Genomic DNA, 72,089 nt, shown 5'->3' with positions numbered 1-72,089 from the left:
TGGGCCAAAAAAGTATTTAGTCAGCCACCGATTGTGCAAGTTCTCCCACTTAAAACGATGACAGAGGTCTGTAATTTTCATCATAGGTGCACTTCAACTGTGAGAGACAGAATGTGAAAAAAAAAAATCCTGGAATTCACATTGTAGGAATTTTAAAGAATTTATTTGTAAATTATGGTGGAAAATAAGTATTTGGTCAACCATTCAAAGCTCTCACTGATGGAAGGAGGTTTCAGCTCAAAATCTCACGATACATGGACCCATTCATTCTTTCCTTAACACGGATCAATCGTCCTGTCCCCTCAGCAGAAATACAGCCCCAAAGCATGATGTTTCCACCCCCATGCTTCACAGTATGTATGGTGTTCTTGGGATGCAACTCAGTATTCAACTTCCTCTAAACACAACGAGTTGAGTTTATACCAAAATGGATACATTGATGATACAGCAGAGGATTGGGAGAATGTCATGTGGTCAGATGAAACTAAAATAGAACTTTTTGGTATAAACTCAACTCGTCGCGTTTGGAGGAAGAAGAATACTGAGTTGCATCCCAAGAACAACAGACCTACTGTGAAGCATGGGGGTAGAAACCTCATGCTTTGGGGCTGTATTTCTGCTAAGGGGACAGGACGATTGATCCGTGTTAAGGAAAGAATGAATGGGGCCATGTATCATGAGATGTTGAGCCAAAACTTCCTTCCATCAGTGAGAGCTTTGAATGGTTGACCAAATACTTATTTTCCACCAAAAGTTACAAATAAATTATTTAAAATTCCTACAATGTGAATTCCTGAATTTTTTTCCCACATTCTGTCTCTCACAGTTGAAGTGTACCTATGATGAAATCTACAGACCTCTGTAATCATTTTAACTGGGAGAACTTGCACAATCGGTGGCTGACTAAATACTTTTTTGCCACACTATAAATGTAATTAATTTTACAGAAAGGGACAAGCGGTCGAAAATGGATAGATGGATAGGTAAGTTATCAGCTATTTGATTTGATTGAAGTTTATTACGAACATGAATGCAGTTTCAACATGATAAATCAAACATTTTCCATGTCTCTTTACAACATGCTCGAGAAGGAGAAGGAAAAAGCAAAACTTCTATTGAAATCTGTCTTGAGAAGCAAGAAGTTATCTGTATCGATGGGGCCTATTTAGATGGTACTTTATTTATTCCATCAGGAAAATTACAATTTTCAGCACAATCCCATTCAAGATCAAACAAACATTACAAGGAGACAGAACAGGATCGCTGACGGGTCTGCCGGCTTCCAGCGCCCCTTACAAAAAAAGAATGAGATACAGGTAAACAAGGGGTGGGGAGGAATGGGAGAAAAAAATAGAAGATTAAAATTAAAGTAAATTAAAAAAAATTATTTTTATTTGGCCTTACATCCAATAGTCTATTTGCACAAGATCCCTTTTTATAACGTACTTAGTACTCTTGGCTGCAGGTGGAACGTGAGATAATACAACAATTCGTTAAGGTACTAGTGAGTAGAGACTCTTCATATGCGACAGATTAAAAACATTTTGTACACCGTGGATAAGTGGTAGAAAATGGACGTATGGATGGGTGTTGTACTTTGTAGGTGTCTATATCCAGTCTGGAGCCACTCTATTAAGTTACATAGTAATTATCTCCATTACAGCAACAACATGACTGCCAATTGTTATCTTCTGTATAACTGCTTTTGTGTATGTACACGTGGTGCGGGCGCCTACGTGTGTATGCGCACGTGTCTATGTGCGACTATGGCAACATTTTTTTTATTCAAAATAATTAGTAATTGTAAAAGAATATCAACAAAAAAATGAACCCACTCATAGTTTTATAAAAGCTACTGAAATTAATTTTTTCTACCTAAAATAACAACATCCATCCATCCATTTTCTACCGCTTGTCCCTTTTGAGATGAAGGGGCAGCTAAGGCCTATCCCAGGTCTCAGCTGTTATTTTCCGTTTTTTTTACTATTTTTTGGAACCTTGGAGACATCATGCCTCGACGGTGTGTTGTCGGAGGGTGTAACAACACTAACAGGGAGGGATTCAAGTTGCACCACTGGCCCGAAGATGCAAAAGTGTCTGCCGCCAGACCCCCATTGAATGTGCCAGAGTGTCTCCACATTTGATCGGCGATGCTAAGGCAGACATGGCACAGAGATGTATGGATAACCTGCAGATGCATTTGCAACAATAGTCAACGTAATCACAAAGGTGAGTTTTGTTGATGTTGACTGCCAGCTAATCAATGCTAACATGCTATGCTAATCGATGCTAACATGCTATTTACCGGCGGTGCTAAAGCAGACATGGAACAGAGATGTATGGATAACCTGTCGATGCATTTGCAACGATTGTCAACGAAATCACAAAGTTGAGTTTTGTTGATGTTGACTGCCAGCTAATCGATGCTAACATGCTACGCTAATCGATGCTAACATGCTATTTACCGGCGGTGCTAAAGCAGACATGGAACAGAGATTTATGGATAACCTGTAGATGCATTTGCAACTATATTACGTTTCCTTCCACCCACATTTAATGCGAAAAAAAACCACTTACCAATCGACGGATTTAAGTTGCTCCAGTGTCAAAAGATGCGAAAGTCCTGATCGTTTGGTCCGCACATTTTACCGGCGATGCTAACGCAGCTATTCGGCCATGCCATGGCTATGAATAGCGTCAATAGCTATTCGCTCAATAGCTTCAGTTTCTTCTTCAATATTTTCATACTCCAACCATCTGTTTCAATACATGCGTAATCTGTTGAATCACTTAAATCGCTGAAATCCGAGTTTGAATCCGAGCTAATGTCGCTATATCTTGCTGTGCTATTCCCATTGTTTGTTTACATTGGCATCACTGTGTGACGTCACAGGGAAATGGCCAGTGTCTTCGCAGAGAGCCGAAAATAAGGCATTTTAAAGCTTTATTTAGGGATATTCCGAGACCGGTAAAATTTTGAAAAAAACTTTAAAAAATACAACAAGCCACTGGGAACTGATTTTTATTGTTTTTAACCCTTTTGAAATTGTGATAATGTTCCCCTTTAAAAAATGCTACTAAATGTGCAAATACATGTAAAAAACAGATATGTTATTAATTAGTATTAACAATGTACTTTTAGAGACTTTTAATGACTTTTTTCATTAAAACAAGTCTAGTATTTTTATTGTTTTTAACCCTTTTGAAATTGTGATAATGTTCCCCTTTAAAAAATGCTACTAAATGTGCAAATACATGTAAAAAACAGATATGTTATTAATTAGTATTAACAATGTACTTTTAGAGACTTTTAATGACATTTTTCATTAAAACAAGTCTAGTATCTTTTTCTGGTGTTATTATAGAATGTACTCGTGTTTAGAAACTACTTTTGTCCCTTGCTTTCCGTGAAGAAAAAGAACAAGCTGGAGCAAACATGACATCACACTTGCTTCGCGCTGCTACTTTAGTTGGGCTTTCTCTCCTTATAAGTTGCCACTCTCCTCTTACAATTCTCACATCTAGTAGATCGCTGCCCACGGGTATATCTGAGCTATATCAAAGTTGTGTCCACATCGCAAATATGCTGACTACGCTCCAGACGGTTTTGGCAGCGCTATTAGTGTTGCCATCCACCCCATTCACAGGTGTATGTCTTTGGAGGTGGGAGGAAGCCGGATTACCCAGAGGGAACCCACGCAGTCACGGGGAGAACATGCAAACTCCACACAGAAAGACCCCGCACGCACGCACATTGAACATAAGTCACTGATGTAAACAATAATCGAATGAAAATATATATTTTATACATTCGTTTATACACAACTTTACTGAAGTTTACTACACTGACCGCAGTCAGTGTGTGAATGTGTGTGTGAATGGGCGAATGTGGAAATACTGTCAAAGTGCTTTGGGCTCCTTAAAAAGGGGTAGAAAAGCACTATACAAGTACAACCCATTTATCATTTACAAGTTAGGTCATACACTACATAATACACTCTATTTCAATTTATTGACATTTGATTATTTGTAAATATATTGGAACCCCTGCCTCGAAAAAAATAATGTTTGCTATGGTGCCCTTCTCACTTGTATTGGTGCCGTAAAAGACGAGCCCTCCTTTAAGGCAACACTCAACAATTTGAGGCCTGTATATATGTATACATAATTTGCTTCTGGAGGTTTTGTAAAATGTAGTCGTGTTTAGAGACTCTTAACTTCTGACCCTCGATGTCCCTCACAAAGAGGCGAGATATAGCAAGCATGACATCATACTTGCTTGGCACTGCTTCAGTTGAACTTTCTCGTCTTAAAACCGCCACTGCCCTCTTAATATTTGCACATTTAAAGGGACGGCGTGGCGAAGTTGGTAGAGTGGCTGTGCCAGCAATCTGAGGGTTACTGGTCCAATCCCCACCTTCTACTATCCTAGTCACGTCCGTTGTGTCCTTGGGCAGGACACTTCACCCTTGCTCCTGATGGGTCCTGGTGAGCGCTTTGCATGGCAGCTCCCACCGTCAGTGTGTGAATGGGCGAATGTGGAAATACTGTCAAAGCGCTTTGGGCTCCTTAAAAGGGGGTAGAAAAGCGCTTTACAAATTCAAAATAAATGATAAATGGGTTGTATTTGTATAGCGCTTTTCTACCTTCAAGGTACTCAAAGCGCTTTGACACTACTTCCACATTTACCCATTCACACACACATTCACACACTGATGGAGGGAGCTGCCATGCAAGGCGCCAACCAGCACCCATCAGGAGCAAGGGTGAAGTGTATTGCTCAGGACACAACGGACGTGACGAAGTTGGTACTAGGTGGGATTTGAACCAGGGACCCTCGGGTTGCGCACGGCCACTCTTCCACTGCGCCACGCCGTCCCTTAACAACCCATTTACCATTTTGTAGATCACTGTCCACGGGTATATCTGGTTACGTCGACATTGCAGACATTCTGACAATGCTCCAGCCAATGGTGTGCGCTCCAATTTGGCAACACTTTTTTGGTAATTAGTCTTTTTTCGGTCACTTGTCACTTGTAAATAATAGGCTATATATTTTATATATCCATTCAAACTCGGACTCAGGGAAAACGAAAGTGAGTACACGGGAGGTAAAACCTCTTGTTAGCTTAAAATTGGCAATAAAAGTTAAATATCAACTTCTTCTGGGGATACCAATATATAATATTACTTTAATTTGTTTTTAACGTTAAAAAAACACCTTATTTTCAAGGTGTGTGGCAACTATGAAATCGTTGTGGCTGTGTGCAACCTTCAGTTACATTAGGAGGAAATCCATCCTTTCATCCATTTTTTACCGCTTATTCCCTTTTGGGGTTGCGGGGGGCGCTGGTGCCTATCTCAGCTGCAATCGAGCGGAAGGCGGGGTATGCCCTGGACAAGTCGCTAACTAAGAGGAAATCCTGAATACATATTAATATGCATATTGATTATGTTTTTGAATAGCCCAGCACCACACAATTAAATTCAACTAATTTCTCAATCACCCTTTTCATCCTTCAGTTAAATTAGGAGGAAATCCATCCATCCATCCATTTTCTACCGCTTATTCCCTTTTGGGGTCGCGGGGGGCGCTGGTGCCTATCTCAGCTACAATTGGGCGGAAGGCGGGGTACACCCTGGACAAGTCGCTACCTAAGAGGAAATCCTGAATACATATTAATATGCATATTGATTATGTTTTTGAATAGCCCAGCACCACACAATTAAATTCTACTAATTTCTCAATCACCCTTTTTATCCTGATCCCATTTACTATTTAATGTATTCTTTTTTTAGTCAAAACCTGTAGTTTTTGCACAATATGCCACATCACCTTCGTAAAACAAGAACCTCAAACAATGTTGACTTACCAGTAAGCAGCAGCACCAGTATGAGGGCAAACAGGTCGGGGTACTCCGCCAATACTTTTCCAGGCACCTTCATGGTCATAGAGGCTTTAAAGAAGACAGAGATCTTCTGCTCTACGAGATTGTCGAAAGTGGAACTCCACGCACGGGCCACACTCGCAGTACCTGCAGGGAGGCCAAGAAGGTAGTGTAGGTAGAAGGGAGAGTGGACCTTCATAGTTGTTAAAAGTGAAGAATCAAAGTTTACCTATCACATAGGAGAGTATGAGGTTCCACCCAGTGATGAAGGCCCAAACCTCGCCGACCGTCACGTAACTGTAGAGGTATGCTGAACCCGTCTTGGGGACACGAGCTCCAAATTCTGCGTAGCATAGGCCGGCCAACATGGAGGAGAGTGCGGCAATGAGGAAGCAGAGCACAATGGCGGGCCCCGCTTTCTCTCGGGCCACCTCGCCGGCAAGCACGTAGACACCAGCGCCCAGTGTGGAGCCCACCCCCAAGGCGATGAGGTCTAGGGTGGACAGGCATCGAGCGAAGTGTGACTCTTCCCCGGAAAAGTCTAAAGTGCGGCGGCGCAAGAGAATTTTTCCAAAGCTGGACAGCATGCTGGCCATACTTGCTGCAAACGTGTGCGTTGTGTTTTTACTCTTCTTGAGTGTGTGTGTGATAGACACAATGTGTGGACAAAATTTTAAACAGATGGCGAAGGTGAAGCTGTTTGATGATTAGTCTGTCAGCGGAGGCGTGTTTCAGGGCAGGACGAGGCCGGCAGACCTGTAGTCACTGTATTTTGCAGTGATGGTTTAAGAGCTGTGAAGGAAGTAAAGAGAAAACAAGAGTTAACTATTCAGCAATTGCTGCAGTTTCTCTGTACTTGGTAGCATGCAGCAGAGATTATTGCATCCTTACTCTCCAGTTGGAAATATTTTTTCCAGGAGAAGCTGTTGCCGCGGCTACTTGCATGAGGCTTCTGGCCGTGAAATAATACCCACACACAGCAAACTAACTAAATGCTCCCACCTTCACAACCACTTGCCTAGTTACACATAATGTCTCCAAGGAGGAGGATTCCAAAGCATCACCCACCAGGGAAACATTCTCTTCGGTTTTGGCAACTACAAACAAGCAGATTATAAGGTTTGGAAAAGCAGGCTGCAGTTACGCAACTTCCAGGTATTCATACCTCCACCTCTTTGTGGACATGACACAGCACAGCCTTTTAAGTTAGCTTTGGCCTCGACAAAATAAACCATTGTGTTCAATGAAACAAGACCAAAAGATTTCCGCCGCCACGGGGAGAAAGGGTCCCCTCTACTACTAGAGTTGTGTTTACTCAGTAGCTAGAGATGCGCAGAAAGAGGCCTGGGAACACCACAGGCAGTGCAGGGAATGCATGGTTTAATGTCTGCAAACTAATATCAACAGAAGAGAGGAAAACAGCAGCCTGATAAGACAAAGCAGTCACCTGAGGAGAAGCGGGATGAATACACAAATATATCTGTAATAAAAAGACGCTTTACCAAATGTAAACTCTCTATGTAACCCAGTGGTTCTCAAATTTTTTTTGTCATACCCCACTTTGGACAAGGGGGAGTTTGCAAGCCCCACCTGCCCCCATCACCCCAACAGAACGCTAATGCCAAGCTTAACATTTTCAAATTTATTGAACATCAAGTAACATCAAGTTGTTTACATTCAAACTCAATAACATAAAATAACATCAAGTTCAATAATAAATAAAATAACTGTGCAGCTGTGGTATAACTTTCATCAAGTTCAATAATAAATAAAAACTGTGCAGCTGTGGTATAACTTGCATCAAGTTCAGTAATAAATAAAATAACTTGCATCAAGTTCAATAATAAATCAAATAAAAGTGTTATAACTTGCATCAAGCTCAATAATAAATAAAAAGTGTTTTAAGTGTTATAACTGGCATCAAGTTTAATAATAAATCAAATGACTTGCATCAAGTTCAATAATAAATAAAATAAAAGTGCCACTTTGCAATCGTTGCAAAAAAAAGGAGGAGCTGTGCATTTGCAAATCCTCGCACAGTGACTCGCCATTCAAAAAACGGATGTATGTGATGAACAGGCAGTCTTTATTACTGTCAGTAGCTTTGTCCACTTGTAAAGCAAAACGACTTTCTTTTGTTTACGAGTTGTTCCTCAAGATCACTTGCAATGTCGCACATACTGTACGTCTCGCAACTGTGTCGTTTGACAGTGAGACAGCTTTTAATTTTGCTGCGCTTGTCTCGTCAAGCATGACTGACACCATGTCTATTGCAGCGGGGAGAATGTGTTGCTCAGCAATTGTGTGTGCTTTTATGCATTGTCCAATTCTGTATGCAACTCTATATGAAGCCATTTGAGCGTTACTGTTTACTGATGCAGCTTTTACCATTCGCTTCTCCTGTTGACGGTACTCTGCCAGTTTACTTTGAAAGAAATCAAGTGGCTTATTGACGTGATTGGGGTGTGTGGTCTCGAGGTGTCTCTTACATTTTTGTTGGGTCTCATGCTGTCTGCTGCTAGCGGTTTTAGACACAGAACACACAGGGGTCTCTCCTCTGCCCCCACCACCGCTGCCGTGAATTCAAGAGCAAGATACCCTTCTTCAAAATTTCTTTTCGGTTGGCTTTTTGTTTTATTAGGCCCGTCAGATTTTAGTTTCTCTGCAGGCGCTGGCTCTGGCTCGACGACCTTTGAGGCGCGAGTCTCAAATGTATCCATTTTGTGTAATTGTGGTCCACACATTAGCCTGCTACCCATCCGCGCGAAAGTTTGTTCCGCTTAGCCCCACCCCCATTAGTTACTGTTGCTATGTCTGTCAAACTTTTGCACCTTCCTCTAAATTTACATTTATTTATATAGCAGATTTCACAGACAGAATCACAAAAGTGATTTACAGTGTGTATAGAAAATGAAAGCATAGTAAAAAAAAAAAAAAATTAAGAATTAAAAAAAAAAAACATTTAAAGTGAAATTTCCTCCCGTTCCTCGCGCACCACCTGAGAAACGCTGGTTTAACCCAAGAGCAGGTGGTTGCTGACTATTTGGAAAATTAGGTTCGCTTTTTACTCTCTCTGCCCTTGGAGGGTGTTCAGCAATCAAGTATCTCGAGGGAAAAGTGCGAAGGACAACAGAGGACGAAAAACATGTGCCAAATTAGGCAGCTCACAACACAACACATGTGACCGTGTCCATTGCAGCGTTCTGTTGTTTGTATTTAGGGACAGACGGATCACCTGACGTGGTCAATATAACCTTTGACGTCGACTGACGTGAGTGCCCATCCCACAAGGCGTGCTGTGAGCAACGTACCAACAGAGGGTTAATGACCCCAGTGGTACATTCCAGCTAGCAACACCACTGTAATGTCATGCTGTGGCAATTATGGACTGAGGGGAACATATTTAAGTGTACAAAAAAATACTTAAAATTATATGCAGTGATTGTTTTGCGTTTTTTTAAAATAATTATCAGCATACAGTTCATGGGGCCTATTTGACCTTAGATCCAGTAGTATATTTGGACAAGATTCCTTTTTAAAACATACTTCCAACTCTTGACTGCAGGTGAAAAGTGTGATGCTAAAACAGGACGTTGAGGTACTAAAGAGTAGAGGGATTCTCCATAGGCGAGAGATCTTTATTTTTTAGTACACCGTGTATGCGTTTACATACAGCATTGAGCCACCCCACTAAGTTACACAATTAACTCAATTACAACAAACAACATTCCTGACAATTGTTAGCTTCTCTGGGACTGCTTTTAGGTATCTTTTAAAATAAATGCAGCACAAATTAATTGTATCTGCAAAATACTATACAACTGCTCCAAGTGTTTTGACAATCGATTAACATTTGGTCCAAATGATCCTTGTGACGCCATTTGTCAATGACAAGGCCAAAAATTTCCGTAAAACATTCTATGCGATATACCGAGTTTGTAAAATATAGCGATATATTAAAAAAAAAAAAAAAAAAGAAAGAAAATATCTTAATATTGATATAATTTTTTTCACGTTAAAATGACCAAACGCCGCTTATTTCCTTGATTCTCCCCCGCTTCCCACTCTCAACACTCCATGGGCTATTTAAACCCCTCATCTTCCTCCTTCCAAGACGGGCTTGCCCTCTCCCAGCCACTGCACTGACCACAACAACAACAAGTAAATATTAGGATTTTTTTCCATTTTGACAGAAAAAATATATATATGGCTGAAATTGCATGCCTTTTAAACTTTAATAGTATCCATTATTGCAACAAATATTACATTATTTTATCATACTTTCCAAACATTTTTGTCTAAATAAAAATAAATACTTAAATATCTGCTTGACTTGTGATTTTACAGCAAACTACCGATCGAATTAATAAAAATGACAATACATTTTACCGTGTTCTTTACAGCATATTACTGTAAATTGAAAAAAACTACCATTTTTTGCATTCAAATTCTGGCGCATGGTCAGGATTGCACCACCTCTGCCTCAATTGGAGCCAGAAAAAACCCTGTTTAAATGTATATTTTCATCGGAAAATATTTTGAGATATACATCAAGTATCGAGATTAAGTAAAAATATATCGATATATACTTTTTTGTCCATATCATCCAACCCTAAAACATTCCTTAGTCCAGTTCAGTCAATCAGTTCAATGTTATTATTTCCGTGAAACAGTGTGCCAACATGCTTGAGAAAGGACAATTAGGTTCACTGTCGAGTGAAAAGTCTGTGTTAATCATCATAATCTTGAAGCAAAATAGACTGCAGTACTTGGCTGCAACCAACAGAGGCACTGTTGATATAGCGTCATGGAGGCTAAAATGTTCATACATTAATAAATATATAATCTATAATATAATATTATAGATATATAATATAATAGATTATAATATAACATAATATAATAAATATATAATATAATATAATCAAACTAGTGAGGTGCAGCGTTACCAAAAATCCTGTTCTGGACATAACAATCAGAATTTTCCAAATACCGTAGATATTTTGTGATCACTTTTTAGTCGTCCTTGTAATGCTAGATTTAAACATTTCTTGGTTGCTGGTTATACTAATGTACTGTATTTTCCACAAAGATTCAAAGCCTCAAAGAGCTCTGAAAGGTGTGTAAATAGCGTTAGGAAGTTCAGGTCACAGACAAAGAGGATAAAACAATATTTCCACTTCAAATAATGTCTAATTTTGGTACACTCCTTTTCTGGAGCATTCCAGACAAAAAGTTGTCGCAACTATTTTAAACATTTAAACAATATACCCAACAAATCAAAGCGTAGCCAGACTGTTAGGGGTATCAAAGCTGTTATCCTGCATAGTACAGTTACTGTCAAACAATGAAAAGTTCAACAGAGAGCTATAAGATAATAAACATTGGATAGGAAATCAGTACATGTTCCCACACTGTAGAAAACCTGACTTAATAGATTTGTAGTTCTATATGATGTGTACTGTATGAGCCCACTTGGTCACAGCCAAGTCCCACCTTGAGCCTCTTCCGTCATGTGGGCGAGTAGCTAATCTTTTTCTTGTGCTTTTCACATGGGCTCTACCGCCTTATGCAAGTAGGGCAGGTTGTGGAGGTGTGGCTTTAGGAACACAGCTTAGAAAAACCAGTACACCCGGAACTAAATGCCTCAATGCCCCAATGCCCCAATGTATGACACTACACAACTATGACAATTTCCTCATTTTGATATCAAAACAGTCACATACTTTCTTGCACGGCCTGCTTTTCACAGGGCCGTAACAGCTGCCGCACACTGTAATAAGGATTAACTGAAAAAGTCACATAAAAACGTGATAACCCAATTCTGGCTTGCAGTTTTCTTACAGTCAGCTAGCAGCGTAAACGGCCGGTAGGAGTTTAGGTGAAAGTAGCCAATCTGTGCTTTGTTGCTGTTATAAAATAATTAGGTGAAAGTAGCATATCTGTGCTTTGTTGCTGTTATAAAAGTAAGCCTACAATATCTTGTTAACATCCTGTCATGTAATGAAATCCACTCAATACATCTTACATGTACATGCAGTGACACTTCTAGGTAAGCGTTACATTTTTCAAACGAGAAAATACAACAAGAACACCACTAGTGGCTTGTATTTTCAAAGTGTTTATATATTTCTCACAATTACAAATTATATTGAATAAAAAAATGCTCATTAGTCCAAGGAATCCGTTTGGCGTTCATGCTTGTTTCGTGCACATACACAATAGCAGTCCAACTTATCAACTAACAATTCGCAGCCATGTTGTTGTTTCGATAGAATAGATTTGTTGATAGCTAACGTTAACTATCCAGTTCGCTATCATTAGCCAAGAAGACACAAAGCTAATAGGCGTACACATGTTATGTACGGACATTAGGGCTTGGCGATATATCGATATACACGATATGTAGCGGGTTTGTATCTGTGCGATATAAAAAATGACTATCATGATATTGGACTATACGTTCTCACGCAGTTGCTTTTAGCTCCAGGCATCACACTACAGGCTCTTCTCGCTCTTTCCTGTCTCCGTCTCACAGACAGCAAGCGCACTTTCTTACATACGTCACATACAACGTCATACGCCCTCGCGTAGCAGAGAGGTAGCAGGATGGGTAACGTTAGCTGCATGTAAGCGATGATAATACGGACCTTCGATCCCTCAGGCGGAGCCGTGCAAGTAGTAATACGAGAGAAAGAAAGTGCGAATGAAAGACGAATTCCCAAGAAAAACAGCAAGGGGTCCATCATCTCTCGGTGGTTTGGCTTCAAGTGGGAATATGTCGAACAGACAACTGTAGTTTGTAAAGTGTGGTCCAAAAGCGTTGCTACAAAAAGTAGCATTACTGCTAACATGTAGCATCATTTGAAAAGTCACTTGCTAGAGAATGAAGAGTGATTATTCCGCATGTCAACATCTCCATTCGGTGCCAAACGCCCACACAATCAAAATGCAGAGGCAAACAATTCCAGATCAACACCGTATGAAAAAAATGTCAACAACAGAATTTGATAACATCCGTAGTAACCTACCACATAGCAAAGGACGAACACTATTTGATTTCCTATTATCTAGCTCATTTTTACTTGACAGTTATTGAAATATCTTGTTTGAGATTATGCACAAAGGTGCTCTTATTTGTTTTAAAATATTGTAGTGGAGTTCTGTATAAAAAGTGCACTTTAATTTAGTGTTGTTTTGATATGCCATCTTAGTGACATCATGCACAAAAGTGCACTCATAGCTTGTTTAAAAATGTCTCTGACAATCTTGAACTTTGTTTTGGAAATGACATGAATGTTTTCGCCATTGCTTAATAACTGTTTAATAAATACAGTTTTGGTCAATTGTCTTACTTGTAGGGGTGTAACGGTACGTGTATTTGCATTGAACCATTTCGGTACGAGGGTTTCGGTTCGGAGGTGTACCGCACGACACGAACATATTAAGTAGCGCACCGCACGATGTGTAAACAATGCACACCGAGGCACCATGAATTGATTTACGTGGACCCCAACTTAAACAAGTTGAAAGACTTATTGGGGTGTTATCATTTAGTGGTCAATTGTACGGAATATGTACTGTACTGTGCAATCTACTAATAAAAGTTTCAATCAATCAAAAAACAACAACACATGGCATGCTAGCAACAACTGGGCTATGATAGACTGACCACACCTCCTCTTTTCAGGGATATGTCCTCTTTGCGGAGCTGTCCAGGTGGACTTTCTTAAATGCCTCGAATGTCTGGCATTTTAAGATAGGGTTGCGTGTATTTTCAATGTACGTTCAGGGTTAAGAAGGGGTTAAAAAAAAAAAATGGTGCGCGCAGCAACATTCGTGAGGGAGGGGCAGAGACAGAGAAAGCGAGACAGAGAGATGCCACCTCAGTAGAAGCATTTAAGTCTCACCTTAAAACTCATTTGTATACTCTAGCCTTTAAATAGACTCCCTTTTTAGACCAGTTGATCTGCCGTTTCTTTTCTTTTTCTCCTATGTCCCACTCTCCCTTGTGGAGGGGGTCCGGTCCGATCCGGTGGCCATGTACTGCTTTCCTGTGTATCGGCTGGGGACATCTCTGCGCTGCTGATCCGCCTCCGCTTGGGATGGTTTCCTGCTGGCTCCACTGTAAACGGGACTCTCGCTGCTGTGTTGGATCCGCTTTGAACTGGACTCTCGCGACTGTGTTGGATCCATTATGGATTGAACTTTCACAGTATCATGTTAGACCCGCTCGACATCCATTGCTTTCCTCCTCTCCAGATTTTCATTGTCATCATTGTCACCGACGTCCCACTGGGTGTGAGTTTTCCTTGCCCTCATGTGGGCCTACCGAGAATGTCATAGTGGTTCGTGTTGTGGTTTGTGCAGTCCTTTGAGACACTAGTGATTTAGGTCTATATAAGTAAACATTGATTGATTGATTGATATTTTTATCATCTATAAAAGGGGTGTCAAAAGTGTGCCCCGGAGGTTATTTGCGGCCCACAGCTAATGTTTCAAAGGCCCACAGCACATTCTAAAAATACTATTAAAATAAACAAAAACAAAAGTGAAATAAAAAAGCTTAAAAGCTAAATGTAATTTAGAAAAAGTTGCAACCTAGACTAATAAAACAAAGCTGTTTTTCTTTCTTTCAAACTGTCATTGCTCAAAACATAATATTGAATCAAAATCAATGTTATTATGAATTATTGACCTATCCAAGTCTCCTATTACTTCACATCAAATATTTCACGAAGAAAAATATTTTTGGTGGAAGATTTAGTAAATTTGTTACATACATAATCAAAAAAATTCATATTTTGTTGTTTTCTTACTGTACCGAAAATGAACCGAACCGTGACCTCTGAACGGAGGTACGCACTGAACCGAAACTTTTGTGTACCGTTACACACCTACTTACCAATGATGAGTGAGGCTGTGATAAAAAGCCTCTCACTCTCAAGAATCATTAAAATGTCTTACAACTTTACCACCACGCTTGACTTTATTGTGGCATGTTTTGCACTCCACCTCTTCATCTTTTTCATTTTGTAGGGTAAAATAATCCCACGCAGCTGACATTTTTACCGTAACTTTTAATTCACACCGCCGTCTTAACGGTTAGAACAGTGGTTCTCAAATGGGAGTACGCGTACCAATGGGGGTACTTGAAGGTATGCCAAGGGGTACGTGAGATTTAATAAATTAGAAACTGATGACATAGCGCTGTATTTTACTTATGTATCTCTTTTTTTCAACCAAAAATGCTTTGCTCGGATTAGGGGGTACTCGATTTAAAAAAATGTTCACAGCAGTTACATCACTGAAAAAAGGTTGAGAACCACTGGGTTAGAACACAGACCTGGATGTGTTGAAGGTGTGCTTAAAAATGCGGAACGGAGCTTAGGGAGCAGCAGAAGAGTGGAATGTATTATTTAAATCGGTGCGTTGTAAAACACGGAACGTTTTTTTTTTTAAAACTGGATCCGGATCGGCTTTTTCCCATGCCTTGCAGAGATATGCATTTTTCGGCAAATATCGGCGGCTGATCCGATCCAAATATCGGATCGGGAAAACCCTAGTATCAAGTGTTAATTCAAAGCTAAGGCAAAATATCGCGATATGTATCGTGTATTGCGAAATGGCCGAAAAATATTGAGGTATTAAAAAAAGGCCATATCGCCCAGCCCTAAGGGACATTGTTCCATCATTACGTGCCGAAAGCCACAAAAGGGTTAGTGCACTCTAGGATTTTGCATAAAGGTTACAAACAGCAAGCACATTTTAGTGGGGACCCACAAAATTTTCCAATGGACCCACTCAAATTACTACGTGTGGGTCCCATGGACTCACTACAATGAAAACCTATCATCACAGTATGTACCTTAACCAAATATTACGACAAACAATGGCAGCAAATATACTTACATGCAAATGCATTAAGTGTCAAATAAACTGTAGTCTAAAATCAGCATGTGCAGATTAGCCATAACAGCTCATTTTTTAGCAGTCAGATGCTATTTGCTATGAGTGCTAAAAAAAAAAATCTGAATCAGGGTTCTAATTCATTCAGAGTCTGAATAAATTCACAATTTTCAGAAATCCACTGGATATATTTAAAAAAAGTTTCAGAATACATTTTTAAAAATATTATTTTAGGCCATGATGAAAAAAACACGACGAGTTGAATTTATATCAAAATGGATATATGGATGATACAGCAGAGGACTGGGAGAATACAATGTGGTCAGATGAAACCAAAATCAAACTTTTTGGTATAAACTCAACTCGTAGTGTTTGGAGGAAGAAGAATACTGAGTTGCATCCCAAGAACACCAAACCTACTGTGAAGCATGAGGGTGGAAAGATCATGCTTTGGGGCTGTTCTTCTGCTAAGGGGACAGGACGACTGATGTCTTAAGGAAAGAAAGAATGGGGCCATGTATCGTGAGATTTTGAGCCAAAACCTCCTTCCATCAGTGAGAGCTTTGAACGGTTGACCAAATACTTATTTTCCACCATAATTTACAAATAAATTCTCTAAAATTCCTACAATGTGAATTCCTGGATTTTTTTCAGATTCTGTCTCTCACAATTGAAGTGTACCTATGATGAAAATTAGAGACCTCTGTCATCATATTAAGTGGGAAAACTGGCACAATTGGTGGCTGACTAAATACTTTTTTGCCCCACTGTACATACATATTTACACACACAAACTATATATATATATATATATATATATACATATATACATACACATATATATACACACATATATATACACATTATATATATATATATACATACATATATACATACACACATATATATACACATTTTATATATATATATATATATATAAACTATTTACCAGAAATCGATACATTAATCGCTTACTAAAATAATCGATATCTAGAGCCCTACAACAAAACAAATTTGGCGCTTGTGCACAGCATAGCAGTCATAAAAACTACTACGTAGATCGCTTTTCACGACAGTTACATAACTTTCACTTTCAATAAAATTATTCAATAGAAAGACTTGAAAATAATCTGCAAAGTAAAAACAATGTAAATATGACATGTACAATAAGACCATCTCGTTTGTTTGATTAAGAACACACATTATTTACCATGAGAACTGTATCTTCAAACCACATCTTATGTATTTTGGTGCTAACCTGAAAATACATTTAACTTGCCTGCTTATTACAACACTAGGGGAACCACTCTATGTTATGAGTTTGAGAGACCCTGGTCTAATCCAAACAGAAAGAACATCATGTTCAGTTGCCCAAAAGACTAAACATCCACTGCAAAGAGCTAATGTGACCTTGTGTAACCCATGTAGGTGGATCAGAGCACGCCTGAGTGACCATCTCCAAAGCACACTTCATAGGTCACGCCAAGAGCATCCTTAGAACCACAACGTATGTTTGTATGTGTAAGATGCGCTGTGGCTTATCATAAAGGCTCCGTATGTTTGCGCAAGAGCGTTTGAACTTGTGCATGTACGTCAGCCACCGATCCGCCTGAACCAAGCAACCCTTTCAGTCATTAGACTGGAGACAAGCAGAGCCGGCCCAAAAAAAGTGTGCTCAGCGGGAAAAGGAATGCAACTATACGAATAATCTGTTCACTCTCCCGTGAACGCCACTCGGTTGCTGACGCCCCAAGAGGAAATTATAATTAAACAAAACTCTATACCAGGGGTGTTAAACTCAAATACAGAGTGGTCCAAAATTTAAAAGTGAACAAAGCCGCAGGCCAAGGTTGAACAAATTAAACCTTTAATAGGCACCCAAACAAGTTTTGAATTGAATATTGAACAAGCAAAGGCTTATATAACTTTATAGTGACATGCAATATCAAGTTTCAAATAATAATAATAATAATAATAATAATAAAATATCAATGGCATATCAAATAAAATGTAACTAAAAATGTAGTGCCGTTTTTCTATTTGCAGCCTTCTGAGGTAAATATCAAAATAAACTTTTTCCACATTTGGAAATAAAATAACAATAATGAATGAATCAAACATTCAAGTCTTGAAGTAGCGAGAGAAAGTGCATGACTAAAACGTTCATTATTGCTCAGTTTGTTACACTAATTTGCTTTACCACTGACTATGGAACAATCAATACTTATATAACTTAATAGTGCAAAAGCAACTTTCAAAAAACAAAAGAAAAAACATCAATGGTAAAGTAAATAGAATTTAAATAAAACATTGAGTGCCTATTTTCTATTTGCAGCCTTCTGAGGTAAATATCAACATTACATTTTTCCATAGGCTAATGAATCTTAAAATAAATTAATAATGAGATGGGTGGGCTTGGGGGTGGAAGGTGGGGTTTGGTGATAGCTGGGGGTGTATATTGTAGCGTCCCGGAATAGTTAATGCTGCAAGGGATTCTGGGTATTTGTTCTGTTGTGTTTATGTTGTGTTACGGTGCGGATGTTCTCCCGAAATGTGTTTATCATTCTTGTTTGGTGTGGGTTGACAGTGTGGCGCATATTTGTAACAGTGTTAAAGTTGTTTATACGGCCACCCTCAGTCTGACCTGTATGGTTGTTGAGCAAGTATGCTTGGCATTCACTTAAGTGTGTGTATAAGTCGCATATATTATGTTTGTATGGCGGAAAAGCGGACGTGACAACCTATTGTAGACAACGCTAAAGGCAGTGCCTTTTAGGCAGGCACCCCTCCAATATTGTTGTCCGGGTGGAAATCTGGAGAAATTCGGGAGAATGGTTGGAAAATCGGGAGGGTTGGCAAGTATGAGTATTAGCGGCGAATGCAGCGTTACAGCGGCTCTGCCGATGTATAGTACCGGCGGGCCTGTTTTAATGTTAATTTGATATTGCCTCAAGGGCCAAATCAAATTGCACGACGGGCCAAATTTGGCCCGCGGGCCAGAGTTTGACACCCATGCTCTATACAATAAAGAAAATTCAATTTTCTGTATCTTCACTTAAATGCCATTTAGGACTTTAACATGAGAGACCTGTCAAAGTAACAAACAAATATTAAAATAATGAAATTAGTTTTTCCGGTCTTACTGGACACTTTGGAGACTAACATAAAAGCATTTATTGCTCACTCCTCAACAATAATTCATTATTTTGTATTTCTCAATATATCTGTTTTGCTGGTCGTTTTCTTGCCCATTTTCTCTCTCTCACACAGCGTCAATAAAGATCACATAGGAAATTATATGATGACTGGCAACAGATACATTGCAGTACTGTGGGAAACAGTGCAGAGATCTTAAAAACAGACACATCAGAGGTGTATTTATACTAAAGACGGCAGATAACATTCTTTTGTAGTGTGCTTGTATTAATATTAAATATATTTTGCTATCAAGGACGACATTGGAGAATTATGATTAGACGTTGAGTAAACGCATTTTCTTAGCCACGTTGTTGCGCCTTCTGCATAACTGTACAATGCTTTCACACTGGGAGTGGAATCAAAACCACCAAAAGTCAAGACATGCTCAGCCCTAAATATATTTAGCTTTTTCAATCAGTCAAGCTTTGCTACTGCAATCAATAATTGTATGACTAAAAGTCAAAACAATGTTGTCTACAAAATACTACACCATTTTGTGACAACTACAACGACTCTCTCTAACCATTAACTAAAACAGATCATTAACAATGTGAAGCCAAAGAGCCGATGACATCTCTAATTTTAATGTGTGACTGTCCTCTTTCGCTTTGATTTGTTCAAAGCAGGGAAGACATGCACAAGCCTGACCGCTGAATCATGGATCAGGTGAATCAAAATTAAAAAGTCAAATTGCAGCAGGCAAAAATGTCCCCAGTCACGGAAATTAAGGGTGGTGAGCACTTCTCTTACATAGTTTGTTTTCAACTTTACCTTCAATCATTGTATAAGCGCACATTGTAATGCAAGTACAAAAATGTATCATTGTCACTACAAATGAAATCACTAAACAGAGTTATGGATGCATTAAATCAACAAACTGCACCGGCCATAAAACAAGCAAATGATAATTACTGCGTGCCAACAGTTGGCCAGAAATTGCAAAACCACAGCCCTTGTAATACAATGTGTACTCACCGTTTTCCATTGCAACACAATGATCAGTCATGCCTTAATTCAGTAATTGTACATTGTGACCAACAACTAATGAAAATATACATTTCCAAGCTCGACAGTAGTTAATCATTGTTTTTAACCGTTTCCTTAGGACTTAGCCTAACTATTATTTGACTATTACCTTGTGGTTAGTGTATGCCCTGAGATCGATATGTCATGAGTTGAAACCCCGGCCGAGTCATACCAAAAGACTATAAAAATGGGACCCATTGCCCCACTGCTTGGCACTCAGCATCAAGGTTCCACATTTACCCATTCACACACACTTATTCACACACTGATGGAGGGAGCTGCCATGCAAGGCGCTAACCAGCACCCCATCAGGAGCAAGGATGAAGTGTCTTGCTCAGGACACAACGAAAGTGACTAGGTGGGGATTGAACCAGGGACCCTCGGGTTGCGCACGGCCACCCTATACCACTGCGCCACGCTGTCCCTATATTGAATTGGGGGTTAAATCACCAAAATGATTCTAGAGCGCAGCAACAGCTGCTGCTAACTGCACCCCTCACCTACCAGCGGGTGAAGAAGGGGGTGGGTCAAATGCACAGGTTCATTTCACCACACATAATGTGTGTTACAATCATTGATACTTTTAACTTTTTTTTTAACACATGGCAAGTTCACAACCTTCACTTCACTACACTAATACATTTGAACGTTAAAGGAGTGATAAAAACCATGAACAACTTTGACGATTTAAACCCCACAAATCATATATTTTACTTTTAGCATGTCTGAACACCGGCTGATGCAACACACACATGGCGGTAGCCCTGACAGTCTTGTGGGCGTCATTAACCGGAAAGATGAATCACTTTAAGGACATGTATCTTGTCCACAAAAGGAGATTGATATAAATTAAATTGTTCCAGCGTTTAAAATGTTTACTTACGATATTTACCTATCCATTAGTGCTGGGGACATGCACTATCGACGACAGAAATAGCAGCTAGCTACGTGGCTCAACGTGGTGCTAATGGTGCTTTCACTGTTAACCAAAGAAACGTAGGAGTTCTGAAATGTTGTTCGAGGAGTTACAACTAATATATAGTAAAATCACACATAATGCTGTGTATTTTTTACTTTAAAGGTTATGATAGGCATGTGTTCATTGACCAGGAGTACCACTTTTGTTAACTGACAGTTACGATATTTACGTTATGCTTGACAGTCCAAAACATATCCTGGCATCAGATGACCCGTTGTCCGTCCTTACAGCGAACGAGTCACTCATCTTGTAGCACAATGACGACAAACTGTGTAATAGACAAAAAGGAACACACAAATAAAGCTGTTTTTCCAGCAACACTGGTTTAGATTGTAGAAAATCCTACGTTACGTGTAGTCTGTGAAAGTAGCATTACAACCGCCCCCACGCCTTAGCAACACCGCTTTACTATAACTAAGCCATATGTCGGCGTGTAGTATCAAAACAATGAATGAGAACACAACATTAACTCGGCAGATAAGACCTAAACCATTACCCGAATAAGCTTAAGACACGTTCATCCTTAAGTTTTGTGTTTTTTCTAACGTTTTTTTCCCAAACGGGCATGGACGCTATTACGTCAGCTGATTGGCGCTCAAATTGTACATAAAACTTGCGAGTCGTTGCAGTTTCAAAAACGGGATGAGAAAGACAAAATACGTTCATTTTATTGGATTAAGCCGACATTTTAGTCTCCCACTTAATATAATCTGCCCATTCTTAAAAGGAGGAGCATCGTATACGGTCAACCGCCAAAAGAGTTGTCGTCGCCATGTTTTTTTTTACAGAGTAAATCAGAGGAAAAAAACAATCGTTCTTACCTTTTAACGCATGTGGGCTTAAAAACGGAAGAAGCAAATAGAAGGAAAATTAGTGAGCGTCGTTGTTGCTGATGAAATATCTCGAAGGGCGGAGAGAGTGCATGTGCTTTTGATCCGCTTCAGAGACGGTGGGTGTGTGTATAAACAATGTGACGTCACATGAGGCGGGGCTTTCCATTCATGGTTTACCTTTCATTATTTGTAGACGACAGTTGAACAATATGACGTAACATACACTAATATGTAAACATAAATAAAAATGAGCAATGAGATCAACTGAAAATTCCAGCGTTTTGACGTAGTAGCAATGTCTATATAAGGAAATGCGTGTCAGGCTCCTCCCCCTTCAAAGCTATCTTTGGTCGAGGCAAAGTTATTATACATTTTTTTTAGATCTATTTTTGCTTAGGATATGATTGATTTATCAATTGATTGAAGAATTTAAGAAATTTGTACGGGAAAAGGTCTCATTACAGTACAGATTCACTGGTACAAGGTCAATTTAACCCCCCCCGGGGATTAATAAAGTACAGTGGGGCCAAAAATTATTTAGTCAGCCACCGATTGTGCAAGTTCTCCCACTAAAAATGATGACAGAGGTCTGTAATTTTCATCATAGGTACACTTCAACTGTGAGTACAGAATGTGAAAAAAAAAATCCAGATATTCACATTGTAAGAATTTTAAAGAATGTATTTGTAAATTATGGTGGAAAATAAGTATTTGGTCAACCATTCAACGCTCTCACTGATGGGAGGAGGTTTTGGCTCAAAATCTCACGAAACATGGCCCCATTCATTCTTTCCTTAACACGGATCAATCGTCCTGTCCCCTTAGCAGAAAAACAGCCCCAAAGCATGCTGTTTCCACCCTTATGCTTCACAGTAGGTGTGGTGTTCTTGGGATGCAACTCAGTATTCTTCTTCCTCCAAACACGACAAGTTGAGTTTATACCAAAAAGTTCTATTTTGGTTTCATCTGACCACATGACATTCTCCCAATCCTCTGCTGTATCATCCATGTATCATTTTGGTATAAACTCAACTCGTCGTGTTTGGAGGAAGAAGAATACTGAGTTGCATCCCAAGAATACCATACCTACTGTGAAGCAAGGGGGTGGAAACATCATGCTTTGGGGTTGTTTTTCTGCTAACGGGACAGGACGATTGATCCGTGTTAAGGAAAGAATGAATGGGGCCATGTATCGTGTAATTTTGAGCCAAAACCTCCTTCCATCAGTGAGAGCTTAGAATGGTTGACCAAATACTTATTTTCCACAATGATTTACAAATAAATTCTTTAAAATTCCTACAATGTGAATTCCTGGATTTTTTTCACATTCTGTCTCTCACAGTTGAAGTGTACCTATGATGAAAATTAGAGACCTCTGTCATCATTTTAAGTGGGAGAACTTGCACAATCGGTGTCTGACTAAATACTTTTTTGCCCCACTGTATATCTGATTCTGATTCTGGAAATTATAAATTATAATTGAAATCATTTTGTAACTTATATAACATGGAAAAACATTCAGGTAGAACACAGCTCTGTGTAGAAAGTAGCACTTAAAATATAAAAAATACTGCAAATAAATAAAACAAACAAAAAAAAGTAAAATTATAGGATGTGGTTGCTTTATATAGGCTAGTAAGGTAAAGTTTTGTGCCTGACGAGTCGTTTATAAATACACATCAGTAGGCTAAAAGAACCTCTTCAACACACAAGATAGGATACACTTTATTTATCCCACAATGGGGACATGGTGTGGTTAAAGTGCATATTCAAGAAGTCCACAAACAATTATGTAAATGAAACATCAAAGCAGACAAAGAACATCAAGGTCATTGAAAGACCACAGAGCTGATGCAACCAGCTATTTGTACATACATCTTCGAAAGTAGAACACAACGTAAAACTCACAAAGATGGCATTAAACAATACATATCGCAAATGTATGATTGCACCATGCATAGACAAAAAACAAAACAAAAACACAATTCAAAACACGCATCCAAGGAAAACAGTGATAAATCAACTTATTGCATTTACAAAAAAGCTAGATAGCTTATCGGGTCATTTTAATGGAATACATTTTTGGTAGGGCGATACGGTGGACCAGGGGTTAGTGCATGCGCCTCACAATACGAAGGTCCTGAGTTCAATCCCGGGCTCGGGATCTTTCTGTGTGGAGTTTGCATGTTCTCTCCAAAGACATGCACCTGGGGATACGTTGAATGGCAACACTAAATTGGCCCTAGTGTGTGAATGTGAGTGTGGATGTTGTCTGTCTATCTGCGTTGGCCCTGCGATGAGGTGGCGACTTGTCCAGAGTGTACACCGCCTTCCACCCGAATGCAGCTGGGATAGGCTCCAGCAACCCCCGCCACCCCGAACCGGACAAGCGGTAAAAATGGATGGGTGGGTGGCATTTTTGGTAGAACAATTGCATCAAAGACAAAAAGTCAGCATGTTAAGCATGAAGTCATGTCATTTGTATCTCACTGAGCAGTTTGTTCCATGTTGCCATTACAACATTGTTTCTGTAGCTACAGTGTTGTGGTATGTAAACATGTTGATAAAATAATAAATGGCCGCATGTTAGAGGGTGCTGCGTTTTCCGTTCCAATTAATCATGCATTCCAAATCATTATCAAAGTTGTTTGAAATGTTGCTTGCAATTAACCAAGGATTGAATTTATGGCTCAGTAACCAAACAGTAAACCAGAAAGGTTGCTACATTTAATTTTTTACCTTTGGTAATTTCGTGTGTGTTTTTTTCTCCAATTGGTGTGACTTCAGGCCAGTCAGGGGGATTACAATTAGTTCCAAAATTAACAAATCGCAACGGCAAATCGGTTCACTTGAAAGAACTGCTTAAAGGACTTGACTCGTTCGGGAATGTCGCATCTCTACAATTAACGCTCCATCTATAATTAGAGCATTCATAGGTTGACCTGTAAATATGCAGAATGTGGATCATTTAAAGATGAGATTTAGCTTATGAGAAAGTGAACTCAAATTAATGCTTCTCTTTAGCAATGACATCCATGGCACGATGAGTCAGTCTTACACACCCTGACTCAGGAATGTCGTTTTTCATTTTGTTTAGTGTTCCAGCAACCTGAATGACTTGCAGGACTCTAACCGCGCTAACTAGACACCAAATTGGATTTTTTAGATTTTTTGTCTCACCTTTTGTCCTTGCCTATGCAGCCTCGCTGCTCTTTCAATTTATTTCCACTTTATCAAGCTAACCCCCAATATGTGTCTCTACAAACACGGACATCATTGCAGAGCCTGGGAGGGCCCCGGCGCTCCAACCGCTAACAAAACACAACTTAATCTTTGCCTTGGACTGCTATGCCCATCATGTTTGTCCACTTTCATTTCTCAGGACAAGGCCCCGGCACATCAAAGATGCTTTGTTTGGTTTGCCGCCCTCATGATTGACCAGGAAGGTCGGCCCAAGTATAGCACTACGGAATTTAAAGATGTAAGATGCTTTATTCATGCATTTTGGTTATTGGCAGGACAATGGCATCATAGACAATGCAAAGTCTGCAGTACATCGTTTTTTCTGACCTTTTTGGATAGAAAACCACTACTGTATGAACAAGTATCCTTGGCCATCTACGCAGATCCCTGAGACACTGACTTCAAACTAATTACAGTATATTCACGTCTGCTTTTGATCACCATCACAAGATCCCTGGTTGGTTAATCCACCTGGGCTCAGAATGGCCTTTTTCCCCGCTGCTTAATCCTCTAACGCAAGAGAGCAACAACAGGAAACGAGCTGTCGTGAAACAAACAGTCCCACTGTTTCAAGTGAAGTAACCCCAAGCTTGTTATATAAACTGAGACTGATTTCCAAATTTAAAAAATGCAGACCCCCTTCCTTTAGAAACCAAATGGTAGAGTCCCATCTGTCTTGTTCAGTGATTCTCAAACTATGATATGCATACCACTAGTCAGAGTGGCGTATGAAAAGAGTACGGCCAACTCGGTTTAAGCTGGGGGTCAGCAATCCGTGGCTGTAGAGCTGCATGCAGGTCTTTAGCGCCGCCCTGGTGTTTCCCAGGACCTCTTTCAGAGATGTGTGAAAATGGAAAAATATTTTTTGTTTAAATATATGTTCTGTAGGAGAACAAACATGACACAAACCTTCCTAGTTGTTAAATATCCCACTGTTTATGTTATACATGCTTCACTGATTAGAGTATTGAGCAAGCACCGTTTTGTCCTACTAATTTCCGCGATCCTTGAACTCATCGTAGTTGGTTTACATGTAAAACTTTCTCAGATGCTGCCACAGAAAGACGTGTTTTATGCCACTCCTTTGTCACATTTTGTCCACCAAACTTTTTATGCTGTGCGTGAATACACAAGGGTGAGCTTCATTGTGTTATTGACTTGCTGGAGTGCTTATCAGGCATATTTGGTCAATCCATGACTGCAAGCTTTTTGATGCTAACATGCTATTTAGGCTAGCTGTATGTACATATTGCGTCACTATGCCTCGTTTGTAGGTACATTTGAGCTCATCTAATTTCCTTTACTTATGTCCTTTGTGTATTTATTTCATATTTTTATCTACCGCCCCCCAGGGCCTTATTTGGACTTCATCAATGAATTCTCAGAGTTCGTTGCTGATCTGGTGACACACACTGATAATACAATCATAATGGGGGACTTTAATATCCATATGAATACCCCATCGGACCCACCGTGCGTAGCGCTCCAGACTATAATTGATAGCTGTGGTCTCACACAAATAATAAATGAACCCACGCATCGCAACGGTATTACGATAGACCTAGTGCTTGTCAGGGGTATCACCGTTTCCAAAGTTACGATACTCCCGTGTACTAAAGTATTGTCCGATCATTACCTTATAAAATTTGTGGTTCAGACGCATTTTCGTCAAACTAATAATAATAATAACTGCTATAGCAGCCGCAACATTAATACGGCCACAACGACAACTCTTGCTGACCTACTGCCCTCGGTAATGGCACCATTCCCAAAGTATGTGGGCTCTATTGATAACCTCACTAACAACTTTAACGATGCCCTGCGCGAAACCATTGATAACATAGGGCCGCTAAAGTTAAAAAAGGCTCCAAAAAAGCGTACCCCGTGGTTTACAGAAGAAACTAGAGCTCAGAAATTATTATGTAGAAAGCTGGAACGCAAATGGCGCACGACTAAACTTGAGGTGCACCATCAAGCATGGAGTGATAGTTTAATAACTTATAAACGCATGCTTACCTTAGCTAAAGCTAAATATTACTCAAATCTCATCCACCGTAATAAAAACGATCCTAAATTTTTGTTTAGTACGGTAGCATCGCTAACCCAACAAGGGACTCCTTCCAGTAGCTCCACCCACTCAGCTGATGACTTTATGCAATTCTTTAGTAAGAAAATTGAAGTCATTAGAAAGGAGATTAAAGACAATGCGTCCCAGCTACAACTGGGTTCTATTAACACTGATACGATTGTATATACGGCGGATACTGCCCTCCAAAATAGTTTCTCTCGTTTTGAGGAAATAACATTAGAGGAATTGTTACAACGTGTAAATGGAATAAAACAAACAACATGTTTACTTGACCCTCTTCCTGGGAAACTGATCAAGGAGCTCGTTGTATTATTAGGTCCATCAGTGTTAAATATTATAAACGTATCACTTTCCTCGGGCACTGTTCCCCTAGCATTCAAAAAAGCGGTTATTCGTCCTCTTCTTAAAATACCTAACCTCGATCCTGACCTCATGGTAAACTACCGACCGGTGTCTCACCTTCCCTTTATTTCAAAAATCCTCGAAAAAATTGTTGCGGAGCAGTTAAATGAACACTTAGCGTCTAACAATCTATGTGAAACCTTTCAATCCGGTTTCAGGGCAAATCACTCCACGGAGACAGCCCTTCCAAAAATGACTAATGATCTATTGCTAACGATGGATTCTGATGCGTCATCTATGTTGCTGCTCCTCGATCTTAGCGCTGCTTTCGATACCGTCGATCATAATATTTTATTAGAACGTATCAAAACACAAATTGGTATGTCAGACTTAGCCCTGTCTTGGTTGAACTCTTATCTTACTAATAGGATGCAGTGCGTCTCCCATAACAATGTGACCTCGGACTACGTTAAGGTAACGTGTGGAGTTCCCCAGGGTTCGGTCCTTGGCCCTGGACTCTTCAGCATCTACATGCTGCCGCTAGGTGACATCATACGCAAATACGGTGTTAGCTTTCACTGTTATGCTGATGACACCCAACTCTACATGCCCCTAAAGCTGACTAACACGCCGGATTGTAGTCAGCTGGAGGCGTGTCTTAATGAAATTAAACAATGGATGTCCGCTAACTTTTTGCAACTCAACGCCAAAAAAACGGAAATGCTGATTATCGGTCCTGCTAGACACCGACCTCTATTTAATAATACAACTTTAACATTTGACAACCAAACAATTAAACAAGGCGACACGGTAAAGAATCTGGGTATTATCTTCGACCCAACTCTCTCCTTTGAGGCACACATTAAAAGCGTTACTAAAACAGCCTTCTTTCATCTCCGTAATATCGCTAAAATTCGATCCATTCTGTCCACTAAAGACGCCGAGATCATTATCCATGCGTTTGTTACATCTCGCCTCGACTACTGTAACGTATTATTTTTGGGTCTCCCCATGTCTAGCATTAAAAGATTACAGTTGGTACAAAATGCGGCTGCTAGACTTTTGACAAGAACAAGAAAGTTTGATCACATTACGCCTGTACTGGCTCATCTGCACTGGCTTCCTGTGCACTTAAGATGTGACTTTAAGGTTTTACTTACATATAAAATACTACACGGTCTAGCTCCATCCTATCTTGCCGATTGTATTGTACCATATGTCCCGGCAAGAAATCTGCGTTCAAAGGACTCCGGCTTATTAGTGATTCCCAAAGCCCAAAAAAAGTCTGCGGGCTATAGAGCATTTTCATTTCGGGCTCCAGTACTCTGGAATGCCCTCCCGGTAAAAGTTTGAGATGCCACCACAGAAGAAGCATTTAAGTCTCACCTTAAAACTCATTTGTATACTCTAGCCTTTAAATAGACTCCCTTTTTAGACCAGTTGATCTGCCGTATCTTTTCTTTTTCTCCTATGTCACACTCTCCCTTGTGGAGGGGGTCCGGTCCAATCCGGTGGCCATGTACTGCTCGCCTTTGTATCGGCTGGGGACATCTCTGCGCTGTTGATCCGCCTCCACTTGGGATGGTTTCCTGCTGGCTCCGCTGTGAACGGGACTCTCGCTGCTGTGTTGGATCCGCTTTGGACTGGACTCTCGCGACTTTGTTGGATCCATTATGGATTGAACTTTCACAGTATTATGTTAGACTCGCTCGACATCCATTGCTTTCCTCCTCTCCAAGGTTCTCATAGTCTTCATTGTCACCGACGTCCCACTGGGTCATTATTGTCACCGACGTACCACTGGGTGTGAGTTTTCCTTGCCCTTATGTGGGCCTACCGAGGATGTCGTAGTGGTTTGTGCAGCCCTTTGAGACACTAGTCATTTAGGGCTATATAAGTAAACATTGATTGATTGATTGATTTTTGCATGTCTCATGACATATTTTATGTATGGCTGCATTTCTGATAGCTGTTTGTGTGCCATGTTGTTCCAGACCACAGCAAAAGTTACCCATCTTGCAAAGATTGTAATAAATCCATGATGTTTCCTTAAACTTGGACATAAACATGTATACCTTTGGCTATTCTGAGACAGGGGGGGTGGGGGGGTGGGGAGGGGGGGGGTGCAGTCTTCTCCTTCAACTATTGGTCTTGTCTTATATATTTCGGAGAACTAGTGCCCTCTACATTATTACATAATTATTTGATTTTGATCTATCTATTCTGTCAGTTACAGGAGTGCTCTCTTCTGCTAAAAAGCTAGTCAAAGATGGTCTCTATGACAGCACTCTTTTTTTGAAGAAACTGCTGCAAATATGTGAGTCTTTCAAAACACCTTCATTATTAACATATAGTCCAAAAATGTTTTGCTAGAATAACATGGTTATGCCCCCTGGCTTATCATTTCAAATGCAAGTACGCTGATGGATAGATTGATTGATTGAAACTTTTATTAGTAGATTGCACAGTACAGTAAATATTCCGTACAATTGACCACTAAATGGTAACACCTGAATAAGTTTTTCAACTTGTTTAAGTCGGGGTCCACGTTAATCAATTCATGGCTATCCATCAATTTGTACATAAAACCTTTAATAATCAAATAATAGGTAATTGTGTAATAACATGATGAGGCAAATATACATTATATAAATCATATATATGCACTGTAACAAGTGGGCCTCTAAGAACAGCCATAACTGCAATGTGGCCCTCAATGAAAATTAGTTTGTCAGCCCTGCCCTAGACAGATTCTCGCTCATCCGCACAGACTGAACATTTGCCAGGGGCTTGTGGGCATCATAGGACAGAGTCAGCTCTCCTGGTTGCTTTGTTTGGTCTGTTCCCGTCTCTGGCCTTGCTACCCCTAGCAAGGCGTGGAGCACTGCAGAGGCCACCACGGCAAACAGTATGTGGGTGTAGAAATTGCGTGTTTGTTTGGTTTCGTTGTTAGTCCATGCATGGTGCAACCGTATGTGTGCAATATGTATTACTTATGGCTATATATTTTTTGCTTTTCTATGTGTTTTAATTTGTAGCCGTATGTAGAAATGGCTCCACCGAAGTGGCAGCTGGTTGCATCAGCTCTGTGCTTTTTCAATGTCTTTTGTGTTCTTTCAGGTTTCCCTCTTGTTTTCATGTGTTTTTACATTATTTGTTGTGGACTTTTTTGAAAATGCACTTCAAACACATAATTTCCCCATCGTGGGATGGATAAAGTACTGTATATCCTATCCTATCCCCTTATACTTGTGTTACTTGCATGATGGCGACAGCGTGACCCAGGAACAGATTGATTCCCTTTATATTATTTCCTTTTGGACCACATTTGGATGATTAAGAATTTAACCAGCTTTACAATTTAAGTTTCAGAGGTTCAATTGTAAAGGAAAAACATCCTCAAACAATTATAAACATATTGCTGAATTTATTTAGCATGATCATCTTTGATAAGGGATGTTTCAACCCCAAAATTAACAAAACATGGTACATTCCTGTTGGCTTACCTACACAGGAAGTGGCCTTCAAATATAATGTACAGATAAAAAAATTAACCTAAAATGTTTTCTCTAAAAGTGCAAAACCTATATTTGTAGTCCACCACATGGCAATAGTATTGTATTTGCCCTAGTGTGTGAATGTTGTCTGTGTTGTCCCTGTGATGAGGAGGCAACTTGCCCAGGGTGTACCCCGTCTTCTGCCCAAAGGCAGCTAAGATAGGCTCCAGCACCCCCCGCTACCCTGAAAGGGACAAACGGTAGAAAATGGATGGATGCACTAGTCATTGGTGCAAGATGTATCATGGAAGAACAGCAAGTACAATTGAACAATTTGAGTACTATTACATTTTCCAAGCATGTGCTTCATTTCATTGTTGAATTTAGGTCATCTGCCAGTTTGGGGCCTCTCTCCGAGCCGCTCTTGTGTCACATTTCAAGCTCGCGGAGGAAATTTGGTGAGTTTGCTGACATTTTTTTCGTACCTCAAGAACTTGAAAGACACAACACAGCAGGCAGCAAGAAATTTAATTGTCGGACGGAATTAACAAAGCAATGCCTCATGATAGTGTAACTGGAATGATAACATGTACAATATTAACACACTTGACAATTATTTTTTTTAAGAAAGAAAAATGAGCATACAAATCCTGAATAAAGTTCAGAGAACCAGATGCAGATGTGTTTCGTATGATGAATCTCTTCTAGTCACAGTGCTATCGATTCGCCAAACTTATAATTTGCATTGATGTGACGACTTAGCAAAGACGGCAAGTTCATGATAGGTGATCCTGTCCAAAAAGGCATATGAAGTGAATGGAATGATGCCCATGTCACCGTCCTCTTCGCCATGCTACATGTGGCTTCACTTTGGAGAGGTTGTCATCATAATCACATCTTGGCAGCAAAATAAAAGCTTTTGATGAGTAGCAAGGAAACTTGAAATGGAATAATGTACATGGGAGGAAAGACACCATAAACAACTCATACACGTTTCCACCAGCTTCAAAAGAAAATGTGTAGAAATAAACATACATGAAGAAGGTGCAGCCGTCTTTCTTGGCCATGGAGGGAGAGAAAAAGAGAAAGAAAGAAAGACATTGTAAATATTTAGGTTGAACACACAAATCTAACTATTGCTATATGCAATCCTATACACCAGGGATGTTCAACTCAATTTCCAGAACGCTAAACCCCGAGGCGCCAGATTTCTCCCATCACTATCATTATTTTGCATATTCTGGTCAACCAATGTCCTCTATTTTGTCTGAGTTACAGGAGCACTCTGTTGTTTTTAAGGACCTTCTGCCTAAAAGCTAGTCAAAGATCATCTCTATGAAAGCACTCTAGTGTTTAAAAGAATCTGCTGCAAAACAACTGAACTTGCTGGCCACCAGTTGAATAGCCCAAATAATGAAAAAAAATGGACCTAAAATTTTACCTGGAGGAACACTACTAGTATAGCTAAAGAAGTTAAACAAATGATTACTGACTGCATCTGAAGTAAACGAGATACCGCAACACTTTAATCATAAAATGAAAAAAAAGTGTAACTACCATAAAAGAGAGGACTTCAAGGGAAACTTTGAGGAATGCCTCAGTTATGTAAATCACAAGTTTGGACCCGTGTTGAATGTGTGATAGTGCGGTTAAAATGTCAATGCAAGGTTCTGCCAATGTTTCCAGCGTTCATACAAAACCCAAAAACAGTGAAGTTGGCACATTGTGTAAATCGTAAATTAAAACAGATTACATTGATTTGTAAATCCTTTTCAAACTATATTCAATTGAACACAGTGCAAACATAAGATATTTAACGTTCGAACTGGTAAACTTCGTAATTTTCTGCGAAAAATAGCTCATTTGGAATTTAATGCCTGCAACATGTTAAAAAAGGTGGCACAAGTGGCAAAAAAGACTGAAGAAGTTGAGAAATGCTCATCAAACACCTATTTGGAACATCCCACAGGTGAATAGGTTAATTGGGAACAGGTGGGTGCCATGATTGGGTATAAAAGCAGCTTCCATGAAATACTCAGTCATTCACAAACAAGGATGGGGCGAGGGTCACCACTTTGAGAACAAATGCACAAGCAAATTGTCGAACAGTTTAAGACCAACATTTCTCAACCAGCTATTGCAAGGAATTAAGGGATATTACTATTTACGGTCCGTAATATCATCAAAAAGTCCAGAGAATCTGAAGAAATTACTGCAGGTAAGCGGAAGTACCCGTGACCTTAGATCCTTCAAGCGGTACTGCATCAAAAAGCGACATCAGTGTGAAAAGGATATCACCACATGGGCTCAAAAACACTTCAGAAAACCATTGTCAGTAACTACAGTTCGTCCCTACATCTGTAAGTACAAGTTAAAACTTTACTATGCAAAGCAAAAGCCATTTATCAACAACACCCAGAAACGCGGCCAGCTTCGCTGAGCCCGAGTTCATCTAAGATGGACTGATGCAAAGTGGAAAAGTGTTCTGTGGTCTGCCGAGTCCACATTTAAAATAGTTTTTTTGTAACTGTGGACGTCGTGTCCTCCGGACCAAAGAGGAAAATAACAGTCCGGACTATTGTAGGCGCAAAGTTTAAAAGCCAGCATCTGTGATGGTATGTGGATGTGTTAGTGCCCAAGGCATGGGTAACTTACACATCTGTGAAGGCACCAATAATGCTGAAAGGTACATACAGGTTTTGGAACAACCTAAGTTGACATCCAAGCGACGTCTTTTTAATGGCCGCCCCTGCTGATGTCAGCGAGACAATGCCAAGCCACATTCTGCCCGTTACAAGAGTGTGACTTCATAGTAAAAAAGTTTGTGTACTAGACTGGCGTGCCTGTAGTCAAGACCTGTCTCCCATTGAAAATGTGTGGTGCATTATGAAGCGTAAAATATGACAACGGAGTCCCCAACTTAATCTTTTTTGAAATGTGCTGCTGCCATTAAATTCTAAGTTAATGATTATTTGCAAAACATTAATATAAATCACTGTATTCTGTTTTTATTTACGATTTACACAATGTGCAAACTTCACTCGTTTTGGGTTTTGTAGTTACTCTCTAAATCAGGAGCACTGTAGTGTTTTTAGGAATGTTCTGCAAAAATGTTTGTCTTCTTTGTTTTGAACTGAACTTGGTGTCATTCCCGGGCCGCCAGTTGAATAACCCTGCTGTACAGACATCAAGCCTGAATTCACAGTGCCCTCCTAACTACAACCAATCAGGGACATACATTGAAAATCAGTAGAATTGGCGTCTATTTCAGAAAAAATGTTTTGTAGGTATGCATGGGGCACCTGCAAGGTGGATGTAGGATATCTGCAAAGTTTGGAAGGAGCAAAACTCACCCCATTTCCAAAACCAAAGACAAAACTACAAGAAATTTCTTTGTTGGATCACAGCTTGTGGGAGACCGCATTTTTAGCGAGTGCAATTACAAACCCCGTTTCCATATGAGTTGGGAAATGGTTTTAGATGTAAATATAAACAGAATACAATGATTTGCAATTCCTTTTCAACCCATATTCAATTGAATGCGCTACAAAGACAAGATATTTGATGTTCAAACTCATAAACTTTATTTTTTTTTGCAAATAATAATTAACTTAGAATTTCATGGCTGCAACACGTGCCAAAGTAGTTGGGAAAGGACATGTTCACCACTGTGTTAAATCACCTTTTCTTTTAACAACACTCAATAAAAGTTTGGTAACTGAGGAAAGTAATTGTTGAAGCTTTGAAAGTGGAATTCTTTCCCATTCTTGTTTTATGTAGAGTTTCAGTCTTCCAACGTCTCCGCTGTCGTATTTTACGCTTCATAATGCGCCACACATTTTCAATGGGTGACAGGTCTGGACTGCAGGCAGGCCAGGAAAGTACCCGCAGTCATTTTTTATGAAGCCACGCTGTAGTAACACTTCATCCATCCATCCATTTACTACCGCTTATTCCCTTTCGGGGTTGCGGGGGGCGCTGGCGCCTATCTCAGCTACAATCGGGCGGAAGGCAGGGTACACCCTGGACAAGTTGCCACCTCATCGCAGGGCCAACACAGATAGACAGACAACATTCACACTTACATTCACACACTAGGGCCAATTTAGTGTTGCCAATCAACCTATCCTCAGGTGCATGTCTTTGGAAGTGGGAGGAAGCCGGAGTACCCGGAGGGAACCCACGCATTCACGGGGAGAACATGCAAACTCCACACAGAAAGATCCCGAGCCTGGATTTGAACCCAGGACTGCAGGAACTTGTCTTGCTGAAATAAGCTGGGGCATCCATGATAATGTTGCTTGGATGACAACATATGTTGCTCCAAAACCTGTATGGACCTTTCAGCATTAATGGTGCCTTCACAGATGTGTAAGTTACCCATGCCTTGGGCACTAATACACACCCCATACCATGACAGATGCTGGCTTTTGAACTTTGCGCCTATAACAATCTGAATGGTTATTTTCTTCTTTGTTCTGGAGGACACCACATCCTCTGTTTCCAAATATAATTTGAAATGTGGACGCGTCAGACCACAGAACACCTTTCGACTTTGCATCAGTCCATCTTAGTTTATCTCGGGCCCAGCCAAGCCGGCGGCGTATCAGGATATTTTTGATAAATGGTTTTGGTTTTGCATAGCAGAGTTTTAACTTGGACTTACAGATGTAGAGACCAACTGTAGTTACTGACAGTCGTTTTATGAAGTCTTCCTGAGCCCATGTGGTGATATGCTTTACACACTGATGTCGGTTTTTGATGCAGTACCGCCTGAGGGATCAAAAGTCCGTAATATCACCGCTTACGTGCAGCGATTTCTCCAGATTCTTTGAACTTTTTGATGATTTTACGGACCGTAGATGGTAAAATACCTAAATTCCTTGCAATAGCTCGTAGAGAAATGTTGTTCTAAAACCGTTCGACAATTTGCTTACAAAGTGGTGACCCTCACCTCATCCTTGTTTGTGAATTACTTAGCATTTCATGTAAGCTGCTTTTATACACAATCATGGCACCCAACTGTTCCCAATTAGCCAGCACACCTATGGGATGTTCCATATAAATAATAAATGATAAATGGGTTGTACTTGTATAGCGCTTTTCTACCTTCAAGGTACTCAAAGCGCTTTGACACTACTTCCACATTTACCCATTCACACACTGATGGAGGGAGCTGCCATGCAAGGCGCCAACCAGCACCCATCAGGAGCAAGGGTGAAGTGTCTTGCTCAGGACACAACGGACATGACGAGGTTGGTTCTAGGTGGGATTTGAACCAGTGACCTTCGGGTTGCGCACGGCCACTCTCCCAATGCGCCACACCGTCCCTAGTGTTATATAAGTGTTTGATGAGCATTCCTCAACTTTATCAGTATTTATTGCCACCTTTCCCAACTTCTTTGTCATGTGGTGCTGGCATCATACTCTAAAGTTAATGATTATTTGCAAAAAAAAATGTTTATCAGTTTGAACATCAAATATGTTGTCTTTGTAGCATATTCAACTGAATATGGGTTAAAAATTATTTGCAAATCATTGTATTCCGTTTATATTTACATCTCACACAATTTCCCAACTCATATGGAAACGGGGTTTGTAAACAAAAACATTAATCCCATAGTGACACCATTACATCCATAAATACAAAGGATAACAGATTGGACTTTCCATTGGTAATCATTTTGATCATCGTCGACACGTGCAGTAACAAACAAAAATAAGTAGCTTGATTTTCTTTGGCGACAACACGTAGGCCTAAATTTGTAGCTACAGATCAACTGAAGAATCTTTTTGTTGTCTTTTTTTGTGAATGGAAAGAGGTAGCTTCATAATTTTTACATAACTTCTATCCTTTAATGTGACTATCAGGGTGATTACAGTAGATACCACAATTTTTGAGGTGGCGACCTGTCCAGGGTGTACCCAGCCTACCGCCCGAATGCAGCTGAGATCGGCTCCAGCGACCCCAAAAGGGACAAGCGGTAGGAAATGGATGGATGGATGGACCACAATTTTATTTTGCCTCATTCCTGTGAAAATTTTGTGTGTGACATAAGGCATTTAGGGGTGAGATTATCAAGGTCTAACTGCAATGTGCTCAAACAACCACTAGGTACCATACGTGAGCAGATAATAATGAATTATCTCTTTCGGACTCATCAGGTCGGTAGTGCATTCTTCACACACAGTCAAAGTGAAGGATAAGGCAAAAATACAGTGGTACCTACTTGTACAATTACTATAGTAACATGACATAAAGAATGTTCTATTTTCTTCCCGGGAACTTTGAATGTCCATTGATCGTTAGCACTTTGCATCAACAAGCACATTAAACTTTCCGCCTACCAAAATAAGAAGTTCAGTATTTCATCAGCAGATTTTCAGCATGGGGATGAAAAGATATGCTAATTTTGTCTGAAGTTCGAGCGAATGATCGCTGATCTTCCACCATCATAGATGAAAGCTTGTGGGACATGACAACAGTAACCATTGAAGGCGCGGCTTGTTTGTTACCAGCAAGACGCCAGGAGGTGACAGTATTGGTCTGCAAACACCTTCTTGTTTCCTCTATTATGTGTCAGTCTTCAAAAGTAGCATTTACCTTATTTTGTGTTTATTAAACACTGGTTAACATCAGTTACCTGTTAAATGTGTTGAAATATTGTATAATGACAAAAATATATATCCCCATATAGGTAATTTTGATGTATGTAGCGTGATAGTGGGTTTTTTTCCCTTAAAAATTTAAATACAGTGCATCCGTAAAGTATTCACAGCGCTTCACTCTACTCCACATTTTGTTTTGTTACAGCCTAATTCCAAAACGGAATAAATTCATTTTTGTTCTCAAAATTCTACAGACAGTACACCATGACAATGTGAAAATATATTTTTTAAAACATTTTTGCAAATGTATTAAAATAAAAAATAAAAAAACACATGTATGTAAGTAATCAGAGCTTTTGCTCAATACTTTATTGATGCACCTTTGGCTCCAATTACAGCCTCAAGTCTTTTTAATAAAATGCCACAAGATTGGTACACCCATCTTTGGGCAGTTTCCCCATTCCTCTTTGCAGCACCTCTCAAGTTCAATTAGGTTGCATGGGAAGTGTTGGTTTTCATCTAGAATGTCTCTGTACATTGCTGCATTCATAACAGTTTAGTTAGGGAGGTGACCAAGAACCCGATGGTCACTCTGTCAGTGCTATAACATTCCTCTGTGGAGAGAGGAGAACCTTCCAAAAGTACAAACATCTCTGCAGCAAACCACCAATAAGGCCTGTATGATATAGTGTCAAGACGAAAGCCATTTCTTAGTAAAAAGTTTGCCAAAATGCAACTGAAAGACTCAGACCACGAGAAACACAATTCTCTGGTCTGATGAGACAAAGATTGAACTCTAGCGTGAACGCTAGGCATCATGTTTGGAGGAAACCAAGCACCGCTTATCCCCGGGCCAATACCATCCACACAGTGAAGCATGGTGGCGGCAGCATCATGCTGTGGGGTATTTTTTCAGCGGCAGGAACTGGGACATTAGTCGTGATAGAGGGAAAGATGAATGCAGAAATGTACATAGAGATCCTCGATAAAAACTAACACTTCCCATTCAACCACATAGAGCTTGAGGGGTGCCCTAAAGGGGACTGGACAAAGAAGAATGGGTGAACCTGCTCAAAGACAGGTGTGCCAAGCTTGTGACACCATATTCAAACAGACTTGAGGCTGTATTTTCTGCCAAAGGTACATCAATAAAGTATTGAGCAAAGACTGTGAATACTTATGTCCATGTGATTGTTTTTTAATACATTTGCAAAAAAAACCAAAAAACCTTTTTACATTGTGGTTATGGGGTATTGTTCATAGAATTTTGAAGATAAAGATGAATTTAATCTATTTTGGAATACAGCTGTAACAAAAAATGTGGAAAAAGTGAAGCGCTGTTAACACTTTCCGTATACACAGTCTGCGCGCACACACATGAAGTTAATGCCAGTTTATTTTATAATTCCCCCCGTTATTCATAGAAAACATTACATACAAAAAAGACAAAACAATTAAACAATGATTTAGTATATGCCATTAAGTTCTTTAAAGATTTGATGCAGTTACATTAGCCACAGCCCAGATGTTAAAATTAGGACATAAACAGAGAATTATATAGTGCCATGGACATGTTTATGTTGTACTACAATATACAATGTATTGTATAATCGCACAGCACTACTGGTTAAATTCCCTTTACATAACTTTCTATGGGAACATTTGTTAAAGTCAACCGCAGAGGTTCATTTACATTTTAAACACAACACCAAACTAATTTACAAGGCATTATTTTCTTCGTAAGGGTTGATTGTTTTAATGCAGTCCTTGCAGGTGTACCACATGATGTGGAGATTATGCTTGTTAGCAGAAGTTTCTTGATGGCTAGTGAATTCAGTATTTTGGCACTTTGCGAAATATTTGAATTGGGTCATTGCGCTATGTCGAAAAGTATTTAATGCAAGTCTCATTAACTGTCTAAAAAGGTAGGGATGGCATAAATGAATTAAAAATGACGGAACTCTTGTGTTGTTGACACTACTTTTTGACTTCCCGGCAACTAGGTCATGAACAAAAGAGCTTTCGTCGACAGTTTACAGCTGCAGTTTTTGCTCAACATTGGTAACCCCCCTCACATTAATAATTTTAAACACAGCATATATTCTTTAAGTGACAATACTAAAGAAAGTAGTCAGTGTACAGCTTGTTTAGCAGTATATATTCTACTGAAAAGAATTACAACTTACAGCCATTATTACCTACATTACTGGCAAGTGGCTACACAAGTGAGTGGCAAGAGAATTGCCCCAACAGTCAAGCATGGTGGTGGTAGCGTTATGATCTGGGGTAGCATGAATGCTGCCGGCACTGGGGAGATGCCGTTCATTGAGAGGAAACACAAATGCCAAAATGCACTGTGACACTGTCAAGCAAAGCATGAGCCTCTCCTTTGGGAAATTGTGCATAGCATAAGGATCTTAACACCTCCAATATGACAAAGCCCCTCTTCTGGAAGCTGAAAGTGACGGAGTCAACACAACTGAGAGCACCTGAAGAAGGTGGAGGACCAGTGATGTCATCATGGAGGAGTGGAAGAAGATTCCAGCCTGAAAGGATTAAGGCAGTGTTTCGATAAAAAAAAAAAAATGGTGCTCAAAATGGATATTCACACTTAGGACATGTTCAGTGTCAGGTGCACTCACTTGTGTTGACATTAATGGCTGTTTTGACTCAATTTTAGCTGTTATATACTGGTATAAAAGCTGCACGCTGACTACTATTAAGCCATCTCCAAATTTCACTTCAACAGTGTTGTCCCTTGAGAAATGACATTCACTGTAGCAAGCCATTTTATTGATACAATTTTGCTTATCTTAAAGTGAGACTTTAGAGTATTATGGCAACAAACACTACACAAAACACCTCAGCAGTGTGAACAAAACAAAGTATGTGAAATCATTAGCCAGCAATTAACACATAGATGATCTGCAAAAAAGTATAACTAAAAGCGTGCATTGCCATGCAACAGACAATTATTAGTGCAGTTGATTGTGACTCATGTACCAAAAGTTGGTTGGGAGGGAAATGTGCATTTTGTATTTTTTTTAACTTATTAATAGTTTACACACCTTGACTGAGATGAGACTGTGACGCTTGCACAGTACTTTTAATTTTGTAAAGTTTGTCAAGGATAAAAGGGGTTGGTTAGTCACTGAAAACAAGGCTAAAAAAGGGTAAAACTATCATAAAAGCTCATGCAACTAAAGGAGAGAATTAAAATAAAGCACACTTACTTCACTCATACCTAAAACAAACACACAAAGACAAAATATGACAAATATTTGTTGTGGACTTTTTTGAAAATGCACTTCAAACACATAATTTCCCCATCGTGGGATGGATAAAGTACTGTATATCCTATCCTATCCCCTTATACTTGTGTTACTTGCATGATGGCGACAGCGTGACCCAGGAACAGATTGATTCCCTTTATATTATTTCCTTTTGGACCACATTTGGATGATTAAGAATTTAACCAGCTTTACAATTTAAGTTTCAGAGGTTCAATTGTAAAGGAAAAACATCCTCAAACAATTATAAACATATTGCTGAATTTATTTAGCATGATCATCTTTGATAAGGGATGTTTCAACCCCAAAATTAACAAAACATGGTACATTCCTGTTGGCTTACCTACACAGGAAGTGGCCTTCAAATATAATGTACAGATAAAAAAATTAACCTAAAACGTTTTCTCTAAAAGTGCAAAACCTATATTTGTAGTCCACCACATGGCAATAGTATTGTATTTGCCCTAGTGTGTGAATGTTGTCTGTGTTGTCCCTGTGATGAGGAGGCAACTTGCCCAGGGTGTACCCCGTCTTCTGCCCAAAGGCAGCTAAGATAGGCTCCAGCACCCCCCGCTACCCTGAAAGGGACAAACGGTAGAAAATGGATGGATGCACTAGTCATTGGTGCAAGATGTATCATGGAAGAACAGCAAGTACAATTGAACAATTTGAGTACTATTACATTTTCCAAGCATGTGCTTCATTTCATTGTTGAATTTAGGTCATCTGCCAGTTTGGGGCCTCTCTCCGAGCCGCTCTTGTGTCACATTTCAAGCTCGCGGAGGAAATTTGGTGAGTTTGCTGACATTTTTTTCGTACCTCAAGAACTTGAAAGACACAACACAGCAGGCAGCAAGAAATTTAATTGTCGGACGGAATTAACAAAGCAATGCCTCATGATAGTGTAACTGGAATGATAACATGTACAATATTAACACACTTGACAATTATTTTTTTTAAGAAAGAAAAATGAGCATACAAATCCTGAATAAAGTTCAGAGAACCAGATGCAGATGTGTTTCGTATGATGAATCTCTTCTAGTCACAGTGCTATCGATTCGCCAAACTTATAATTTGCATTGATGTGACGACTTAGCAAAGACGGCAAGTTCATGATAGGTGATCCTGTCCAAAAAGGCATATGAAGTGAATGGAATGATGCCCATGTCACCGTCCTCTTCGCCATGCTACATGTGGCTTCACTTTGGAGAGGTTGTCATCATAATCACATCTTGGCAGCAAAATAAAAGCTTTTGATGAGTAGCAAGGAAACTTGAAATGGAATAATGTACATGGGAGGAAAGACACCATAAACAACTCATACACGTTTCCACCAGCTTCAAAAGAAAATGTGTAGAAATAAACATACATGAAGAAGGTGCAGCCGTCTTTCTTGGCCATGGAGGGAGAGAAAAAGAGAAAGAAAGAAAGACATTGTAAATATTTAGGTTGAACACACAAATCTAACTATTGCTATATGCAATCCTATACACCAGGGATGTTAAACTCAATTTCCAGAACGCTAAACCCCGAGGCGCCAGATTTCTCCCATCACTATCATTATTTTGCATATTCTGGTCAACCAATGTCCTCTATTTTGTCTGAGTTACAGGAGCACTCTGTTGTTTTTAAGGACCTTCTGCCTAAAAGCTAGTCAAAGATCATCTCTATGAAAGCACTCTAGTGTTTAAAAGAATCTGCTGCAAAACAACTGAACTTGCTGGCCACCAGTTGAATAGCCCAAATAATGAAAAAAAATGGACCTAAAATTTTACCTGGAGGAACACTACTAGTATAGCTAAAGAAGTTAAACAAATGATTACTGACTGCATCTGAAGTAAACGAGATACCGCAACACTTTAATCATAAAATGAAAAAAAAGTGTAACTACCATAAAAGAGAGGACTTCAAGGGAAACTTTGAGGAATGCCTCAGTTATGTAAATCACAAGTTTGGACCCGTGTTAAATGTGTGATAGTGCGGTTAAAATGTCAATGCAAGGTTCTGCCAATGTTTCCAGCGTTCATACAAAACCCAAAAACAGTGAAGTTGGCACATTGTGTAAATCGTAAATTAAAACAGATTACATTGATTTGTAAATCCTTTTCAAACTATATTCAATTGAACACAGTGCAAACATAAGATATTTAACGTTCGAACTGGTAAACTTCGTAATTTTCTGCGAAAAATAGCTCATTTGGAATTTAATGCCTGCAACATGTTAAAAAAGGTGGCACAAGTGGCAAAAAAGACTGAAGAAGTTGAGAAATGCTCATCAAACACCTATTTGGAACATCCCACAGGTGAATAGGTTAATTGGGAACAGGTGGGTGCCATGATTGGGTATAAAAGCAGCTTCCATGAAATACTCAGTCATTCACAAACAAGGATGGGGCGAGGGTCACCACTTTGAGAACAAATGCACAAGCAAATTGTCGAACAGTTTAAGACCAACATTTCTCAACCAGCTATTGCAAGGAATTAAGGGATATTACTATTTACGGTCCGTAATATCATCAAAAAGTCCAGAGAATCTGAAGAAATTACTGCAGGTAAGCGGAAGTACCCGTGACCTTAGATCCTTCAAGCGGTACTGCATCAAAAAGCGACATCAGTGTGAAAAGGATATCACCACATGGGCTCAAAAACACTTCAGAAAACCATTGTCAGTAACTACAGTTCGTCCCTACATCTGTAAGTACAAGTTAAAACTTTACTATGCAAAGCAAAAGCCATTTATCAACAACACCCAGAAACGCGGCCAGCTTCGCTGAGCCCGAGTTCATCTAAGATGGACTGATGCAAAGTGGAAAAGTGTTCTGTGGTCTGCCGAGTCCACATTTAAAATAGTTTTTTTGTAACTGTGGACGTCGTGTCCTCCGGACCAAAGAGGAAAATAACCGTCCGGACTATTGTAGGCGCAAAGTTTAAAAGCCAGCATCTGTGATGGTATGTGGATGTGTTAGTGCCCAAGGCATGGGTAACTTACACATCTGTGAAGGCACCAATAATGCTGAAAGGTACATACAGGTTTTGGAACAACCTAAGTTGACATCCAAGCGACGTCTTTTTAATGGCCGCCCCTGCTGATGTCAGCGAGACAATGCCAAGCCACATTCTGCCCGTTACAAGAGTGTGACTTCATAGTAAAACAGTTTGTGTACTAGACTGGCGTGCCTGTAGTCAAGACCTGTCTCCCATTGAAAATGTGTGGTGCATTATGAAGCGTAAAATATGACAACGGAGTCCCCAACTTAATCTTTTTTGAAATGTGCTGCTGCCATTAAATTCTAAGTTAATGATTATTTGCAAAACATTAATATAAATCACTGTATTCTGTTTTTATTTACGATTTACACAATGTGCCAACTTCACTCGTTTTGGGTTTTGTAGTTACTCTCTAAATCAGGAGCACTGTAGTGTTTTTAGGAATGTTCTGCAAAAATGTTTGTCTTCTTTGTTTTGAACTGAACTTGGTGTCATTCCCGGGCCGCCAGTTGAATAACCCTGCTGTACAGACATCAAGCCTGAATTCACAGTGCCCTCCTAACTACAACCAATCAGGGACATACATTGAAAATCAGTAGAATTGGCGTCTATTTCAGAAAAAATGTTTTGTAGGTATGCATGGGGCACCTGCAAGGTGGATGTAGGATATCTGCAAAGTTTGGAAGGAGCAAAACTCACCCCATTTCCAAAACCAAAGACAAAACTACAAGAAATTTCTTTGTTGGATCACAGCTTGTGGGAGACCGCATTTTTAGCGAGTGCAATTACAAACCCCGTTTCCATATGAGTTGGGAAATGGTTTTAGATGTAAATATAAACAGAATACAATGATTTGCAATTCCTTTTCAACCCATATTCAATTGAATGCGCTACAAAGACAAGATATTTGATGTTCAAACTCATAAACTTTATTTTTTTTTGCAAATAATAATTAACTTAGAATTTCATGGCTGCAACACGTGCCAAAGTAGTTGGGAAAGGACATGTTCACCACTGTGTTAAATCACCTTTTCTTTTAACAACACTCAATAAAAGTTTGGTAACTGAGGAAAGTAATTGTTGAAGCTTTGAAAGTGGAATTCTTTCCCATTCTTGTTTTATGTAGAGTTTCAGTCGTTCAACGTCTCCGCTGTCGTATTTTACGCTTCATAATGCGCCACACATTTTCAATGGGTGACAGGTCTGGACTGCAGGCGGGCCAGGAAAGTACCCGCAGTCATTTTTTATGAAGCCACGCTGTAGTAACACTTCATCCATCCATCCATTTACTACCGCTTATTCCCTTTCGGGGTTGCGGGGGGCGCTGGCGCCTATCTCAGCTACAATCGGGCGGAAGGCAGGGTACACCCTGGACAAGTTGCCACCTCATCGCAGGGCCAACACAGATAGACAGACAACATTCACACTTACATTCACACACTAGGGCCAATTTAGTGTTGCCAATCAACCTATCCTCAGGTGCATGTCTTTGGAAGTGGGAGGAAGCCGGAGTACCCGGAGGGAACCCACGCATTCACGGGGAGAACATGCAAACTCCACACAGAAAGATCCCGAGCCTGGATTTGAACCCAGGACTGCAGGAACTTGTCTTGCTGAAATAAGCTGGGGCATCCATGATAATGTTGCTTGGATGACAACATATGTTGCTCCAAAACCTGTATGGACCTTTCAGCATTAATGGTGCCTTCACAGATGTGTAAGTTACCCATGCCTTGGGCACTAATACACACCCCATACCATGACAGATGCTGGCTTTTGAACTTTGCGCCTATAACAATCTGAATGGTTATTTTCTTCTTTGTTCTGGAGGACACCACATCCTCTGTTTCCAAATATAATTTGAAATGTGGACGCGTCAGACCACAGAACACCTTTCGACTTTGCATCAGTCCATCTTAGTTTATCTCGGGCCCAGCCAAGCCGGCGGCGTATCAGGATATTTTTGATAAATGGTTTTGGTTTTGCATAGCAGAGTTTTAACTTGGACTTACAGATGTAGAGACCAACTGTAGTTACTGACAGTCGTTTTATGAAGTCTTCCTGAGCCCATGTGGTGATATGCTTTACACACTGATGTCGGTTTTTGATGCAGTACCGCCTGAGGGATCAAAAGTCCGTAATATCACCGCTTACGTGCAGCGATTTCTCCAGATTCTTTGAACTTTTTGATGATTTTACGGACCGTAGATGGTAAAATACCTCAATTCCTTGCAATAGCTCGTAGAGAAATGTTGTTCTAAAACTGTTCGACAATTTGCTTACAAAGTGGTGACCCTCACCCCATCCTTGTTTGTGAATTACTTAGCATTTCATGTAAGCTGCTTTTATACACAATCATGGCACCCAACTGTTCCCAATTAGCCAGCACACCTATGGGATGTTCCATATAAATAATAAATGATAAATGGGTTGTACTTGTATAGCGCTTTTCTACCTTCAAGGTACTCAAAGCGCTTTGACACTACTTCCACATTTACCCATTCACACACACATTCACACACTGATGGAGGGAGCTGCCATGCAAGGCGCCAACCAGCACCCATCAGGAGCAAGGGTGAAGTGTCTTGCTCAGGAAACAACGGACATGACGAGGTTGGTTCTAGGTGGGATTTGAACCAATGACCTTCGGGTTGCGCACGGCCACTCTCCCAATGCGCCACACCGTCCCTAGTGTTATATAAGTGTTTGATGAGCATTCCTCAACTTTATCAGTATTTATTGCCACCTTTCCCAACTTCTTTGTCATGTGGTGCTGGCATCATACTCTAAAGTTAATGATTATTTGCAAAAAAAAATGTTTATCAGTTTGAACATCAAATATGTTGTCTTTGTAGCATATTCAACTGAATATGGGTTAAAAATTATTTGCAAATCATTGTATTCCGTTTATATTTACATCTCACACAATTTCCCAACTCATATGGAAACGGGGTTTGTAAACAAAAACATTAATCCCATAGTGACACCATTACATCCATAAATACAAAGGATAACAGATTGGACTTTCCATTGGTAATCATTTTGATCATCGTCGACACGTGCAGTAACAAACAAAAATAAGTAGCTTGATTTTCTTTGGCGACAACACGTAGGCCTAAATTTGTAGCTACAGATCAACTGAAGAATCTTTTTGTTGTCTTTTTTTGTGAATGGAAAGAGGTAGCTTCATAATTTTTTACATAACTTCTATCCTTTAATGTGACTATCAGGGTGATTACAGTAGATACCACAATTTTTGAGGTGGCGACCTGTCCAGGGTGTACCCAGCCTACCGCCCGAATGCAGCTGAGATCGGCTCCAGCGACCCCAAAAGGGACAAGCGGTAGGAAATGGATGGATGGATGGACCACAATTTTATTTTGCCTCATTCCTGTGAAAATTTTGTGTGTGACATAAGGCATTTAGGGGTGAGATTATCAAGGTCTAACTGCAATGTGCTCAAACAACCACTAGGTACCATACGTGAGCAGATAATAATGAATTATCTCTTTCGGACTCATCAGGTCGGTAGTGCATTCTTCACACACAGTCAAAGTGAAGGATAAGGCAAAAATACAGTGGTACCTACTTGTACAATTACTATAGTAACATGACATAAAGAATGTTCTATTTTCTTCCCGGGAACTTTGAATGTCCATTGATCGTTAGCACTTTGCATCAACAAGCACATTAAACTTTCCGCCTACCAAAATAAGAAGTTCAGTATTTCATCAGCAGGTTTTCAGCATGGGGATGAAAAGATATGCTAATTTTGTCTGAAGTTCGAGCGAATGATCGCTGATCTTCCACCATCATAGATGAAAGCTTGTGGGACATGACAACAGTAACCATTGAAGGCGCGGCTTGTTTGTTACCAGCAAGACGCCAGGAGGTGACAGTATTGGTCTGCAAACACCTTCTTGTTTCCTCTATTATGTGTCAGTCTTCAAAAGTAGCATTTACCTTATTTTGTGTTTATTAAACACTGGTTAACATCAGTTACCTGTTAAATGTGTTGAAATATTGTATAATGACAAAAATATATATCCCCATATAGGTAATTTTGATGTATGTAGCGTGATAGTGGTTTTTTTTCCCTTAAAAATTTAAATACAGTGCATCCGTAAAGTATTCACAGCGCTTCACTCTACTCCACATTTTGTTTTGTTACAGCCTAATTCCAAAACGGAATAAATTCATTTTTGTTCTCAAAATTCTACAGACAGTACACCATGACAATGTGAAAATATATTTTTTAAAACATTTTTGCAAATGTATTAAAATAAAAAATAAAAAAACACATGTATGTAAGTAATCAGAGCTTTTGCTCAATACTTTATTGATGCACCTTTGGCTCCAATTACAGCCTCAAGTCTTTTTAATAAAATGCCACAAGATTGGCACACCCATCTTTGGGCAGTTTCCCCATTCCTCTTTGCAGCACCTCTCAAGTTCAATTAGGTTGCATGGGAAGTGTTGGTTTTCATCTAGAATGTCTCTGTACATTGCTGCATTCATAACAGTTTAGTTAGGGAGGTGACCAAGAACCCGATGGTCACTCTGTCAGTGCTATAACATTCCTCTGTGGAGAGAGGAGAACCTTCCAAAAGTACAAACATCTCTGCAGCAAACCACCAATAAGGCCTGTATGATATAGTGTCAAGACGAAAGCCATTTCTTAGTAAAAAGTTTGCCAAAATGCAACTGAAAGACTCAGACCACGAGAAACACAATTCTCTGGTCTGATGAGACAAAGATTGAACTCTAGCGTGAACGCTAGGCATCATGTTTGGAGGAAACCAAGCACCGCTTATCCCTGGGCCAATACCATCCACACAGTGAAGCTAGGTGGCGGCAGCATCATGCTGTGGGGTATTTTTTCAGCGGCAGGAACTGGGACATTAGTCGTGATAGAGGGAAAGATGAATGCAGAAATGTACATAGAGATCCTCGATAAAAACTAACACTTCCCATTCAACCACATAGAGCTTGAGGGGTGCCCTAAAGGGGACTGGACAAAGAAGAATGGGTGAACCTGCTCAAAGACAGGTGTGCCAAGCTTGTGACACCATATTCAAACAGACTTGAGGCTGTATTTTCTGCCAAAGGTACATCAATAAAATATTGAGCAAAGACTGTGAATACTTATGTCCATGTAATTGTTTTTTAATACATTTGCAAAAAAAAACAAAAAACCTTTTTACATTGTGGTTATGGGGTATTGTTCATAGAATTTTGAAGATAAAGATGAATTTAATCTATTTTGGAATACAGCTGTAACAAAAAATGTGGAAAAAGTGAAGCGCTGTTAACACTTTCCGTATACACAGTCTGCGCGCACACACATGAAGTTAATGCCAGTTTATTTTATAATTCCCCCCGTTATTCATAGAAAACATTACATACAAAAAAGACAAAACAATTAAACAATGATTTAGTATATGCCATTAAGTTCTTTAAAGATTTGATGCAGTTACATTAGCCACAGCCCAGATGTTAAAATTAGGACATAAACAGAGAATTATATAGTGCCATGGACATGTTTATGTTGTACTACAATATACAATGTATTGTATAATCGCACAGCACTACTGGTTAAATTCCCTTTACATAACTTTCTATGGGAACATTTGTTAAAGTCAACCGCAGAGGTTCATTTACATTTTAAACACAACACCAAACTAATTTACAAGGCATTATTTTCTTCGTAAGGGTTGATTGTTTTAATGCAGTCCTTGCAGGTGTACCACATGATGTGGAGATTATGCTTGTTAGCAGAAGTTTCTTGATGGCTAGTGAATTCAGTATTTTGGCACTTTGCGAAATATTTGAATTGGGTCATTGCGCTATGTCGAAAAGTATTTAATGCAAGTCTCATTAACTGTCTAAAAAGGTAGGGATGGCATAAATGAATTAAAAATGACGGAACTCTTGTGTTGTTGACACTACTTTTTGACTTCCCGGCAACTAGGTCATGAACAAAAGAGCTTTCGTCGACAGTTTACAGCTGCAGTTTTTGCTCAACATTGGTAACCCCCCTCACATTAATAATTTTAAACACAGCATATATTCTTTAAGTGACAATACTAAAGAAAGTAGTCAGTGTACAGCTTGTTTAGCAGTATATATTCTACTGAAAAGAATTACAACTTACAGCCATTATTACCTACATTACTGGCAAGTGGCTACACAAGTGAGTGGCAAGAGAATTGCCCCAACAGTCAAGCATGGTGGTGGTAGCGTTATGATCTGGGGTAGCATGAATGCTGCTGGCACTGGGGAGATGCCGTTCATTGAGAGGAAACACAAATGCCAAAATGCACTGTGACACTGTCAAGCAAAGCATGAGCCTCTCCTTTGGGAAATTGTGCATAGCATAAGGATCTTAACACCTCCAATATGACAAAGCCCCTCTTCTGGAAGCTGAAAGTGACGGAGTCAACACAACTGAGAGCACCTGAAGAAGGTGGAGGACCAGTGATGTCATCATGGAGGAGTGGAAGAAGATTCCAGCCTGAAAGGATTAAGGCAGTATTTCGATAAAAAAAAAAATGGTGCTCAAAATGGATATTCACACTTAGGACATGTTCAGTGTCAGGTGCACTCACTTGTGTTGACATTAATGGCTGTTTTGACTCAATTTTAGCTGTTATATACTGGTATAAAAGCTGCACGCTGACTACTATTAAGCCATCTCCAAATTTCACTTCAACAGTGTTGTCCCTTGAGAAATGACATTCACTGTAGCAAGCCATTTTATTGATACAATTTTGCTTATCTTAAAGTGAGACTTTAGAGTATTATGGCAACAAACACTACACAAAACACCTCAGCAGTGTGAACAAAACAAAGTATGTGAAATCATTAGCCAGCAATTAACACATAGATGATCTGCAACAAAGTATAACTAAAAGCGTGCATTGCCATGCAACAGACAATTATTAGTGCAGTTGATTGTGACTCATGTACCAAAAGTTGGTTGGGAGGGAAATGTGCATTTTGTATTTTTTTAACTTATTAATAGTTTACACACCTTGACTGAGATGAGACTGTGACGCTTGCACAGTACTTTTAATTTTGTAAAGTTTGTCAAGGATAAAAGGGGTTGGTTAGTCACTGAAAACAAGGCTAAAAAAGGGTAAAACTATCATAAAAGCTCATGCAACTAAAGGAGAGAATTAAAATAAAGCACACTTACTTCACTCATACCTAAAACAAACACACAAAGACAAAATATGATCAGATACCTCCTAGACAGTCCATACACGTGATACACACTTATTTAGAGAATATTCTACTTTATTCACAGTATATTACACTCATGAATATGTGACAGTCATGAGGAAAATGCAGCATTTAGCTTTTACTTCACTGTACAAAACAAACTAATTTGGGTTTTTACAGTTTATAAAACAATAGCGGAGACAAGCCACAGAAATATATTCCATAAATCGAGGGACTTCCCAATGGAGTCCGTGCAAGTAGCTCCCCACCCATCTCTCCCAGTTAGTGTCGTACTTTTCCAGGAATGTAGTTACGGTCAATCTCGGCTTCTTGCAGGAACATGTGGAGACAGCGCTCGTTCTGGGCCAAAGGGTGACCGGCAATTCTACAGAAGCAGGAAATTAAGTACATTAAACAATGTCAGCAGATAAGAATATTATTAGTACTGTACAACTGTACTGCACTGACTTCCCATTAAGTTGGAACGACACGTAAACCAAACAAAAAAATAATAACTAATATTACATATGCGGATCTTCACTATTGTGATTGTTAGCTGGCCTACTTAAAGGTTTCTTGACACCTCTTGTTTGGGTTATTTTTTTTGTATTAAAAAATAACCTATATTGCAAAACTGACATTTCTCTTTCTGTTTTTGTGTATTTGGGATCTACGCAAGTCCTGAAATTATACAATAGACACATGGCTGAGATGTTTATAAAAACAATCTTTCCTTCCTTTGTGCCTTTTCTCAGAAAAACCATTTGGAATTTGCCCAATTTGTCCCAAGTGTGACATCAGCAGATATCTCCATATATGGGGAATATTTACCCAAAAAGCTTGGTGCGAGTCTGCCATTGTAGTCTGCGCTTTAGTCAATAAGTTCCTTCTTTTTAAACTATCTTCTTGATGTGGGGCAGACTATGTCATATATTGCACATGCATCCTTAACTGTGCTATTTCTAATATAAAGTAGCGTACAGTTCAAACTTACTCTACTCTGTACACTCCATATGGAAGTGCTAAAAACTACAACATGGCTGAAGGAGAATAGACATGATATGTTCTATTTGTACTGGAAAGTCGGAATTTCCGAGTTCCTAATCTGAATTTAATCTAGAACGCCCCTCAAGGTCGGAATATCAAACTCGGAAAGTCAAAGCACGCTCACCAAACCAAAGTTGTTTTCAAAGATTGCCGCTCTGGACATAAACATTGATATACTATTCGATATTATCCATTATTAGCCCTTCTGGTTCATATTTGTTGCACTAGCCAAATACAATGTATTTTTGAAATTGTATATATGATAACATTACTGTAGCACTAACTAAATTTAAGGTGTTTTAAACATTCTACATTGCTAGCAAGGGGCATGTGTTTCCTCTTTATTCACCGTGTTTGAAGGTTGTTGCAGAAAAGGTGCATAATTTCCCATAAATTGTTTATTTTTGTACTTGCCTTATCTAAATATAGACAGATAGATAGATAGATAGATAGATAGATAGATAGATAGATAGATAGATAGATAGATAGATAGATAGATGATGGATAGAATTGTATTGATTCCTATCTATCCATCTATCTATACTTAGATAAGGCACGTATAAAAATAGCTTTGGTGGATGTGGCCATCTTGACTTCCGACCTCATAACTGGAACACTGACAACTCGGTTGTGACATCATATCCAACTCTGACTTCCGAGGTAAATGGCATGCACAGACAGTCAAAGTGGAGGCACATAACACCTCAGACAAATCGGAGCACTCTGAAGAGACGATCACCAAGTGGCTTGAAAACGATCTCTAAAACATAATCTTTGCAACATTTTGACCAAAGAACCACCATTACATTTAGTGAAGACCTCAAAGAAGTGTTTTAAAAGGTAGAACAGATTAGAAAGTGGCTTGAAAACTTTCTGTAAAACAATCCATGCAAAATTTTGACCAAAATAACAACCATTACATGCTATGTAAACCACAAATAAGTGTTTTAAAAGGTAGAACACATTTTTAATATGAGCTCTTTAAGATCTTGTGCAATGTCATGCACAATGGCAGTTTGACTTCCAAGCTTTTATGTGACGTTATCTTTCCCTCCGATAATTTTCATGGTCTGCATCAAGTATTTACTTGTTGATAAATTGCTCCAAGCCTGACCGCCGCTCTTCGATGAAAGAATCCTCAAAAAGCCCTTCATCGCTACGGAATGGCAACTGTCTCTTTAGGGCTTTACCCGGGAGAGGTGGTACTACAATCTGAAAGAAACCACACATTTTTTTGTGTCTTACAGTGAGAAAATAACACCATTATCACACTCTTCAGGTCATTCCTAATAAGGGTTGGGACAGTCTATAAACCCAAACGACTCACCTTGCTGTCTCTTTCCAGCTCTTTCTTTAACCACTCAAAGTCACTGTATCGTCTGGTCACACAGGAATCCTTCAGCTTGAATATAGGAAGGTTTGTCTGTATAATGATGAGGAAAACCCAGATTAACAATTGGCGAAATGTGACCTGATTGCTCTAGTAAAAATGTTAGGGGTAACACTAAAGTTGATGATGGTTAAACTTAACCCTGTATGAAGTTGCCACCCCCCTTGTCCAAATCTCCCCAAACTTGTCCCAATCGTTTGTGCTACAAAAATGTTTGTTTGTGCCCTCACGATTTTTATGGTTTTACTGTGTACCATGTCAACATTTCCAAAAACTTGTCCCAGTCGTTTGTGCTGCAAAATATAATTGTCAAACTAGCACGGTGTTACAGGGGTTAGTGCATGTGCCTCACAATACGAAGGTCCTGAGTAGTCCTGAGTTCAATCCCGGGCTCGGGAACTTTCTCTGTGGAGTTTGCAAGTTCTCCCCGTGACTGCGTGGGTTCCTTCCGGGTCCGGCTTCCTCCCATCGCCAAAAACATGCACCTGGGGATAGGTTGATTGGCAACACTAAACAATTGGCCCTCGTGTGTGAGTGTGAATGTGGCGACTTGTCCAGGGTGTACACTGCCTTCCGCCCAAAAGGGACCAGCGGTAGGAAATGGATGGATGGATTATAGTTTTTCTGCTATTAGCTCCATAAGACAACAATAACTTAAAAACTGTAATAGTTAGACCAAACATTTTAGCAGCACAAGTTTGGGATATTTGGACAGGGTCTGGGGCTAACTTCACACAGATACTAAAAACAACTGAAATTTTTACTAATCTTGCTGCTAGTTAGCTAACATTAATTGATTAACGTAGACCCCAACTCAAACAATTTGAAAAACTTATTCGGGTGTTACCATTTAGTGGTCAATTGTACAGAATATATACCGTGCAATCTACTAATACGAGTTTCAATCAATCAACGTTATTGGCGTCATTGCCATGACAGTTGACGATCATGCGTTTTGCAAAAGTAATACACATCTATATTAAATATCGTGAATTCACGTTTCTCGCAAAAATTTATGTTGCAAGAAGCACAAATTATAGATAGTAGTTGTAATGTTTCGCAGCTGAACCTACTTACTTACAGTTAGCTTAGCCCGGTAGCGTTTGCTACAGTCATAATTAGTTTAATTATCTGAGAGCAATATTTGCCCAAACATATACTCGACGCCATGTCATCATGGTTACAAGTTCAGTCGCTTTACAATATGTTGTTTGAAACTTTTAACACACATTTTGACCACAAACAACACGTCCAACACCCCCGGCTAAACAAGGCCGCATCTAATCCACGGTCCTCGAGTTCTGCTCCAGCCTCACTTTATGGCACCTGTGGCGGGTCAAGTCAACCTCACAGCCGCTTTAACACAGCTGATGAAGAAGCTTCCCCGCTAGCCAACACACTGTAATCGCCATATTAGCATGCTAAGCTATACGACATGCATGGTATTCCTAACGGAGCACCTACCCGCATTCGAACTTTATATATCGTGTATCGTTGCCGACCGACTCCAACGACTTGTGGATCGAAAACGTCTATCTCCAGAAAATTGCTAGGTGGACCGTAAGCGTCTGTCAAGTCCTGGGGCTTGGAATTCAGCCGGCGAGTGTCGGCCACCGCAGGCTCTGACATTTTGTCGGGCTGCATTTTCTTCTCGGACTAGACCAGTGTCGAGTAAGCGTCAAAGTGAAGTGGGTGTGCCGAGAACGTGCAAACAAGAATTCATTAATTCATTGCGGGAGCTGACGGGTTCAGCTCAGGAACAACAGCTGACTGGAGTGTCTCGTCTTGCCGGGGCCAGCTGCCCTGCGCCCCGCCCTTCCCAAAGCAGGAAAATAGTGTTCTTATTTCTGTGCTGCGTGGAACACCTAAGCTTGTATTGTAAAGTCTATAGCAGGGGTCACCAACCTTTTTGAAACCAAGAGCTACCTCTTGGGTACTGTTTAATGCGAAGGGCTACCAGTTTGATACACACCTAAATAAATTGCCAGAAATAGCCAATTTGCTCAATTTACCTCTAACTCTATGTTATTAATAATAATTAATGATATTTATCTTTGTGGAAACACTGATCATCTTAATGATTTCTCACAATAAATATATATGGAAACAGATACATATCAATACGCAACACTTTATTTTTATATTTTCTCCAAGTGCACATTTTTCAAATTCAACATTTTCAAATGATCACTTCTAAGACAGTCTTGTGAAATCACAACATCCGATTTTAAGTAGCTAGCCACTAACATTTTTAAAAACATCATGAATTACTTTGCACCATGTTTGTACGATTAATAACTCATGTAAAATACAAAAGTCAACTCTCAATTTTTTTTAAATAAATCATGTCACACTTTGATCTAGACACCAAATCTGTTATCTGTTTCTTTGTCAGTTAGTGGGAAGCCTGGCATTGCTGTTAACTAGTGTGTTGTACTCTGGTGTGTAACATGACACTGCAACTCTAAATGAGTCTTGCAGATGTGCATCAGTGAGGCGTGTTCTGTGTTTGTTCATGATGAAGTTCATGTCAGAAAAGGCTGATTCACAAAGATAAGTTGAACCAAACAGGCTTGCAACCTTCATAGCTGCTGCGCATACACCACTGTACTTTTCTGTGTCAACAAGGCACCAAAAGTTTGGTGCAGCCTGGTGGGCTTTCAATTTTAAATTGTCAGAAAAGAAGAGGAAGGAATTTAAAAGGTAAAAAGGTATATGTGGGGTTTTTGGGGTTGCTGGGGGACCAGGAGGTGCAAGCGTAAACAAAAAAGGGTTGAATGAGAGTTCCCCCTAGGATCTTCAAGGTGCTTTTGTTGACCAGAGAGGAGATTCTGTAGAGGAATCCCGTTCTTTGGTTGACCTTTTTGATTACCTTGATTGCCATTTCATCACAGGAAAGATTAGCCTGTAGAATGGAACCTAGGTATATGATCTCATCTTTCCTGGTGATAACAATGGCACCCACTTTTATAGTGAAGTCACTGACTTTCTTAAGGTTGATATGGGACCCAAATAGGATGGATTCCGTTTTACCTAAGTGTATGGATAGCTTGTTGGTGCAATCTAATTTCATTGACAACCTGGTCTGGTGAAGATAATGTCCTTATAAAAAAAAGTAAATGAAAAATTATTGAATAAAAACTAAATTAAAATAAAACTGGATTGGGAGAAAAAAATAAAAGATTAAAATAAAAAAATCGGTCTAAGCCTCATGGGCCTCTGGAGAAGGGGTCCAGACTGAGGCAGTAAGGGTAAATGGAAACACGACACAGAGACGCTACACTAGCAAACAGAACACCAGGGTCCAGTCTTGGAATTCCTGCCTTATTTTAGCCAAAGAGGTGTAAAGTTTAAAGTCTGACCACCAGTTGTGACGTCACACACACTAGCATCTGACCACCAGGTGTTACATTACACACATTAGCACTTGACCACCAAGTGTTACATCACACACACTAGCACCTGACCACCAGTTGTGACGTCACACAAACTAGCACCTGACCACCAGGTGTTACATTACACACATTAGCACTTGACCACCAAGTGTTACGTCACACACACTAGCACCTGACCACCAGGTGTGCCGTCATACACACTAGCACCTGTCCACCAGGTGTGCAGTCACACACACTAGCACCTGTCCACCAGGTGTGCAGTCACACACACTAGCACCTGTCCACCAGGTGTGCCGACACACACACTAGCACCTGTCCACCAGGTGTGCAGTCATACACACTAGCACCTGTCCACCAGGTGTGCAGTCATACACACTAGCACCTGACCGCCAGGTGGGCCGTCTCACACACACTAGCACCTGTCCACCAGGTGTGCAGTCACACACACTAGCACCTGTTCACCAGGTGTGCCGACACACACAATAGCACCTGTCCACCAGGTGTGCCGACACACACACTAGCACCTGTCCACCAGGTGTGCAGTCACACACACTAGCACCTGTCCACCAGGTGTGCAGTCACACACACTAGCACCTGTCCACCAGGTGTGCCGACACACACACTAGCACCTGTCCACCAGGTGTGCCGACACACACACTAGCACCTGTCCACCAGGTGTGCAGTCATACACACTAGCACCATACCGCCAGGTGTGCAGTCATACACAATAGCACCTGACCACCAAGTGTTATGTCATAACATGTCATAATGATCTATAAAAGACCTAGGACTCATGGTTCCTGATTGTGTTCATAGGTGACCCAGGAACCAATCAGACTACATTCTAATGATAACCCAGTCTTGGCAAAACGGCTAAAAAGTAATGGCTTTTGGATAAAAATACTAACAAATTTGTGACTTGAGTACTAGTTTTATTTAAACAGTCAAGCGATACATGCAGTCAAAGGAAATGAGCTGACAAGCAAGCACAGGAAAGCATGGATTCTACTTCCTTATTCTGGTCTGACCCTTAGACTTTTTGCATTGAAACTGCTGAGGCACTTCCAATATAGACTGTGAGGCAACCCCAACCTTACAGCCCTCCAGAGTGTATGGGAAGTTCGACTCTAGACTTGAAGTTTCCTTCTAGTCAGAAAACACCTTAGTGGAGGTGGGGGGGACAGTGGCGCTGGAGCAAGAGTGGGCGGTGTCCATGGGGAGAGCGTCGGTTTGTTCCATGTTGAGGAAGGAGATAGACTCGTCGGAGCTCTCGCTGTAAGAGTCGGAGCCTGGGTATTCACGAACAGGACAGCCATGTTCATAGTAGCTGTTCTTGAAACCTTCTTTGAGGCTTTTGGAGATTTGAAGCCAACCCTTTGAAAAATATTATAATTACATTATTGGCTTCTGACATGCCATTTCGTATGTTTTACAGTATTTTGTATGATAAAGGTTAGAATTTCCAAATTACCACAATGTCTTGCGGGATCGGGGTTGGTTTGGGTACTACAGGAATGAAGCGGATTCTAAACCTGTGTGGAATCAGGCAAAACAACAGTTGATCAACATTTTTTAGAACGTCAGAGGACCTCCTTAGCTGGTCTTGTGATGAAGCATTGGCCTCATTAATGATTAATGACTAGTGGGTAAATGTGAGTGTGAATGTTGTCTGTCTATCTGTGTTGGCCCTGCGATGAGGTTGCGTCTTGTCCAGGGTGCACCCCGCCTTCCGCCGGAATGCGGCTGAGATAGGCTCTAGCACCCCCGTGACCCCGAAAGGGACAAGCGGTAGAAATGGATGGATGGAGGGACATAAAATGGAACGCGCTACTTGGCTGCAACCAGCAGAGGCGCTGTTGATAAAGTTTAAACCAGTTCAGTTATGAGAATTGGAGACGTCAGGAAGGCTTCCACTCGGAATTGTCCTGCTCAATACAAAACAGACGTGAGAGTTGAAGTTTAGAACATTCAACGGTTACCACGTCAAACAGTGTTTATCGCTGTTAAGCGGTTCCAAGAATGACCGTGATAAATTAATTTCCACTAAGTGCGACCGTCTAAATATATTTTTCAACATTACAAGAGCCTTCTAAACATGAAATAACACCCATTTTGTCACTTTTACATTATTTTAATCCAATATAGTATTGCTGCTTGATGCCAAGCCAATCAGTAGCCAGGATACTAAACAGCATATTCTCATTGGTTTGGGTGCGTTTGTTACAAACTGGTGGCCAATACTATTGTGGTATTGATATATTTAGATAATTTAGCCATTTTTTAACTAAAATGTTGTACAATATATGAAAAAAAACCTGAAAAAAACCCTGCAGTGTGGTGAGTCTGCATTATTTAAAGCACGATGTAGCGGAGGATGACTGTAAATCTATATCTTTTAAAATGCTGTACTTCTTGTGTATTTTTCCTCTACACCAAAACAACATTATTCTCATTTATATTTACCTACTTTTTTTCTTTTAAAAATGTTTTCCATCATGATAGGCGACTTTATACACATAACTGTCTTCCATAAAGGTTTTTTCCTGTAAAAATACAACTTTATTCCAATTGATTGTCTAATTAATTGGGCCACATAATCCATAGCTGTCTGGATTATGTGGCCCCCATCTCATGTAAAATAATAAATCAAATCTCTTAAAATTATGATTTTTTTTTTCTACCTGATGATATGAAAGCTTAATTCGTCTTATCATTTTTGGGGTGATTTTATTTTCACGTTTTCTTTTTTTGTAAAATTATGAGACGGAGAGACATTTTTCGCATGATAGTGAAACTTTATCCTCTTAATATTGTGACTTTTTCTTCAATAATACATTACTCCATTAATATTTAGATATTTTTTTTAAAAGATTTTGCACATTCTTGACAGATTACACTTTTTTTGTAAACAAATTTCTGACTCTTTTTTTTGTAAAATTAGAGTTTTTCCCTCGTAATAATATGATGTTCCATCCATCCATCCATCCATTTTCTACCGCTTATTCCCTTTCGGGGTCGCGGGGGGCGCTGGCGCCTATCTCAGCTACAATCGGGCGGAAGGCGGGGTACACCCTGGACAAGTCGCCACCTCATCGCAGGGCCAACACAGATAGACAGACAACACTCACACTCACATTCAAACACTAAAAGTTGTCATTTTACATGGATAATATGATGTTATCCATGTAAAATGACAACTTTTATACTGTTTGTTTGGATATGCTGGACTGACTGTTTACTGTTTTAAAATTATAAGCAAAAAAACTGGCAACTTCTTCTGGTCTTTTAGTGACAAAGTGATGCGGAAGCTATGTAATCTCTGTTGGAAAACCCATCCATCCATCCATCCATTTTCTACCGCTTATTCCCTTTCGGGGTCGCGGGGGGCGCTGGCGCCTATCTCAGCTACAATCGGGCGGAAGGCGGGGTACACCCTGGACAAGTCGCCACCTCATCGCAGGGCCAACACAGATAGACAAACAACATTCACACTCACATTCACACGCTAGGGCCAATTTAGTGTTGCCAATCAACCTATCCCCAGGTGCATGTCTTTGGAAGTGGGAGGAAGCCGGAGTACCCGGAGGGAACCCACGCATTCACGGGGAGAACATGCAAACTCCACACAGAAAGATCCCGAGCCTGGATTTGAACCCAGGACTGCAGGACCTTCGTATTGTGAGGCAGACGCACTAACCCCTCTGCCACCGTGAAGCCCTGTTGGAAAACCATTGTCAACCATTACATCTAGCACAGGGCTGTTCAACTAGTGGTTCAATGGGCCAAATCTGACGTTCTTGAACATAATATTTAGGTGACAAACATTTTTGCAGCAAATTCCGAAAAAATAGTGGGGTCCTATTGTATAAAGCAACCTGGACCCCTGTCAACAAATTGGTATTGACATTTTAACCTTGCCAGCAAACATAGAACACTGGGGTCCAAACTTGTGATTTACATAACTGATGCGTTCCTCGACTCACCCGTTTAGGTCCTCTCCTTTTTGGATGCTAACCATTTTTTTTTTTTTTCCAGAATGTGATTTATGTAACTAATGTGTTGCTGCAGCTTGTTTAATCGAGATGCAGTCAGAGGTAATTTGTTTAACTTAGTGGTGTTCCTTGAGGTTCTTGTTAGGTTCTCTTGTTTTGATCATTTGGGCAATTCATCTAGTGGCCCATGACGCCACTTTAGTTAAAAAAACTTGTGAGAGACTCACATTTTTGCTGTAGACTCTTAAAAACACTACTGTGCTGTCATAAAAATGATCTTTGACTAGCATTTTTTTTTTTTGCAAAATGTCATTAACAACATTGCTACTGTATCCAAAATCAAACGTCTACTATAGGGGATGCTGGTTCTCCGGTATATACAAAAAAACAACTACAGTGAAGGAAGAAGTTTGGCCCCCCGGTCCGTAGATTTCTGGATTATGTGGCCCCCGAAACAATTTAGTTGAATATCCCTTGTCTAGCCTAGTGTTTCTTAACCTAGAGGGCCGCCAAAACATCTGTTTTTCTGCTCTTGTCCGTATGGGCCGCAACACTACTCAGTTGTAATACATTTTTCCACCTCTTGTGGCAGTAATGACAATATCAAACAAACAGAAGAATTCTGAAGCTAAAGTCAAAGAGAAGTTTCCTAAGTGCAAAAAATATGACTAAAGGGTGAAGCTGTATTTTCATTTGCACTTATATTTTATTTACGTTTAGTAGGTTTAAGTAGGTTAGATAGAATTGTTTAATATGATTAAAAATTAAGAGTAAGTTTACATGTTGAGTGTTATAATTTGAGTGGGCACAGTGCCCTCTGTAATGTAAAAGTTTGGCCCTGACGTCAAAAAGGTTAAGAACCTCTGGTCTACCCCATTTAATGCAAGAACAACAATAGAATACAAATACATGTCCTACAATTAAGCAAATAGAAATTGTTATTCATGGCCACTCACCTCTCGTATTGCAGCAACAGTATGACCATGAGGGCGAGTATGGCGGGGGGCAAAACGTACACTAATATCCGCACCAACATGGAATGCCCTGCTTCAGGTTTGTCAGTTTCTGTTGAATAGAGCTTTTAATTGTCTGGAATTCCATAAATACTGTCTCAGGAGATGATCCCAGCGATCCAATTGTGTAAAATCATGTTTTTAATGTCTTTGTTGAGCCTCACCAGTGCCGTTGTTGGATCCCCACACCACAGGCTCGCTCCACTCGCTCCAGATGGGAGACGCCCCACAAGTTTTTTCCATCTTGCTCCTCACCTGGAGCTCATACCAGGAGCGGCTGGATGGTAAGTTGATGCAGTAATTTTGCTTCCTGGGAGTGACCCTGTGAGTCTGCGTCGATTGAAAAATAATCTATAGATAACAAAGCAAGACTCCAAGGATAATACATGTCAGGTTACTCACGTCCCACTTTTTGAAATAGGTTCTGTAGCGAACCTCATTTTCCACACAGTTTGGAGTGGTCTGATTCCAGTAGAACCACAGATTCGAGTCGGATCCATTCTGAACTGTCACGTTGGTCGGTGGATTTAATTTTACTGCAGGTAATACGTAACACAACAATAAATAACCAGTGATTTAGTTCAAGTGCATCTTGTCAGTAGACAATACTATGGAAAATAAACTTCATACTTCATAGGGTAGTCTGTGTACAGCTCGTACTGCAATATAGAATTACTATCCAATTCAAAATGACACAAGACAGTTTCAGAATGTCATACTATACATGTTGGATGTCATGTTTCTCCTCAATGAACTGCAGCTGCAACATGTACGGGCAGCACTCATGCAGCCCCAGACCATGATGCTAGACAAAATTATCTTGGTACTCACATGTGTTGCCCGCTATTTAGACAATAATGGCTAATGGCTGATTTACTGTACACTGCTATACCAGCTGTACACTGACTACTTTAAAGCAGTGAACTTTAACAGGGGGGTACTGTGAGGGGGCCCTGAAATTTATGGCTGATTTGACTTTATATATATATATATATATATGTATATATATATATATATATATATATATATATATATATATATATATATATATATATATATATATATATATATATATATTATATATACAGTATATTTCTTTATTACTAACTACTACTAGTTATCATGTTAACTTTATCATTTTTTTGCTTTTGCTCTATTGATCACTACCTAAGATCCTTGTACATGTTAATTGAAGGCGGTATGGCGAAACAGGGGCCACGGCTAGTGCCTCGTAATAAGAAGGTTCTGGGTTCGCTACCCAGGCTCAGGGTCTTTCTCTGTGGAGTTTGCATGTTCTCCCCAGTGACTGCGTAGGTTGCCTCTGAGTTTTCTACTAAAGAGGGGACGAAAGGCCCACTCAACTATTAACACCAAATTACTAATCTTACTGTTGATTTGAATCATATTCAATAAATATATCTAACCTACTTACAGTTTGACAGTATGAACTTTGTCAAATGGTATGAGACGATGTGTTACTAACAAAGATTATTTTCAAGACTTAGATGAGGCTGATTACAAAACTGCAAAAGAATGGCATCATTAAACTGATGAAACAATGTGCATACAATTATGCAGGTATAAAATAAACAGATTCAACTAATAAATGATATTACATAAAATGTAAGTTTAAATGAAAATACAGCTTTACCACTTCAGTCATAATTTTTTGCGCTTAAGAAACTTTTGCTTCAAAATTTTTTTGTTTGTTTGAGATTGTCCTTACTGTCACAGGTGGTGAAGAAGTGTGTTACAACTGAATAAAATTAATGATAAATCAGTAACCCGTCCATCCATTTTCTACTGCTTGTCCCTCTCGAGGTCATGGGTAAATCATTAATAAATACACAAAATAATAATGATAATGACAATAAAAATGAAAATAATTAGATTTATCTAGTCAGCAACTGGGTGTGGTTTCTTCAGTCCTCCATATCTGCTATATTCAGATTGAAAAATCTTTATTAATGCCCATGTGGTTTGTGCAGCCCTTTGAGGCATTTGTGTTTAAGAGCTATATAAATTAACTTTGATGGATTGATTAAGTTCTTTAAACCCAATGGATTATTCTTAATAGTTATAATTGTAGCTAATTACTGGTACTAGATACTAATATTACTATTTAAAAAACATCCAAAAATTAGCTATTTGCCATTAGTAAGCTATTGCATTTTGAAATGTTTCTCTGCTTGAGTCAAGGCCGGTCGATGTCCCGCCCCCGGGAGCCAAACTCCCCACCGTGATGAGTACTTTCGTTTAGTGTCATTAATATAAAACCCGTGGGCTGCACAAATATTAAATTTTTTATATTTTACGGTGGGGCCCACAAAATATTGTGTCGTGGGCAGCAATTGGACCACGGGTTGTGAGTTTGAGACCCATGGTAAAGAAGGACTGAGACAGATTGGTAGGCTGTTAACAAGATATTTTCTCCAGAACTAAAGTTAAAGTTAAAGTACCAATGATTGTCTCACACATACTAGATGTGGCGAAATTATTCTCTGCATTTGACCCATCACTCTTAAACACCCTCTGGGAGGTGAGGGGAGCAGTGGGCAGCAGCTGTGCCACACCCAGGAATCATTTATGGTGATTTAACCCCCAATTCCAACCCTTAATGCTGAGTGCCAAGCAGGGAGGTAATGGGTCCCATTTTTATAGTCTTTGGTATGATTTAGCCGGGATTTGAACTCATGACCTACCGATCTCAGGGCGGACACTCTAACCACTAGGTCACTGATATTAATGTGTTAATAGTGTCAGCGCGTTCAGTGGAAGGAGACAGTTGCCTTTGTGCGCCACATTGCGACCCAGCATGGAGTCAAATAGCTCACGCGTACGTTTCTACAGATGATCTACGGAGATTACGGTGACACCACTATTTAGTCAACCTTACAGACAGCATTATGTCTCAAATGCAACGCTGTGGAATGGAAGTGAAAAATGAACATCACAAAAAGCTCAGAGAGAATAAAGCAGCCTTCATTATTAGCCAAAAACGTGTAAACTACATATGGTGTTTGACCCTTTTCAAAGATTGGGTATTAATGTTGTTACAATATAAAGGAGGTCTTCCTTCTTGACTAGACTAGAATAATAATTAGAGAAGGTATGTGGGCCTGAAAGACAACAGAATGGATTCAAAGAAGGTAGAAACTGCAAGACAACCACATGCACGGCCTTGTTATTTAATTATATGTGCAGGGCTTGTATATATTAATATTATTTATTTAAATATAGTCAGACAGAATGTTTTATTATGGAGTTTGTGTGGTTGGCTTCTGAGTGCTTGACAAATGTAACGTGACGTAACAATAAGAAAGACAAAGTTGAAAATAAATAATTGTCCTCAAAGTATAGTTCTCTTTTTTATTATCATTTCAAATAATTCCTGTATTTAATATTTGTATTCGTGTGTTTCAAATGCCCTTCATGTCTTCTGTTTACGCTCTGTGAGGGACTCACTAATTTGTATACGGTATATTGTTGGTATAATATCTGACTTACACTACAACACTCGGCTTACATCACTCTCTAAGAACACAGCACTTGTTCATAAACCAAGCACCACCTTTAGTCAGTCACCTGTCCTTTCAAAGAGATGGGACAGGTGAATATTGCGAAATAACAAAGTATTTTCAGGACCAGTTTAATTTGAAAAAACAAAGGTTGTTTAAAGTATCGTTATGCAATAGCCAAGCCTCACCTTTCTTAACAAGGTCGTGCTCCTTCAGGAAAGTACTGTTGCTATGTGCCAGTTGTGTGTAAAATGTGCGGAACCTGTTGATTCTGTCCAAGCAGGGTTGAATGCAGCCATTGTTTATGCTTCCCTGTGTCAGGTAGCGCTCACATTCAATGAAGTTTTCACCATAAAACCTGTATTAAAAAAAAACGACAATTAAATAGTGGTCATGTCATATCATGACCTTTTCGCTTATACCTGCTTTTGAAGGTGTAGTTGATTGTCGTGTGCCAGGAACAGTGAACAGTCTCCAGATGCAATAAAATACAGTCAACATCTGGACAAACAGGAGAAGTGTAATGATAGCCATAAAACCAGAAATTGATCATAGAAAGGCAGAGTCTTCTAATCAGTACAATATGAGCACAATACAAGCAGAAGTTTTCCCCCCGAATTACTCAGGGCCGTTAGCTGAATGAGTGGTTAGCCTGTTGACTTCACATAGGCGATTGAGGGTTCTAATCGATTTTGCATGTTCTCCCAATGCACGGGCTTCCTCCCACATTCCAAAAAATATGCATGTTAGGTTAAGCAGAGACTCCAAAGGTATGAATGTGAGTGCAAATTGTTGTTTTCTACATGTGTCCCCTGTGTGTACTCCGCCCCTTGCCCAAAGTCAGCTGGGGTATAGGCTGACTCATCCGTTTGACCTTAATTAATGAGGACAAGAAAATTGATTACTATACTACACAATCGATTCATTCCAGTATAGTAACGCACCATAAACCGCTACTATATGTAACAGCCGAAGCATAGCACCATTTTTTGGGCCCCATACACAAGAATCATGAAGGCAACCCCCATCCCACCCTTAACCCAATGTCCCCACCTCATATATTTGGTATGTTTACATGCCTTTTAAAATAAATTATTGCAAGGATTTTGTTAAAACCAGATTTTTAAAACTTTATTAAAAAAAACAAAAAAACAAACAAAACAAAGAAGCTTTTAAAACATTTTTTGTTTTACAAAAAAGTGCCAACAAATTCAATGTAAAGTTGCCATAATATGAATTTAAATAATCATAAATCTTGTTATTATTCAATAAAGTATGATTATACATCTGTCAAGTTTGACTTTACTTCAAAGTGTAAAGTAGAGAATATCTGATACACATAAGATTATCATCAGTAGAATAATACAATGATACATCATTATTAGGATTCTATTATTAGTACATCTCCTGGTGGTTACGTCTCCTTCTGTCTTTAAAAAACTAGAAATGCCTCCCCAGCAGGCACAAGACATTGAAACAACGTTGAGAACTTGTTGAATTAGGTCCTGACAATGAGCAACTCAAACCTACCAATGAAACAACATGCTTTTTGACCACGTTTAATCAATGTCGGGCTCTAACGTTGATTTGACCATTCAATTTTGGTAATTTCCTAACCAATATTGTACAAAACAACGTACATACAATGACATTGATTCAATGTCAGGTTGTGATGTGGATTTGACCATTGAAATTTACTTATTTCCTAAACAACAACATGGATCCAACGTTGGACGTCATTGTTGTCTCGATTTACAAATACAACTATTTTTGCAGTCCTCTCTGAGCTGGTAGAGGAGTTTGCGTGTCCCAATTATCATAGGAACTAAGTTGTCCGGGGGCTTTAAGCCCCCTGGTAGGGTCTCCCAAGGCAAACAGGTCCTCGCTGAGGGATCACACAAAGAGCAGCTCAAAGACCTCTTATGAAGAAGACATATCGAGGGCCCAGATTTCGCCCGGACGTGGGTCACCGGGGCCCCCCTCTGGAGCCAGGCCCGGAGGTGGTGCACGATGGCGAGCGCCTGGTGACCGGGCCTGTTCCCATGGCCTGTTGCCCGAAGAGGCAACGTGGGTCCCCCCTCCAATGGGCTCACCACCCATAGCAGTGGCCATAGTGGTCGGGTGCGACTTGAGCTGAGCGGCAGCAGAAGGCAGGGCACTTGGCGGTTCGATCCTCGGCTACATAAGCTTGCTCTTGGGATGTGGAACGTCACCTCACTTGGGGTGAAGGAAACTGAGGCAGTGCGCGAAGTAGAGAAATTCCGGCTGGATGTACAACGTTTGTAGTCGGACTCACTTCGACGCACAGCAAGGGCTCTGGAACCACTTCTCTCGAGAGGGGTTGGACTCTCTTCCACTCTGGCGTAGCCGGCAGTCAGAGGCGACGGGCTGGGGTGGAAATTCTCACTGCCCCCCAGCTCAAAGCCTGCACGTTGGAGTTCAACCCAGTGGACGAAAGGGTAGCCTCCCTCCCCCTTCGGGTGGGGGTATGGGGCCTGACTGTTGTTTGTGCTCACGCACCAAACAACAGTTCAGAGTACCCACCCTTTTTGGGTACACTCGAGGGAGTACTGGAAAGTGCTCCCTCGGGTGATTCCCTTGTCCTACTGCGGAACTTCAACGCTCATGTTGGCCACGACAGTGAAACCTGGAGAGGCGTGATTGGGAAGAATGGCCGCCCGGATCTAAACCCGAGTGGTGTTTTGTTATTGGACCTTTGTGCTCGTCACAGTTTGTCCATAACAAACAACATGTTCAAACATAAGGGTGTCCATATGTGCACTGGGCACCAGGACACTCTAGGCCGCAGTTACATGATCGACTTTGTAGTTGTGTCATCGGATTTGCGGCCTCATGTTTTGGACACTCGGGTGAACCACCTGGTGGTGAGTTGGCTGCGATGGTGGGGGAGGATGCCGGACAGACCTGGCAGGCCCAAACGCATTGTGAGGGTTTGCTGGGAATGTCTGGCAGAGTCTCCTGTCAGAGAAAGTTTCAATTCCCACCTCCGGAAAAACTTTGAACATGTCGCGATGGAGGTGCTGGACATTGAGTCCGATGGGACCATGTTCCACCCATTATTGTCGAGGCGGCTAATTGGAGCTGTGGCCGCAAGGTAGTTGGTGCCTGTCGGGGCGGTAATCCTAGAACTCGTTGTTGGACACCAGTGGTGAGGGATGCCGTCAAGCTGAAGAAGGAGTCCTATCGGGTTGTTTTGGCTTATAGGACTCTGGAGGCAATGGACAGGTACCGACAGGCCAGGCCTAGAGCAGCTTCAGCGGCCGCGGAGGCAAAAACTCGGACACGGGAAGAGTTCGGGGAAGCCATGGAAAACAACTTCCGGACGGCTTCGAAGGGATTCTGGACCACCATCGGCCGCCTCAGGAAGGGGAGGCAGTGCAGTGTCAACACCGTGTATGGTACGGATGGTGTTATGCTGACCTCAACTGCGGATGTTGTAGATAGGTGGAAGGAATACTTCGAAGACCTCCTCAATCCCACCAACACGTCTTCCTATGAGGAAGCAGTGCCTGGGGAATCTGTGGTGGGCTCTCCTATTTCTCGGGCTGAGGTTGCCAAGGTAGTTAAAAAGCTCCTCGGTGGCAAGGCGCCAGGGTGGATGAGACCCGCCCGGAGTTCCTTAAGGCTCTGGATGCTGTGGGGCTGTCTTGGTTGACAAGACTCTGCAGCATCGCATGGACATCGGGGGTAGTACCTCTGGATTGGCAGACCGGGGTGGTGGTCCCTCCCTTTAAGAAGGGAGACCAGAGGGTATGTTCCAACTATCGTGGAATCACACTCCTCAGCCTTCCCGGTAAGGTTTATTCAGGTGTACTGGAGAGGAGGCTACGCCGGATAGTCGAACCTCGGATTCAGGAGGAACAGTGTGGTTTTTGTCCTGGTCGTGGAACTCTGGACCAGCTCTATACTCTCGGCAGGGTTTTTGAGGGTGCATGGGAGTTTTTCCAACCAGTTTACATGTGCTTTGTGGACTTGGAGAAGGCATTCGACCGTGTCCCTCCGGAAGTCCTGTGGGTAGTGCTCAGAGACTGTCTTATTGTGGCGGTCCGCTCCCTGTACGATCAGTGTCAGAGCTTGGTCCGCATTGCCGGCAGTAAGCCGGACACATTTCCAGTAAGGGTTGGACCCCGCCAAGGCTGTCCTTTATAACTTTTATGGACAGAATTTTTAGGTGCAGTCAAGGTGTTGAGGGGTTCCGGTTTGGTGGCCGCTGGATTAGGTCTCTGCTTTTTGCAGATGATGTGGTCCTCATGGCTTCATCTGGCCGGGATCTCCAGCTCTCACTGGATCGGTTCGCAGCGGAGTGTGAAGCGACAGGAATGAGAATCAGCACCTCCAAGTCCAAGTCCATGGTTCTTGCCCGGAAAAGGGTGGAGTGCCATCTCCGGGTTGGGGAGTAGACACTTCCCCAAGTGGAGGAGTACAAGTACCTAGGAGTCTTGTTCACGAGTGGGGGTAGAGAGGATCGTGAGATCGACAGGCGGATCGATGCGGGGTCTCCAGTAATGCGGACGTTGTACCGATCCGTTGTGGTGAAGAAGGAGCTGAGCCGGAAGGCAAAGCTCGCCATTTACCGGTTCCCATCCTCACCTATGGTCTTGAGCTTTGGGTCATGACTGAAAGGATAAGATCACGGGTACACGCGGCCAAAATGAGTTTCCTCTGCCGTGTGGCGGGGCTCTCCCTTAGAGATAGGGTGAGAAGGTCTGCCATCCGTGAGGAACTCAAAGTAAAGCCGCTGCTCCTCCAGATCGAGAGGAGCCAGAAGTGGTGGTTCGGGCATCTGGTCAGAATGCCACCCGAACGCCTCCCTAGGGAGGTGTTTAGGGCACGTCCAACCAGTGGGAGGCCACAGGGAAGACCCAGGACACGTTGGGAAGACTATGTCTCCCGGCTGGCCTGGGAACGCCTCGGGATCCCCCGGGAAGAGCTAGACGAAGTGGCTGGGGAGAGGGAAGTCTGGGCTTCCTTGCTTAGGCTGCTGCCTCCGCGACCCGACCGCGGATAAGTGGAAGAAGATGGATGGAACTATTTTGCAACAATGTTTCCAAGTCTGTTTTAAGGGACATGTATGTATAATCAACTTTGTATCAATGGCTTTTGCCTGCTGGATCTGTTCCTAACTTTAATCGAGGATCCTTTAATGCACCACAGTGAGGGCAATGAGATGAAAAAGTGAAACTTGTACATAACTTTCTCCTCTGCTGTCACAAATAGCTTTACATGTAACCAACATGATGGTGCTGTGTTTGAATGTTTTAGGGTGAGCTTGATGACTTTATGACTGACGTACATGAAGAGTGAATTGTTTGAAGTTAGGTTTGTCGTTTTCCAGGTGGAAGGGACAATTTTGCATTTTTGATATGTTGTATAGTTTTTAATTTAAAGAATCTTGTTATTAATAATTACTGCTGTTGATGTGATTGAACTGCTATAATTATTTTACATTACCATTTATGAACTATTTTTGAAAATATAAATTAGGCGTGTGTCTTCGGGCCCCCAGCCTTACCCCTCCACTTACCCCTCCCTTTAGAGAACCCTGGGTACTATCAGACCTTCTAGTTCCTTCAAAACGTAGTAGCTTTATTTTATTTTTTTAAATTGAACTACGTTTAACTTCTGTTGGTACTTTTACATACAATATCTCCCATAAATACATGAACAATATAAAGCAGTTTTACCTTCAAATCATTTCTAAAACATCTCATACAATCAGTCACTCTTAATTTAATGAAATCTCAGAAAGTTCTTACCGGGAGGTTCTCTGGGAAAAACTAGTCCTGACAGACAGAGAAGTAAAAGAAAATTTGTCACCATTGTTGAGTAGAAGAACATGTATGCGTTCAGCTTTTGGGCAGGTGTTGACATCCAAATACATCAAACGTCTCATCTAGGTTTTTTTTGTCAGTTTTTTTGTGGCTTTCACTTCCCGTCAGCGGAAACTGTCAAATGTATTATGTTATCTACATGAACAGTATGTGCCAGATAGCTAATATCTGTCACGTACATGACTTATACATCATTAAAAAAATAAATATTGCTCTTGCAATACATTACTGCTCCTGTTTAGACATGTTTTGATTATCGCTGAATATTTATTGATACATCCCTAATTTATCTATCCTTCATTTATTTTGTTTGGCAGGTTTTTGGTTACAGAACCCTTTTATGAGAACGTCGTTCCAGAATGTTTAAATGTTTTCTGGGGGAAAAAAAACATTCACAATCATGTGGTTGTTTTGTTGGCTTTTGTTTCCTGTCAGAACTTATAACTCCAACTTGACCTATCTATGTAAAATACAATTTCTATGTCATTCTTTATTATTTGATTGTAAATATCTGCATTTGTTTCAGAATTTGGTGAAATGACTAGTTGATACAATCCCTGGGGTCTTTACATGGCAGGGGCGTCCTACTCCCTGAGCCAGGCTTGCACCTGACATAGTATTACTCATAGTGGTAATTGAAGAGGGAACTAATCCATTTAATTTGTCTGGCTTGTTTTTTTCTACTTCCTTTTTTTACTGATCCTTTGTCAGATATGTTTTCCAAATATTTTTTTAAAATTAATTTTATAATACTTTTCAATCCTAAC

The 72,089-nt window shown here is 40.3% G+C and overlaps 3 protein-coding genes and 1 long non-coding RNA gene across 15 annotated transcripts in view; all 4 read right to left on the bottom strand.

Annotated features, from left to right (window-relative positions):
* Positions 1-21,964, bottom strand: part of slc7a3a (solute carrier family 7 member 3a) — a 43,827-nt gene extending 21,863 nt beyond the window's left edge. Inside the window, exons 1-4 of one of the 3 annotated variants that reach the window (XM_061898702.1) lie at positions 21,822-21,964; positions 21,170-21,268; positions 6,118-6,680; positions 5,874-6,035 (exon numbers count right to left, since the gene is read on the bottom strand). In XM_061898702.1, coding sequence (XP_061754686.1) covers positions 5,874-6,035; positions 6,118-6,484 — 529 coding nt within the window. In that variant the 5' untranslated portion in view covers positions 6,485-6,680; positions 21,170-21,268; positions 21,822-21,964. Of the gene's footprint in view, positions 1-5,873; positions 6,036-6,117; positions 6,681-20,904; positions 21,058-21,169; positions 21,269-21,821 lie in introns of those variants that run through there. The other 2 variants (XM_061898701.1, XM_061898703.1) reach the window with 2 other exon arrangements.
* Positions 21,965-31,233: 9,269 nt separating this feature from the next.
* Positions 31,234-40,857, bottom strand: LOC133551707 (uncharacterized). The gene is made up of 4 exons (XR_009806554.1): positions 40,847-40,857; positions 40,103-40,159; positions 31,353-32,058; positions 31,234-31,248 (listed from the first exon to the last, which is right to left on the bottom strand). It is a non-coding gene; the product is annotated as an uncharacterized LOC133551707 (long non-coding RNA).
* Positions 40,858-41,748: 891 nt separating this feature from the next.
* On the bottom strand, positions 41,749-55,385 carry snx12 (sorting nexin 12). Of its 10 annotated transcripts, none has more exons than XM_061898695.1 (7): positions 55,017-55,385; positions 53,490-53,585; positions 53,250-53,374; positions 51,410-51,500; positions 50,349-50,405; positions 42,273-42,295; positions 41,749-42,175 (listed from the first exon to the last, which is right to left on the bottom strand). In XM_061898695.1, exons 1-7 carry the CDS (start codon positions 55,194-55,196, stop codon positions 42,103-42,105), a joined length of 645 nt encoding a protein of 214 aa, XP_061754679.1. In that variant the 5' UTR covers positions 55,197-55,385; the 3' UTR covers positions 41,749-42,102. The 10 variants fall into 10 exon arrangements, with proteins under 10 accessions (XP_061754679.1, XP_061754680.1, XP_061754674.1 ...); XM_061898696.1 differs by having other exon boundaries at positions 42,273-42,291; XM_061898690.1 differs by having other exon boundaries at positions 41,749-42,295.
* Positions 55,386-57,858: 2,473 nt separating this feature from the next.
* On the bottom strand, positions 57,859-71,404 carry LOC133551703 (cytokine receptor common subunit gamma-like). The gene is made up of 8 exons (XM_061898688.1): positions 71,248-71,404; positions 65,893-65,971; positions 65,659-65,828; positions 62,355-62,488; positions 62,117-62,282; positions 61,896-62,004; positions 58,419-58,479; positions 57,859-58,321 (listed from the first exon to the last, which is right to left on the bottom strand). The coding sequence occupies exons 1-8, from the start codon at positions 71,360-71,362 to the stop codon at positions 58,094-58,096; spliced, it is 1,062 nt and encodes a 353-aa protein (XP_061754672.1). The 5' UTR covers positions 71,363-71,404; the 3' UTR covers positions 57,859-58,093.
* Between the last annotated feature and the right edge of the window lie 685 nt (positions 71,405-72,089).

This window comes from Nerophis ophidion, linkage group LG04, assembly GCF_033978795.1.
Source record: "Nerophis ophidion isolate RoL-2023_Sa linkage group LG04, RoL_Noph_v1.0, whole genome shotgun sequence".
NCBI lineage: Eukaryota > Metazoa > Chordata > Actinopteri > Syngnathiformes > Syngnathidae > Nerophis > Nerophis ophidion.
Note: the sequence above shows the minus strand (reverse complement) of the source record. Positions and strands in the feature narration are given on the sequence as shown.

What these genes read in the sequence shown, in the direction of transcription:
- LOC133551703 (XM_061898688.1), bottom strand. Translation starts at nt 71,362, where the DNA reads ATGTCAACACCTGCCCAAAAGCTGAACGCATACATGTTCTTCTACTCA. An exon ending in GCACGACCTTGTTAAGAAAG is followed by an intron (nt 62,489 to 65,658) that starts GTGAGGCTTGGC and finishes TATTACCTGCAG; the next exon opens with TAAAATTAAATCCACCGACC. An exon ending in CTGTTGCTGCAATACGAGAG is followed by an intron (nt 58,480 to 61,895) that starts GTGAGTGGCCAT and finishes GATTCCACACAG; the next exon opens with GTTTAGAATCCGCTTCATTC.
- snx12 (XM_061898690.1), bottom strand. Translation starts at nt 55,196, where the DNA reads ATGCAGCCCGACAAAATGTCAGAGCCTGCGGTGGCCGACACTCGCCGG. An exon ending in AGCTGGAAAGAGACAGCAAG is followed by an intron (nt 53,375 to 53,489) that starts GTGAGTCGTTTG and finishes GGTTTCTTTCAG; the next exon opens with ATTGTAGTACCACCTCTCCC. An exon ending in GTAACTACATTCCTGGAAAA is followed by an intron (nt 50,406 to 51,409) that starts GTACGACACTAA and finishes TAATCCTTTCAG; the next exon opens with GCTGGAATCTTCTTCCACTC.